This window comes from Impatiens glandulifera, chromosome 6 (genome assembly GCF_907164915.1).
Source record: "Impatiens glandulifera chromosome 6, dImpGla2.1, whole genome shotgun sequence".
NCBI classification, from domain to species: domain Eukaryota; kingdom Viridiplantae; phylum Streptophyta; class Magnoliopsida; order Ericales; family Balsaminaceae; genus Impatiens; species Impatiens glandulifera.
Window position 1 is genome coordinate 42513846 of NC_061867.1, and position 72089 is coordinate 42585934.

Sequence of the window (72089 nt, forward strand, 5' to 3'; positions counted from 1 at the left end):
GATGAAAGATCAAAGTTGGATATGAAGAGTCGAGAGTGTAACTTTTTCTATTAAGACCAAGATTAGTTTGGTTACTAATTGTATGATCCAGTTGCAAAGAAGCTTATCTGAAATCGCGATGTCATCTTCTATGAAGATGAGACTATTAAAAATATTGATAAAGCTAAAAATAGTGAATTGAAGGGAAAATGTGAGTGGATAGATTTAGATAGATGAGACTATTAAAAATATTGATAAAGCTAAAAATAGTGAATTGAAGGGAAAATGTGAGTGGATAGATTTAGATCTAGTTCAATTATCTCACTCACCTCTCATGATTAACATGATGTTCAAATAGAGAATATTATTAACGAGTAAAAGAATTATCTACAATACCAACTAAAAGATCAACAACCTTCTACAAAATATTCTATTAATGAATATGTGTTAGTAACTGATGGGGAGAGTTAGAGTCATATGAATAAGCTATGGATAACAAATCCAAGCATAAATGGGTTGATACCATGAAAGATGAGATATAATATTTACATGATAATCATACATTTGAGCTGGTAGAATTACCAAAATAAAAGAAATCTTTGAAGAATAGGTGGGTATATAGACTGAAACAAGATGATCATACTTCAGCTCCACGACACAAAGCTCGTTTGGTTGTCAAATGATTTAGTCAAAGAAAAAAATTGACTTTGATGAACTTTTCTCTCATTTTGTTAAGATGACTTCAATCAAAACTATATTGAGAGGAAGAAATTTATATGGATCAACCTGATGATTTTGAGGTCAAAGGTAAAAAGAATTGTGTTTGTAAGTTGAATAAGAGCTTATAGGGTTTGAAGCAGGCTCCACGACAATGGTATAAGAAGTTTGAGTTATTTATGAAACAACACGGTTATAAAAAGACTAATTTTGACCATTGTGTGTTTGTGAAAAAATTATCTCTTAATGATTTTGTTATTCTATTACTTTATGATGATGATATGCTTATTATTGGTCAAAGTGCTTTGATAATTTATAGGTTGAAACAAGACCTAGGAAAGTCTTTTATAATGAAGGAATTTGGACTAGCAAACTAGATTCTTGAATTTATAATAAATAGTGACAGAAAAATAAAAAAAGAAGTTATAATTATCTCTCAAAAGAGATATATTGAGAAACGGTTACAAAGATTTAATATAGAGAATGCTAAAGTCTTTTAAATGATGATGAAAAGAAATATATATGAAGAATGTCCATATAGTTCTGTTGTAGGTAGTTTTATGTATGATATGGTTAGCACTATGCCAAATATAGTTTATGTTGTTGGTATTGTAAGCAGGTTACTTTCAAATCTGGGAAAAGAACATTAGGAAGCGGTGAAGTGGATATTGAGGTATCTCCGAGGCACATTGAGTATGAGACTTTGCCTTGGAAATGCGAGTCTAAATTTAGTTGGTTATACCGACTCATATATGATAGATGATGTTGACTAAAAAATACACTTCAAACTACTTGATTACTTTTGGAGGCGGAGTTATTTCTTGCCAATCAAGACTACAAAAATGTGTTATGTTATCAACCGTGGAGACTGAACTTATTGCAGCAACGAAAGTTTGTAATTCGCTAATTTGGGTTAAAAAGTAATTATTTAAACTTGATATTATGTAAGAGGGGTACATATATGTGATAGTTCAAGTGTTATTTATATAGCGAAAACTCAATATTTCATTGTAGATCTAAAAACATTGATATAAGTTATCATTGGATACGAGATTTGTTAGATGAAAATTGTTAATTTTAGAGAATGTGCATACAAACGATAATGGTGTCAACATGATGACTAAGGTTTTGACACAAAGCAAGTTCAAGTTTTGTTGTACAACCAACGGGTTGACAACATCCTTCCCATAGTTGTGAGGGAGGAGTTTGTTGGATTTTTTGTTTGGGCCAACTATTAAAATACCCAACAGTGGTTAAGTTCACTTTAATTCATTAAGGTTTAATATAGTATTTTAAAGAGAGAAAATATAATAGATTTTTTCTTATAGTCTGACAGTGTTCATCAACTGACGGTCAGAAATATAAAATTGAGTCCGATTGAGCTGAAATTTTGTCGATAAGTTTGTAACTCACTCCTCTACATTTTCAACGGTTGGATCAATGTTTGGACGTCTCAAAGTTTAATTTTTTGTGGTTTAAAATTTGTGTCAATTTGATTTTATTTACTCATTTGGGAAAAAATAAATTGTATCTTTTTAGTTACGTCAATTTTAGTTCTTTTGTGCTATTTTATGTTGTTATACCTTGATTGTATCAACATCTAATTACAGTGAACTTCGATTTGGACATAAAGTCCCGTGGTTTTACTCCTTAATTTGAGAAAGTTTTTCACATTAAATATCTTGTGTTCATTGTGTTATTTACATCCGATTTTATTTGTATTTTATTTGATTCTAAGTGTTTCAATCATGTAAGGAATTGAATATACTTTCTCAACTTCTAATATTAGTGTAAACACTCTCATGAATAAATCCATTATCATGTTTGAACCTTTTAGCATTGATTCATACAATGAAACAATTACTCTGGTGAATTAGCTAATTATTGGGTTTTAAACTTGACACTGAAAAGTATTATGAATGAAATCCTTAATTATTATTTCTCATTCAGACTTATAATTTAACTTGTCACGATAAGAGGACAAACATTTTCTTAGAATTCACCCATCTGATCCTATGTGGGGTGATGTACTGAAATGAGAAAAGTATCATTTTAAATTAATTGGTATAAAAAAATTGTTAATAAATGTTAAAAAAAAAAAAATCTTAAAACAGTAATTTTTTTCATTAGTCTATATTTTGCAAAAAAAAGTCACAGTTATATATATGATTTTATTAAAACTCATATTTTTGTTAGTTTTCTTGATGTAAGAGATTTGTTTTGTACATAATTTATCCAAATGGTTGTTTGGGCCGATATTTTAACTTTACACCTATTGTTTTTGTTATGTCTTTGACAATTTTATAATAATAAATATTTAAAATTTTGAGTTCATTATTATAATTTCACTATTGTATTTAGATTTACGAGCCAAATTTAATTAAATTCTTAAAGTACCTAAGTTTTATATTCTAAATTTACAATTTATAATTTTTACAGTTTTACAATTTATTTTAAGATTGTATATATAGAAATAGTGATTTTAAATTTACATATTCACAAGAATTTATCACTTATTCAATAAAGAAATTAATATAATTTAATAACTAATATACTTTCAAATAAATTTATACACTATGATTTATACACATATTAATATTATGTTTTTGACTTAATAATAGATTATAACAAACTTGTTGAATAATATGATTAATTATTAATTTTTGAACAATAGTTTTTGTTCATTTTTCTATGAGTTGATATTATTTCATAAATAATTTCATTAGTAATTTATATATGTAGAGTTATTTTAAAATAAATTTATACTATTTTGTGTAAATTTTAATTTTATGAGTTTTAAGTAAAAAATGATAATACTTAATAAAGTTTTAGAAGATTAGTGAAATTAGATGTTATATTGACAATTGAAATTTTAATTCCAATAAATGTTTATGTTTATGTTTGAGAAACTTATAAAATTGTTCTAATTATGTGTGAAAAAAATAATATAATAAAAATATTTTTAATACACTATCTCTATTACTAAAATATTTGTTTAACAATTTTATGATGGTTAAAGTGTAAAAACTTTTTTAGTGTTCGATTCTCATTAAGAAAAATATATCGGTTCGACAGGTTAATATTCCTAAATTCAAAAACAAAATATTGGTTCGACATTTGTTCACTTTCTAAATTCAAAAAACAAAATATAGGATTAACCTGCTAACTTCTTAAATAAAAATATATATAGGTCAAATGTTAAATTACTAAATTAAAAAATATATATATCAGTTTGACTTTTAACATCCTAAATAAAAAAATATTAATCGAACACGTTAATTGTGTTGTAAATAATAAAATAATAAGATATATTTTGTTTAATAAAACATAGAAAAAAATATTTTAAAAGTAAATTTTAAACTAAAAATATTAAAATTGAGAATTATAAAATTATATTGATTTGAATTTCAATTTGAATACCTAAAAATTGGTATTAAACTCCAATTTCAATTACATAATTACCAAACACACCCTAAAGACATCTCTCAAGTTAAAAATTACATGGAAAATAGTTTGAATGGACTTTTTGCTTAAATAATCTTATGAGCTTGTTTGATATTAGTTATTTGAGGGTTTATGGTAGTTTTTTTTATTAAAAATATAAGATAAATATTTTAATTAATAAATTAAGTGATTTGATGATTAAAAAATATTTGATGCAATAATTAAGTTAGATAAAAATCCAAAAACACATCAAAACGAGACCTAAAAGAAATTTGTCATTTTTGTTTTTCATATTATGTGAATTAATTTTGTATCATTAAGTGATTAAGTGGTTCAAGTAGGAAGAGGGCTGGTCCTAAGGTAAGTCTGGAAAGCCCAAAAACTATGGCAGATAACCCTATGGTAGCCCATCCAAAATATGAGTAAACATGTTAAGCCCAAACCAACCCAAAAACAATATTTTCTAATTTATTATCTATAAGTATTCAATCATTTACAAACGAAAAAGTAATTTATATTTATTAAGTGAAAACAACTTATTTTTATGAGAGATTTGTTAAAATAGATTACAAAAATATGTCTAGAGCATCCTAATAGTTTGGGTCGCAACTATTGAGATGTAAAATGAGGATGCATGTTTAATGAAACTTGATTGGAGTGGTTATAAGGAGATGGTTTCTTCACCATCCAATTTATCATTTCGATTTGTGACTCATAGTCATAAACCTTGTGAAATAACGATTTCACTTGGGAGACTCCTAGGTTAGTCATGGCCGATTCCAAAGAAAGGAAAGACTTGTTTCCGAACAAGAATATGAGTAGAGATTCTTCTAAGACTTTGTCATATACTTTCTTAAAACATAGTTTATGTTTCCTGGTTCACTTATTTCAGATTTGAAGATACATTATTGAATTACAATGATTTAGTTTCTAAATTTTTAATTTTATACTTGATTGTATTTGATTTGTTGATTTTATCTCATTTTGGAACTATGAATAAGGGATCAACCATATATCTCATTTGTTTATTTTATTTCTATTCTAAGTAATCTAGTCCCTTCTTTTAATCAAAACAATAAAATAAATAATGAGATACCCTAAAACTTTTTAACTATCTAGTTACAAAACTTTATATTAAAGCATAAATTACAAATTAAGCTTTTTTCTCCAAAGCTTGCATGCACCTTTAATTTCAATAATGTAAATTCAAAGTTTGGATCTTTGGTTGTCTCTTATTTTGGGTGTATTTAACAAAATTTGAAATAATAAAAACAAATGTTCACGAGATCACTCCTTTTTTTGGTTTGTGGCTTCACTGTTCACAAAGAGAAAAGTGATAATGGTCAGACATATTGATGCAGATAACTTTCTCTGCAGTTTAGTGTATTATTATTGTCAGGTAAATATTAATTACTGAATGCTTTAGGTCAATACTTTTTTTTATCTTACTCTTTGTAATGGTGCATGTGAAGAGAGAGAGAGATAGGGGCTCTATAATTTGATGTATCCCCACTTTCACCTCAAACTTACACTTGGGCTTCATGGACTGAAAACTTCTCAGATTTCGATCAAAGATCATACACAGCAATTGAACACAGCAATTGTAAATCATCATGTATGGCCATCTTTATCTTATATGTTATCATTTTCTCATTAATGATTCTAAGTACTTATTTTTTTATTTTTTTAGTAAATTAACATGATATAAGAATCTTACTATTCAACTTTATTAAATAAAGTATTTACTTCTTAATTAGATAAATGTCAAAGCCTAAATGATTTTCAAAAGGTTTAGAGAAACCCTAGTTGGGTCTAGAAAACAAGAAAATAAATTGAAATAGCAATGATGTTTTTGAGTTGTGATGGGTTAGATATTTGATCATGTGTTGTGATTCGATATATTTAAGTTCTTTTGTCCATAATTTAGGATAAATATTGTCTAATCTTGATTTTTTATTATTTGGTTGTGACCTTATCAATTAAATAGAGGAATGAAATGTAGTTTATCCTTTATAAAATATATACTTGGATTATCTCTTGTACAAATGAAAGTTTCATACTTTTTAAAAACAATCAAGATTACTTTACAAGGATCTAAATCTATTTTGTCTTCTTCTATAAGGTTTAATCTTTGAGTTTATGGTAATGGAATTCCAATATGTTTTGGCTTTTTTAAATGTATTTTATATAAATATTGATTTAAATGAGATAATGTATTGAAACATAATTTAATTATATATATATTGACATTTTCTCCTATAATTTCAGACTTAGATCATGATTCAACTCCAATTTTTTTTTTAAATAGATTTAATCAAGTGACATGAATATACAACCCACCAAATTCCGATCACACTCACTTCTTCGAACATTGGTTCTTAGTGAACTCTTGATGTTCTTTAATATTCTCTCAAATAAATAATATAACACAAACCGCTTTGACATAATAGCGTCAAGCAAGGAAACTAAAATCCTTTATAAGAATGTTAATATTTCAAACTTCTTGCACTTATTCCCATAAGTAATTCTAGAACATCTTTGAGTTTTTCTTAGCAATTCTTGGAGCAATCTTATTAATTATAATAGAGAGGCATTAAAGAGTAAAATACCAAATACGAAATCATAAGTGAATATGTAAACTACATGATTTTATTTTGAAATGACTAACTTATATTAAAAATGATAAGATATCGTTTAACCACAACGACAAAATATTAACATGAAAAAATAAAAACGTCATAAAAATGAAAATAAAAAGGGATACAAACACATTACCTAACATTTTATCGAGCTCGTATAATTGATTAACTCTCCGAACAATTAATTCATATTTATGTAAAAAAAACATGAATTATTAGGGAAAAAGAAGGATGAGACGAAAAATGTATAATGGGAGAAATACTATGATTAATTTGGTTCTCAACATGGTTAACTATGACTATGAGAACCTTTGTTTGAATTTCTTTATTACTTCATGATGAAGTTTTTTTTTTAATTCATATATGGATCTTGACACTCATAAAAGCATAAGCATGATTGAGCGGAATAAAATAATCAATAATTGAGAAAATGTTTGGCATATCTTTTTGGGTTTGTTGACTATATTTATAGTGGTTTTCTTTTGATAAGGATCAGCAATAAGATCTTAATATTGACTTCGCTGAGTTGACTTTTTTTTCCCTAAGTTATTAGTAAGATGGCAGTTTTTTTTTTTTTTTTTAAGGTTTGGTCTTCATTTGGATAATTGTGTAATTGATGGGAATGATTTTCATATTTTATCATATTTTTTTCACTTTGTTTCTATGTCTTTAGTTTTCATCTAAGAGGCTACACTGTAGACAGTGAGGATTGCTTGAATTTGTTGGCTTGAGCCAATTTTCTTTTCATATAAAATATATTATTAAATAAATTCTCATAATATCAAGATTAATGAGATTCTAATTAAAAAATAAAAGAAAAAAAGCTAATAGGCCAAATTTAAAATAATAAAAAAATATTATATTGTTTGTTTTGGAGAATGATCGTTTGTGACGTGACTGGCCTTGGTGGTCTACACTAAGAGCGTATACGAGTCAAGTCGAGTATCATATTACTCGAACTTAGTTGAGTATCAAAATTTATACTCGAACTCGGTTCGTTAACCATTCGAACTACTCGAGTTTGAATTTAAAAAACTCAAAAATTAAATTTTATTAATTAAAATTACACATTTTACTCGAAATCGATTTGCAGGTTTAAAGTTTCTATTATATATTAATGTTTATAATATTTATAAAATAATTATTCGCGAGCTACTCGAACTCGGCTTTATCGGGATACTTACTAACAACTTGACATGTCTACCCCTTTATTGTACACATTAACCAGATTTTCAAATTTTAAAATATATTGTTCATTAAAACAGGTTTAATCCTTAAAAATATATAAAAATTAAATTTGCAAAGAGCAATAGTCAAAGTATGTGGAATGATAATATTAAATGTATACGTAATTATCAAGGATGGTCGTAGCATGTCGATCTATGCTTAGAATAATATATGCTATTTTCTTGATTTGATTAAATGATTATTAAAATTTAGTGTATAATATTATAAAATGTACAAAATTTAATATTTACATTTTTTATCAACTTATAATTCAATTCATTTATATTAAATTTTTTAGAACGCTTTGTTTCGCAACTATTTCGGAGTGCGACGACTAATTCTTACAGATTATTCCGTAAACACACTCAACCAATTTAACCATGTTATTTTGTTACTGTAAACTTAAATCACTTAAATCACAATTTATAATTATTTAAATATCTATATGGTGTTAATGGAATGAATAACAACCTTTCTAGTTAAAATACTAGTTAAAATACTAAAGATGTCTTACACGTTATGGTATACAGATTATTCAACTTAATTAGTGAGAAGTGTCTGAAATTTATTTACGATCACCTATAACAAAAAGAACATGTAGAACAACAATTATTGTAAAATTCCAATGTTATATGAATTTTTTTGAATTGTCACAAAGTTTTGCTAAAATAGATTTTTCACACTTCTCATGAGACAGCAAAAACATGTTTAACAGTTAATGGCGGTTGGAAGTAGTTACTCCTTTTGCAATATTTTAAAAAACAAAATAAAAGTGGACACTTTTTCATTAGTACATAAATATCAAAGACATCACTTAAACCTAATGAGAAAATCAAACTAAATCGTCACAAGTTTTGACAAAGCGACTCAAGTCCAGTTGGATGACCTGTCTTTTAATTTGCGAATTCACAAATTGTTGGGATTTTTTCTCATAATCAACGTTACTTAGAATTTTGAATATCTATCCCTTCTTTAAAGTTGTGACTTTTTATATTCTTTTATTTTAATTCGATATTTTTTAGTATATTTTCATGGTCTTCAACGTCCTCCAAGTCTTGAAATATCATCTTTCATCTCTATATCTTCTATCCAAATATGATGTTCCCAACCTTGATGTCAAATTTTTTTCAAAATTCATCGAATGAAAATTTTACATTTTCTTGGATTTTTGTAGAAACTTTCTTCTCCTAGGGTTGCCTTTTCATGCCTTCTGCGACAGTTAAAGCGTCGGAGAAAGTCTTTAGCGACACTTAAAACTTGTTTTGATGATTTAAACGGTGAATTCTATTATTTTCATTAGGTAAGAACTTGAAAATGATCTTAAAGGTCTTCTGTTTATATCTTATTGACAAATTTTCATAATGTACTAGAAATGAGAGAATTTAATTAATAAATCAGTACTAGTTCCCAGTACAAAATGAATTTATTTTCTAAAATAAAGTAAATTTGGATTCTTCTGATGCGGACCAATTATGGGGATAACTGTTAGAGATGTTTAAGAACTTTAATAAGCAGTGGGGATGACCATTGAAGAAGAAGAAGAAGAAGAAGAAGAAGACTGTAGTGTACGTAGTCTGTAAATGGAGGGACCATGATCTATGATTATTATTGCCTATTGATTGATTGTCCCCAAAAATTGAACAAAAAGCTGTCTTTATCATCATCACTTACCTCGTTGGTAATGCATGCCCTCTTCACCCATTTACTATTCCACTCTTACATCAAATTTACATTTCCACTCTTTGCTCCCTCATAACCTAGATTATTGGAATAATATTGAGTGGGATATTTTTAATAAATTGAGGATGTGATTGATGAGAGCGAAAATGAAATAATGTTTGATTAGGGTAATTTTTATAAAATTCAACTAAACAAACTCTTAGTCTCAAAATTTATCTCTTCATTGACTTTTTGTTGCAAGTTAATGTAATATGATATAAATGAGAGTCATTAAAACCTAACGAAATATATAAAATATGAGTCTTTACTAATTCCAGAGTTTTATTTTTATTTTTATGAAGATTGTGCTATTTTGATTACAGATCATGAATAAGAGAACAAAAAAATTGGAATAATATTTTTTATGATGGCAACACTCTCATACATATATGTATGAATGAGAATTTCATTTAATGAAAACAGTTGGAAGACTCAGTCAAATGTGACATATCCTCTATAACATTAATTATAAGGAAAAGAAAGTTCAAATAGTTTTGTTTGATGGTTTGTTTGTAATTCAATTATTTGTTGTTCTGGTTGTTCTATAATTTATTTGTTTAAAACTCAATTAGTGTTTTCAACAAAGTTAGAGTCTGTCTAACTTTATTTTTTGAGACTCATTTCCCTCTTTTGAGATTTTTTTAATGAAATGAGACTAAGATGTTTTCCAAAAAAAATATTCGTTCGGTTAAGAGTTATTTAAAAAAGCTTGGATTGATGTTAATTTTTTATAAAGTAGATTTTAGTTGTAAAATTACTTTAAAATGTATTAATAAAATGATAAAAATAATTTTTTAAAGAAAAATAAAATGTATTTTAATATTTTGATTAATGAGTGATATGATTGCTAATTTGCTATAGAGTAGATAAAATTATGTTTGATTTTGAAAGGATTTTAAAAAATAAATTACGGCTAAACTAACAGTACTTTAAATAATGTAAATGATTAAGTCAATCTAACCGATATGAACTATAATTGCAGCTATCCAATGCAGATGTAAGGATGTAATAAACTTTAGAACTCTTTTTTTTATTACCTCGAAAATAGGTTGAGATGAAAGACTTAAGAGCTATAAAGAAGAAACTAGGGAAAAAGATTGTGAGAGGAAAAACGACCATATACTTAAAACTTTTTATACATAATTTAATAAATATTGATAAAGTCCTTAGTTTATTCAATAGATACCACTTCTTATAAAACAATGTTAATTATTTTCTTTCTTGTTTTTTTTTTTTCAATTCTAACAGTTTATGGTCATAGAAATCTTATTGAAAAGATTTACTTACAAGAAAAAAATGATTCTTTGAGCTATAATACATATTTGAATAAGGTAACATCATTATTATTACATTATCTGAAATTCGTTATGAAAACTTTGTGGAGTCAATTGAGAGATCACCGCCCTTTTTAAAAACCTCCGTGCACGTTAATTATTCTGCTGTATGTGACATACTGTATTTGTTTTTTTATTTCTTCTTTTTTGTCTTTTTATTTTTTTAATTCTATGTCTTGTTTTGTTTTACTTAAACGAATCATATATTTATTTTTTTTATTATATACTTATAATTTTATTTTATGAGATGATGCTAATTTCTCACCTTCAAAACAAATTATACAAAATGAGACCTACAAATATTCAAATTAAGGAATTTTTTATTGCCCCTGAATTACTTCAACAACATTCTGAATACATTTACCTTTGTTTTCTAGAGCAGGTTTTTCAGTTTGTTATATATATATATATATCATTCATAAAATATGGAAATAGCATTCATGACTTATCAAGATTTCTGCGATATTTTTAGTACTACAATATTATTGTTCAAGAGTTCAATAGTGTAGTAATTGTTCTTACCCTCCATTGACAGTACAAGCATTTATATTCCACCAAGCAAATTAAACAAGTAATTTTACCCAAGAACCTGTATCATAATTTGAATATCAAATAACATTAGAAAAAATAAATTGTAAATAAACCATCTTTAAGAATCATGCTAGGCAGATTAGTCAATATTTGATGTAACAAGTAGTTTTGTAGTTTGTTTAGAACATGTAAAGTCACTTTTAGGATGCATCTTCATATATGAACCAGCTTGTTCATGAAGATGATTGCATATTTTGGGCAATATGAGATCACCAATATGCTTAATTGATCATATGATCATGTATATTTTGGTATATATAATTTCTTAAGAAGCAATACAATATTTTCTATTTTGTTATCAAGGTTTATTTCCTCGAATAGATTAGCACTATAAATGACATAAGCCTACTTAGATTTGAGCTATTTTCAATAAAAAATAGAACCTAAAATCACTACAAACAAGTTCTTGGATTGTTTCTAAAAGTGTAGTACTTGAATTGTGCAATATGTTTTATAAATTAAAGAAGAAATAACTTTATTCTCTATATAACTATAACCCCGGGAAAACCCGCAGCAGGTAGACGTGCATGTTAGGCACGTGCGCATGCGAGCCCATAGTGACTCGAAGTTCGATATTTCAATAATGGTTTGCGTGCTAATCATTGTTTTAAAATAAAACATTATTTTAAAAGATTTTGATAATAATTGACAGCTTTTAAAATCAATTATTATGTAAAAATAATTAATTTTGTTTTAATTTTAATAATATGGGGATTTGTTTATAATCAAATGAAAATTATGAAATTCAGTTTAAATTAATTAAACAAAATTAATTTAAGAAATATTATTTATTTGAAAAACAGAGTCGCTAATTGATTTTAACAAAAAACAATAAAAAGATGTGTACGTGTACAAATGTATTTTACACCATAGTTTTATTTAGTTCGAAGTTTGGTGATACTCAAGAAATGGATTTTGCGCTATGTCTTCCGTACCCGTTAAAGAACGGTCTCTACTTTATAAACATGGCTATTTGAAAATCGGTTGTATAATGTTTGAGTTTTTAACCGATTATTCTTTCGGTCCTAGGTGAAATATTGAAACAACAATATTAAAATGCTGGTACATGTTGTGAATGATCGCTATGATGGAAATACTAAAGAATTTTAGTCATTTTTAAAGGCATTAAGGTTTAGAAATAAACACCAAACAAGCTTTTATTGAAATATTTGTGAAAATATCCCAAAAATATTTAAAATTTCTTTTCTAATTTTCGGGATTTTTAGAAAATAATTTAGAGTCCCAAAATTATAAAAATAATTTTGGATTTTGAAAAGTGGAACCAAACAGGCTTTAGGATCGGAGTCCTAAGGCTGGGGTTCGTTTTTATCGGTCAACGTCAAAAGACTCACGGTCCGAGTCGAGGTTCAGGATCTTCGACCAGAGTGTCGAAGTCCCTCGATCGAGGTGCTAAGGACTCTTAGTCCTTGGCTGATCATACCGGTTTAGGTATAAAAACCTATCGACTATAGGTTAGCCTAGGGTTATGTTTCTCAGTCAAGGTGTATAAACCTCTCGGTTCGGGGCTGGCTCTAGGCTAAATCCCTCGGTCCTGGGCTCGGGAGCTCTCGATCCCAATGTTAGACCTCTCGGTCATGGGTCTCGATAGTCTCGGTCCCGGACTCATATCTCTTGGTCCTAGGTCCTAGGAGTCTCAGTCCCAGGTTTGAATTTCTCGGTCGTGAGTCTTGGGAGTCTCGGTCTCAGGTTAGACCACTCGGTCCTAGGTGAGAATCCTCGGTTAGGTCTCTCGGTCCTAGGTCTCGTTCATAGCTCAAGAACATCGGTTCTAGATCTCGGTCCTAGGTTTAGTTTTATCGATCCTTGGTCACGGTCCGAACCGAGGATCCTTGGTCGGATCTCTGGGTCCACAAGACCACAATGATCTGTTTTTAAAATTTATTTTTTATCTCTTATTCTTTGATCCAAGAGCTTGGGTAGCTTCACAAATCTCCAAGAACATGTTGATCGTCATCTCAAGGTATCAATCGATTTGGAAGATGATCAAGTTGTTCTAAACAGTTTGTGATCAAAATTTGATTTTTATTTAAAAGTTGTTTTGAAGTGAAAGGAGATATTCAATAGCTTCCATATATCACATATACTTGATTAGTACCAAAACAAAACATTGGTTATTCGTTTGGACCAATTCAAAATTTCAAAATTTTCATTTATTTTGAATTTTTTTTATTTTGAGCAAACATGATCCAAACAGTTTCTCAACATGTTTACAATCATGTTAGGAAGCTTTCTTGGCTGTGATTCAACAGAATTAACCCCAAAACAACAAACTCGTTTTTTGTTTAAATTCAAATTTGGGTGTTTGTTATTTAGATCGATTGATCGATTCTATCATATCCAGATAGTTCCTAAATGATCCTATGATTGATTTCCATCCATAAAACACCATGAACAACAATTATACAAGCTTTTGCAATTTGAAATATAAAAATTTCAAATTCAAACTGTAAATATGAATTAAATGGTGATTGGAATCATAACAATGATTGGAGAACACTCCTTAGACTCTAGGGAAGCTCTTTGGATGTCAGAATCCAAGATTTAAGGTCTCAAACGAATTTTTGAAAAATTGAACTTCAATGGCGGATTTCTGAAATCTTCCGATTTGAAGGTGGAAATTGGATTCTCTCTCTTCGGAATTACTTAGGGAAGCTATTTATTGCACTCCTAAGTCGGTTGGAGGCGTCTAGTGGCCTGTATCGGCCAAAAGCCATTAATGTCTTTTGGTTGTTCTTGGCTGAAGTTGCTGGAATAAGGATGGTTCATCCCTATTTTGATATGTAGAGATGATCACCATCGTAGGGTGATCATTTCAGGCTTTAAATGAGCCGAAATGGTGGACTAACGAAGGAATTCCAAAAAGAGAAGACCAACACAGATTTTCATCCTTATCTACGCGGCGTTGCGATGAAGAAGACGATCGAAGGCCAAAACGACGTTGTTTCATGTGCGTCTGACGTTCAGTCCTACTTCTGTTAGCGTCTGGGTGTTCCGTTAATGTTCTAGCTAATGGGGCTAACGTCCAGTTAGTTGTTCCACTACGACCTAGGCATGCACTGCTTCTGCTACAACGGGCTACGCGGAGCGCTCTGGTGCGTTGGATGAGATTCCAACGTCCATCCGATGGATGCAGTACTGCTGTAGCTAGCCGATTCTTATGATTTCGGCCATCTCGATTTTATTTTTATTTTTAAACCTTAAAGGTTTGTTTGAAATTAATTTTTCTTTCACCATTCTGATTTTAATTTTGATCTTTTTAAATATTTAAATATGGTAAATATTTTACCAATTTATTTTATTTATTTATTTTTTATATATTTTTAGGGTTAAATAAATAATTATTTTAAATAAAATGGATACAACAATTCATCCTAAATTATTTATATGTTCCTTATTTTTAATAAAATTATTTTTAGATAAATGAGTATAACATTTATCTTAAATAATTTTATTTTTATTATTTTGACTATTTTATTTAATTAATTAGGTTTTAATTCACAAAATAATTAGTCTATTTAATTGTTTTAGTTAGTTTTGGGCTCTAAAGTTAATCAGTTTTGATTTTATTTATTTGAAAACAATTCAAAATAATTATTCTATTATTACAAATTAAAGTGTTGATTTTTAGTACTTTTAATAACAAAAGATGACATGATGTCTTCCGAAAATGGTTGATAGCAAGAAGAGAGTGCACATAAGGACCATGGAGATGATAAATCCTTGCATTCTTTGGCACCAAAAAGAAATACTAAATTGTAAAAATGTTTGCAAATTTCTTTTTACAATACTGTGCATAAACATAACAAAATTGTTGCAAGTTTTATCAAAATACACTAAGAAAAAATGTAACGACGGTATTTAAAATGTAGTAAAAAATCGACGGTTTATTAAAACCGGAGTTAATACTTTCAATTTTACATTAAAAGTCTAGTTAAAATCGCAGTTCAAAGTCTTATTATTAATGACTGTTTTATAAACCACTAATAATACCTAAGACTTTTACCTGCGTTAATACTAAAAATTTGAACAATTGTTTTATATAACTGTAGTTAATGCTTAAAAATTTTAATTGATTTTTATAAACCTACGATTTTATATATCGCATTTAAAAAACCCTACTATTAACGACGGTGTATAAGAACCACAGTTAAAAGTAAGACTTTTAATATAAGTTAAAAGCAAGAGCGGAGCTAAAATTTAAAATATATCCAGCCTAAAATTTTTTCACAAAATTCACCCGGACTATAATGATAATAATATCAAACAAACAAAAAAAACATAATTTACTGTCGCTATTTCATTTTAGCAACGGAAAAACTATCAATAACAATGATATTTTCTTGTTGTTATTTCCCCCTATATACAAAATATTTTGAGCCATCTAGATTACAATCCGGGTAGCCTTGTACACAAATCCTCCTTTGGTTAAAAGCTCTATTTTATTATATAAAAAACATATATTTATATTTGTCTAATAAGATAAAAAACGTTTCCTAATAGAATTGAACCCGTGATATTTTGGTCTATTAAGCCGATCTCTTACTACTAAACTACATTTGTGGAGTGTCATACTAGTTCTCCTTTAATTCAAAAAAAAAGTAACTATTAATATTAAATTAATATTAATAATAAATTAAGTTAGATAAAAAATTTGATATAAAATATGATTTTAAGAATGTAAATAAAATATAAATCATGACTTTTTAATTTACATTATTTTAAAATTTTAATTGTGATTTAATAGTAAATATTATTATTTTTATTATTATTATTATTATATATATATATATATATATATTATATTAATATAATTTTGAAGAGTTATTAGAAATATATTAATGAGATTATTTGATAAATGTGTTATATTATTATGAAATGTGAGTAAATTATTTATAAATATGGTAAAATTATTTAAATAATTATATAAATGTAAAATTAATATAATCAAGTTTAATAATTAATAATATAAATTAATTGAAAATAATTTACTTGAATTAAATAATATTTATGCATAATCTAGGTATATGCATAAATTTTTACAAATAAGTATTTGAGATCATTCTCTTAAAAATATATAATTAATTTTGTCAATAAAATATATTTATATATAAATGTGTATATTATATATATATTTTGTACTTAAATTTAAATAACATGTTGGAGGTTAGAAAAAATAATGTGTATATATAAATAGATTACATTAGTTCATGAATTACCTTATTTAATATTATTTTATTTGTATTGGTATAAAGTTATATTAAAATTAGAAATAAATATTATATTTAAAAATATATAATTATTTTGTAAGTATAAAGAATAATAAAAATTTAATTTAATTATTTTAAATAATAAACAAATTAATTTAAAATGATTAACTTGTAATGTTCACTATTATAAATTTGATATTATTTAGGTGTGAACTTACTTAGTTAGAGATTGATTGTGTTTATTAAATTATTATAATTGTTAAAAAAAATATGTTTATTTTATAAGTTTTGAAGAAGGGAGAAGTTCTTTTAAATATTGAGAATGAGATTTATTTTTATTAAATGTTTACTTTATATAATTTTTTAATATTTAAATATAATCATAATGATATTTTGATGAAATTATATTTTTATATAATATAGTAAAAAAACTTGAATATAAAATATTTTGTGTTATTTATATAGTATAAATATTATTTTAAATATTTGATAAAAATATAAGTTACAATGGTCATTTAACAACATTTCTTTAAAACTATTAACTACGGTAATTTTACCGTAGTTAAAAGTTTTATCGTCAATTTGTGTTAAAAATACTCACAAATTCTTCTTATACATGATATATATTTATTTTATTTAAGTCCTACTACATGCAAAGTTTTTAACTTCGTTTTGAGATGACTTATTCAACTCCATTATCAAACGACGACGCATATATTATGTTCTATTTCTAGACAATGATGTTATAGGATAAGGTGGAAACGAGGTTACTCAATCATCTTCTTCATATTTAGATATTGTGTGTTTGTGTTTTGTCTTCAAAATCATCTCTAAAAGATAAATAATATTGATTTTGAAGGAGAGAAATATGTCTTATAGTCGTATAATTAAAATGTAAATAATATGATAAGATTATGAATATGGAATCGTAATACAAATCCACAATAAATTTGAATCGGTCAGTTATCCCTGTAGTGAGAATGAATGTAATTTGATTTGAATACGAAATAAATTTATTAGTCAAAATCTAAGAAACACAACATAGTTGGAATCTAAGACGATCAATAATTTTATATTAATTATCAAGAGGGTTCAAATTTCAATCATAATATAAGAAATTCATATCAATAAGAACTACAACTTGTTACATGGACACCAAGTACCTCGTACTTCTTTCACCTTAAACTTGATAGCCATTCATACCAATAAGAACTACAACTCGGTAACTTTTGGAAATCTCCCTAGAATTTGTCAAGAACCCTCAAAGGATCCTCTAAGCTTTTAAGTATCATATTCTCTCGAACAGACCTCCCTCTAATACCACTTGTTGGGATATTAGGAGATGAAGTATCCCTTAATGCAAGAACAATAACACAAAAATAATTACAAAAATGAAAAAATTAACTAAAGAACATAAATACAAGATCTATAGTTGTAAACATGAAAATTTGACTTACCCTATTTTCAAATAATTTTAAAATAATATTTTGAATTTTTATTATTCAAAATAATTTAAAGAATGAATTAAAACCTAATTAAGGGTTAATTATTATGATAATTTAACCCTAATTAAGGAAAATTTCCAAAAATTTAAAAATAATTTGAGGATAAAATATTGTATTTATTTTATCCAAATTAGACCAAAGATGTGATTTAACCATGAATTATGTTTAATTTACGACTTAAATCAATTAAATAAAATACCCAAAAATACCAAAAAATAAAAATAAATTATGATCATAATTGTTATTAAAATTCCAGAAATATTTTTGGTGAAATTTTTGGTGAAGAAATGGATTTAAAAGGGATTAAAAATCGATTTTTAATAACCTTTTAAATAAAAGTAAAATTGGATAATCATGTGTAGCAGAAATTTTGTTAAATCATTGTAACAGGACTCTAGACCATCAGATGAGCGCCCAGATCTCATCCAACAACCCAAAACCCGCCAGACCCTCACTACAACAGATCAAGCGCGCGAGCGTCTACATCTGTTCAACTATGAGACAGACTAACCCCGTTAGTCAACCAAGCTGTCGTGGATGGAACCAAACGGAACTCGGCATCCGTCACTAGAAATAGCGTCGTTTCCTTCATCGGAGGTCAAATTCGTCTTGAATTATCCCTCTCCGACCGACCTTAAGGTACTATAAATAGCCCCTTACCCAGGCAAGGGGACCCCCTCTCTTCTTATCTTTTCGTAGCTATCATGGAGATCTTTGAGAGCATCTTCGCGATGTTCCGAAAGAATCGTCCATACGTCTTTCACTCATTCTATGAGGTAGAGGTGGTAACCCATTTATGCTTTGCTGACGATTTGTTCATTCTAGCGCATGCAGACATTGATTCCATTAAAACTATTAGGGCTGCACTAATGTTCATTTCTGAGGTTACAAGTTTAACTATTAATGAAAGCAAAAATGTGGCATTTTATGGAGGCATGAATGATGAAACAAAGCAAGACATCTTCAACATCATAGGCATCAAGGAAGGCAGTTTTCCCGTAAAGTACTTAGGAATTCCGTTAACCGCGAAGCAGATCGAGATCTCACACTACAAGTCGCTGATTGAAAAGGTAAAAAACACGATATCTGGCTGGACAGCGAAAAAAATTTCTTATGTAGGGAGGATCGAACTTATCAAAACCGTGGTCATGGGCATAGTTGGATACTGGGCCCAGTAAATGGTCATTCCGAAGAAGGTAATGAAGGAGCTCGATACGCTGATGAGGAACTTTATCTAGGGCAGTAGCGAAAGAGGAGGAAAAAAATTCAAATGGACTGCTCTCTGCAAACCGAAGGACAAGGGAGGCATCGGCTTGAAGAACTGTATCGAGTGGAATAAGGCTCTCACCTTCAAGCATCTGTGGGCTTTGGAGTGCAATCAGGAGTCACTATGGATCAAATGGGTGCATACGAGGTTTATGAAATACGAAACCAGCATCTGAACCTGCAAAATTCATGAAGCTATGAGCTGGTCTCTAAAAAAGATTCTTAAACTAAGAAGTGATATTGCAGATCTTTAAGACATCCGGGTAGGGGACGAGAAATGCACTCTATTATAGCATGATCTCTGGTTCGAAAACTAGCCTATCATCCACAAGGAGGAGTTTCAAAATACCCACTTCAGAAGGAATGCACATAAGCGAAAATCAGAGATATTAAAGACGGGAATTGGGACTCACTCCTAAGAAGAAATCCAGAAGGACAAATGATACTGGATCATATAAGTAACATACAACTACACAACAGACCGGATATTCATGAATGGAAATCTGAGGACAATAGAAATCTGGTATCGAAGAAAATATGGGATGTAACCCGGATAAAAGCGTAGAAAGTGGAATGTGCTCCTCCTGTATGGTCAACGAAGATTATCCCTAGACACCAATTCATCATATGGCTCGCCTTCTGGGAAAGACTCAGCACTCGTGATCGTATGAGCAAGTATATGAGCATCCCGACATGAGTTGTCTTCTATGTAGAGGAAATGAAGAAACTATAGATCACCTATTCGGGAGCTGCTGTATTGATTCAGAGCTTTGAGACACATTCTATAAAAGTCTAGAGCTAATCAGTTTTCCGAGCGAATGGAATGAAATCAAAGATGTAGTACTACTCAAAGCCAAGAGAAATAGATTTGCAATAAGTGTGCTCAAGTGCGGCTTTGGAGCAGTGGTGTATAACATTTGGCAAGAATGAAATGCAAGGGTATATAGCAGAACCCGTAGGAGCGTTGAAGAGTTATGGAAAGATATTGTATCAGATTGCAGCGCCCTCGCAGGAACGTGGACAAGAATTCCAAGCACGGAGCAGAACTGGAATATCTATAGAAACTGGAATTTACCATTTTTTAAACTCACTAGAATTGAAAGCATTGTAATTAGATAATTCATTTACGTTTTTAGCTTTTTAGCTTTTATTCAGAATGTTACGACTTCAAAATCATTCTAGGCCTGTCTAGAATGATCTCTTAAACTCGTGGTTTTTTCATTTTTGGGAATTTTTAATGAAATGATGCTAAATCGTTTTTCCAAAAAAAAATAGCCCCTTACCCTTCCACTACCAAACCATCAAACAATCACCCACCAATCACCGAATTTCATCACCTATATCCAAGCTTTGAAGATTCCAGCGAACTGGTTTTTGTCAAAACCTGTTCCGACGATCCAAGCCTCAATTCAGGTCCTTGAATAGATGACAACACACCCCAGGTGTGTTCTCCCACTATTGGTATGCATCATATCGTTTGTATTATTATTTGTGATTGTAAAATTTGAATTTTTTCAAATTTTCTTGTTTGATCAGTTTGATCATGTTATTAAGCTTGATTATTTGATTTCATTGTTAAGAATAATTATATATATCATTTATGAACTTTCTATTGAAAGAGAATCGATCAAATCAACCTGAATAAAAAATTTTGAAAATCAAAGTTTGATACTGATTTTTTGTTTTAAAATTTGAATAATTATCTAGATAGTTTCTACACATGTTTGAATAATTTCCAAGCAACTGTAATCATGTTTGATCAAACTGAAGTTTAAAAAAACAAATCTTGAAAATTGGATTTTTGAAATTATGTGTTCTTGCTTTTAATCCGGATTTTTCTATCCAATTAGTTGTTATACATGTTTGTTAACATGTTAGGATGAATTTCAAGTACTTGTTTCATCACTTTGAACATGTTTGATCAAATCTTGTTTTTTAAATTTTTGGTTTTTATTCATTCTTCAAAATATGTTTTAATGATGTTATGAAGTTCTTATTTAGTTTAGATCAAATATATTCATCATTTCAAACCTAATGGAATAAAAATCAAACATTGAAATGGTCTAATTTGAAAATTCCCAAAATTTAATCTAGAAATGGTGTTTTAAAATTGATCCTTGTAAATGCTTCAAAATCGTGATTTATGTTAGGGATTTTATTCTTCATGGTCATATGAAGTTACTGTAGCTTACGGATCATGATTTCATGATCCCAATCGAAAGTTATAGACTTCTGAAAATTTGGACCAAAATAAGAACACTCGGTCCTAAAGTTTTAGCCTATGACCGCTGATTCTCGGTCCTGTTCATCAGCCAGGACCGAGAAAACGCACCCAAGTCCGAGAATCCCAGGATCGAATTTTCTAACCCAGGACGGGTGTTCTTCAACTAATACCGAAGACTAGGACCGGTGTTCTTGAGGAAGGACCAAGCCCTACGACTGATGGTTTTAGCCTAGGACCATGGAGCTCAACATATAGTGTTATCTTAGGACCTTGGAGCCCGACCGAGTTTTTTACTTAGGACCGAGTCATCCCCTTAGCCTAGAACCGATATTTTTAACCTAGAACCGAGCCTTACCTTGACCTAGGACCGAGAGTCTTTAGCCTAGGATTAATGATTAGGACCGAGCCTCACATAGCATAGGACTAACAAACCTAACCCTAACCTTAGACCTAGGACCGATGATTAGGACCGAGCCTCACTTAGCCTAGGACCGGAAAACCTAACCCTAACCCTAGACCTATGACCAATAATTACATAACCCTAAGACCGAACACCTAGACCGATAGACTTGACCCGGGACTAAGTCTCCCCCGGTCTTCGACCGAGCCACACGAGTTTGGGATCGAGCCTCCCAAGCCCAGGACCGAGCTCTTTGGTCCCTTGACCCATTCGACCGAGCCATGGTCCGCACCACCCCAGTCTTGACCGAACCTGACCGAGCCTAGATAGGCCAAACTGAACCTAGACCCTAGGGTTCCGGTCTTTAGGCCTGTTTGGTTCCCCTTTTTAAAATCTTAAATTATTTTCAAAATATTTTAAAAACTAAATGTTTCATTTTAAAAGATGTTTTTACGCAAATCACGGTTGAAACGCATCGAACCTCGAGTTTCCTCGCGGTAGTCCCTCCATATTGCCATGTGTCTCTTGACATGTGTTAAGCTATGGAATAGGACATAAACTCGTGGGGGTTGCATACAATAGTGATTTGGCCAAAACATGACAACATCCAATTTCAAAGCACAAGAGACTTTTAACTATTATTATTAATAATGTTACAAGAGTATTACAATGATTCTCTCACAATTAAAGCTCAAACACAACTCACAAGAAAATGATGTTCTCAAGACACATATTTGGCTTTCTAAAGTGTCTAGTTGTACTTTTAAATAGATATAACTAAGTCAACACTAAAATTTTGTCCAAATCTCTCCCAGAGCCTCCAAATTATTGTTACCATATTTTTCTAGTTGTATTATTATAAAAAAATGTTTAATTTTCTTTTGTGTAATCTTATTTTCTTTTATAAAGATTATACAAAAAAAAAAAAAAAAAAAAAATATATAGTTTCCTTTTTTTTAATATACTTTATCATTGTACCGAGATGTCTACCATAATAATAATATTATAAATCCATTATTAAAAATATCTTTATATATACACACAATCATTGTCCTATACTGTGGCATGAACTCAAAGTGTTTGACTCATTTTAAAAGATATGTTAAGCACATGAAGTATGAATATACAATTATGTAAATGGATAAGACGACATTCATCACTCGAAAGTAGACTATGTTAGATGTTTCAATTCCGACACTATACATGCTACCAATGGTATTCAAAATTATTTGTTTAATCCAATTAAGAAACATAACACCCCCTTTCTCCATAATTCAAAGGGTCTTATCTTGATCGCTTTATGGTGATGCTTATTAGTTAACTCTTTTGCATAAAAGTCAGACTCAATCTTTTGATTGAGAATTTACAAGTTGTTAGGTAATCTTAATTTCTAAGATAATAATGTAATTGTACCGCTAAAAATGTCGTCGGGGTCTTAAAATATTTAAATGTAAAATCGAATCAACATTTAAAAAGAGTTTCGGCTAATGAAGAGTCGACACCTAATTTTCCTCATAAAATTAGGAAAGAAAAATGTTTTTGAGCATTTAAAACGCTATTTGAAAAGAGAAATTTTCAAAAAATATTCATTGTTTGGTTACATGTGAGAAAGGGCATTGCATTGTGTCTTACATGCCCATCCCAAAATATACTTTTTTATGAGAAATTTGAGGAGATGACCCCACTAAAAGGCCTAATAGCGGAAAGTGCAGAGCTTAAAAAAAAGCGTTGGTGACCCCTTTTACTGTTTTTGGACGAAAATTCCCCAGTTGCGTCACGCAACCTGAGGTTGAGTGACGCAATTTTTTTATTATTTTATTTTTTTTTAAAAAATAATTATGAAAATGCCCTAGTTGCGTCACGCAATCGCGAGACGAAAAAAATTGAAAATAAAATTCCGGTTGCGTTACGCAAGGGTATAATTATCATTAAAAAAAGAAGGTCACCAACGCTATTTAAATTATGCGCTCACACTATCCTCATTTAGGCCTATCAGTAGGGTCATTTCCTCAAATTTCCCCTTTTTTACTTCAACTATCTTGTCCATTGTTAGCATGTCACGTTTCTTTTATTTTAAAATTAGATTATGGCCTTTTTAATACAAAGTGAATGTAACGAATTCATATGAGTCAGACAATAAAAAAATTATAAGTTAAGTTATAGGGAAAATAGGGAGACATGGACCTTAGAGAATAAGATGACTTATTTGTCACATTGGTGATTTGCGTTGTTGGCCCACTATACTGATTCGTGTTCCTTTGCCTCATTGGAGATTTGCATCTACTTTGGATTTGGCGATCCGCGTCCTGCCTAGGTTGAGCCTGGGCTTTGCGCATGGGATCGGTTCTTGCTTTGGCTGATTGAGCCTAGTGCGGACTGGTCATGCCGCTTGGCCATTTACGGCGCAAGAGATGGTCTGCGGTGATCTAGCAGCCGTGTACGGTAGTTTCATCTCACTTTCGGACAACAACTTTGTTTTTCTTTAAATCTTCAATCCCTATAAAATAAACACAATAATATTAATAGCGGGTCGGTACGGTATATCTTATTGTTTTATCCATACCTTATACCTTACCTAAAATTTCGGTATGCAAAAAATGCATACATTACCTTACCTTGATTTTGGTATACCTTGATTTCGATATACCTTAATTTTGGTATGCAAAAAATCCATACATTTACCTTACCTTGATTTTGATATACCTTTAATTATTTTCTTATAAGAATTATATATATATATATATATTTTAACTTATAAAACTATTTCGGTATTTTGGTATATCTCGATATACCAAAATTTTAAAAATCTCATACATTTACCGAACCAATAATTTCGGTATGGTATCATACCTTACATTTTTTTCGGTATACCTTAAAAATCGACATTTTCGATATATTGCGGTACGATATTTTCGATATATCTTTAATATTGGTAATTTTTCTCACCCTAGATATATTTGTTTCATCTTATCAAATCATTAATTTATTTATTTGTGCATTTTGGATTTTACTTGAAAAAAATGGAATTTAAGCATTTTGGAATCCGATCGTTATGACACCATATCTAAAATTATTATTTATTTTAAATCATGTGCAATGAGCCCGTATAAGAAGTTTTAGAAAATAAATTTATTGTCTCGAAATTATTTAAAATTTATAAGTTGGAGAGTGAAAAATGAGTCACTAATGGAAAAAATGGTCAATAGACGTAACGACGTCATTGATAATTATCAGCGACGATAAATAAAGTCGTCGCCCATCGTCGTTGAAAATGTCGTCCCTAAAAGTTTATGAGTATCGGCGACGACACTACGTCGTCGATGATATTGTTAATATCAATGACGATAGTCTCCATTCACCGTCGCTGATAGTTCACAATATCAGTGACGACATATCCCCATTAACTGTCAATGATAGTTAACAATATCATCGAGGGTTGATCCCCATTCTCTTTCGCTGATAATTCTTGCTCTCTCGAGTTTTTGGCACATTTTTGGCCAAGAGAAACCTGTTTTAACCTATTTTATATCATGTTCAACTACAATTAACAAAAAGATCATTCGAAATTAAAAAAAAATTGTATTAATACCAATATCTCAAATCGTATTAATACAAAATGTGAATCAGTTATAAACTATTGTTGATCTGGAGGGGGCATCCTAGACATAATCATAGCGATCTGCGCACGTTGAGCATCTTGTTCTACGCGCATCTCTATGCACATATCTTCCATTGCACATTCAGATGCGCGAGCTCCACCTCATCCCGCAACATCATGTTCTCCTCGCGCAGCGCTTACGTCTCTTGAAGGTGTGATACCCGTGGATAGCTACTGACGCGCAAGGAAGAACTTCCCCGTTGATTCGCTTAGAATGACGTTGGACGTACTCCAGATCCCATTTCGATCACCCTCCCGTGTACATGTGCTCCATAAGCATTCTTAAACACTTTCAAGGGTTTCATCTTAGGATTTTTTAGAAGCCACTTGCGCATCAAAGCCTACAATCATTTATAACACTATTAGTAATTTTATACTTAGGCATGCAAAATAAAACTATAAAAAGAATTAGAACTTACCACATTCTCTTGAACTTCTGGAGACACTACGGGAGTCAAATCCTCGACGATTCTTCTCCTACTATGAGTCTTTAGGAAGAGATTTGAATAACTAGGGGGTGTTTAGTAGCCCACTCCTGTACAAATAACATAGATAGTTAGATATTATAAAAATTTAATACTCTTAATTAAAGTGTTAAAACATATACATCTCCACCTATCACATATTTGTTTCACATGTGACATTGCTCAAGCTCGGTAGATGTCAATGGGATGAGGCACGACCTCAAATGGATCCTAAAAATAAAAAAAACAGATTTAGGATTATGAAATATTCAAATTATAAGATTACACATTAAAAATTATCAAACTCACGATGATGAACTGTCATATATGGTCTAACTAGGCATATGAAAAATCAAACCATTGTACTAGACGATGTGGCACCACCATGGGATCTCGGATAATGGTGCCAATATGTCTAGACCAATAGGTGACGTTATCACAATTTGGTTTCCCATTCACTTTTCTAAACTCACTCGTCCTTTCCTCCTCGATGAAGATCCTACAAAATAATAGTGAAACAACATTTGTTAAAACTTATATAATTATTTAAATATCACGTATAAGTTGTAATTAACTACCTGTCTCAGTCTCCTCCGTGGTGGCTGTTACGTACTCCTCGACAATGGTGGAATTCGGATCCTCCAGTCCCTCAATGTACTGAAGTGATCCCATAAAGGCTAGAGGATCATCGGATAATACATCAACATCGTTACGAGATTGGAGCTCGTCTATCTATCTCAATAGGTCTCGTCATGTATCCCGTCCCTTAAGTGCCATGATATCTATTAGAAAAATTAAAATTCAAATTTTATAAAGGTGATCCTATTATATTTGACCCAAATTAACCTTAGATCTTCGAATAACAGGGATTTATTTTTGTGACAATTTTCCATCCAGGTCTAGATGCCATATTCGTAGTGTAAAAAACTTGTTGTGCTTGACTTGTCATTATAAACGGATCATGAATTTGAGTTCTCAATGTCCTGTTCACATTAACACATATAAACTCATACTTTTATACTTTTATACCATGGTCCTTAGAATGTACATCAAACCATCTATACTTGAAAAAAATTACCCGGTTACCACTAAAATACTAAACTTCTATGATATATGTGAGTACTCTGTAGTAATTTATCGTCTCGGCCCCATTATTGTAAATTACTAAGACACCACTATTTTACATGGTTAACCCTTCGTCATGCTTATCAGTGTTGAACTTGTATCCGTTTAATTTACAAGTATACTTCTTAGCATTAATTGTCGGGCCACTCCCAAGAATCTTTAGACTTAAAGTTTGATCCGATTCATTTGTCAATTGCCCCACTTTCGTCTTGAAAAAACTTATGTAATGTTTATCGCGTTCAAGATTAGAAATATTGAGTCCCCCTATATAGGTCAACTCTTGCATAAATTCGCTGCATATATTGAAATTTAATTGTAATTAGTTAGTTACAAATTTAACACTTAGTAACTAATAAGATTTTGAACTCTTACTTGTAATATTTTTTGGCTCCGAGACAATTTTTCAAAATAAATACTTGAGCACGCTCCCGATCACCCAGTTCGTATGTGTAAAGTGTTCCAATCGATAAATCTTCCATTGCCAAGAATATAGTTAAAGTTGGTTGTATCGATGTCTCTATTGAATCATAATCTTCTAAATATTAAGCACATAAACTCATACTCTCGTGCAAAAGGTAACTTGAATTGACTCTTTTGAAGGTAGTTTTCAAGGAACCCATGTATTGTTCAATTGGATACATCTATCGATACTGGACAGACAACCCTAGCGAAGCCTCAAAGACCAAGTGCATGCAAATGTGCCAATATATCAATGAATGAAGTTGGGATATATTTTCCAATTTACAAAGGGTCAAAACAATGTCATCCTGCAACTCTTTCAATTCATATCGATTTAAGGATTTTGGGCATGGCAATAGAAAGAACCTAGAAAAGTGCATTGGAGTATCGTACACATCATTCGGAAGTATAACACGTGTGGCAAGTGGAATCAAATATTGTAAGTGGATGTGACAATCGTAGCTCTTTAATCTACAAATTTTCTTATCATTTACGTTTACACACCCTCCAATATTGGAGCAGGATCCTTCAAGCATTTTTACATCTTTAAGAAACAGACATAATTGTTTCTTTTTATCCAAGAAAAGTGCGTAGATGACTGTCGCACATTGAAGAAAACCATCGACCTCAACTGGATGCAATGAATGTTTTATGTTCAATAATTCCAAATCTTTACGAGCTGAGTCCATCCTTCATTTTTATTTAAAATTCATTATAGCGCCCAACATGCTATCACAAATGCTTTTCTTAATAACAGCATTTTTCAGTATGGTAGTTCAACAAATATGCTGAGTTTATTCCAATTATCACCTCGAGATCGATGGAAAATCTTATAATTTTTGGGATGGTATTTAGTCAAACAGATGCCTTTTAAATCTCTTGCATGCATTAATATTTCAGTTCTAGACAAAAGATCATGTGTCAGTCTTAACTCGGTATTACCATAAAAAGAATCTATTTCACTGCGCCAACGATGATTAGTTGGAAGAAACCACTGATGACTCATGTAACACTCTTTCCAGGAGTATATCAATCTAAGCGAAGCTGTATTTTATTACAATATGAACATGCAAGTTTTCCCTTCGTACTTCGTCCAAATAAATTTGCATATGCCAGAAAATCATTTATTGTCCATAACATAGTTGTCCGCATATTAAAATATATTTACGGCTCGTATCGTAAGTCATCACACCGGTATGCCACAACTCCTTTAACTCGTCAAGCAATGGATGGAGAAACACATCAATCGAATCCCGATACTTTTTGGCCCGTGGATTAACATTGAAAGAATGAAGTTACTTTTATACATATAAATTGTAAGAGGGACGTTGTAAGGGATAATAATAACGGGCCAAATGATATAAGATATCTTTCTATTTGTAAAGGACTGAGCTTGTCACTTGCGAGAGAAAGTCTTATATTTTGAGGTTCGAAGGAGAAGTCTTTATACTTTTCATCGAAGGATCTCCATGTCATCACACGGTATACCACAACTCTTTTAACTCGTCAATCAATGGCTGAAGAAACACGTCAATCAAATTCCCAAGACTTTTTGGCCCGGGGATTAACATTGAAAGAATGAAGTTACTTTTATCCATACAAATTGTAGGAGGGACGTTGTAAAAGATAATAATAACGGGTTAAATGATATAAGATGTCTTTCTATTTGCAAAGGGTTGGAGCCTGTCACTTGCGAGAGAAAGTCCTATATTACGAGGTTCAAAGGAGAAGTCTTTATACTTTTTCATCGAAGGATCTCCATGTCACTAAATGAGCTAGATGCCTTAAGACTTTATCATCAACATTAATACTATCTTTATACCAAGTCATTTGAGGAGCGGTTATCGAGAACATGTACAATATTTACAACCTCGGTGCAAGTGGGAAATATCGTAACACCTTAGTTGGAATTAACTTCCCATTCACCTTATTCTGAAGCGTTCCACTTGATATGTTGATCTTCCATCTAGACTCACCACAAACTTTACACTCTTTCAAATCTGTATCTTCTTTATGGAAGAGCATACAATAATTTTTACAAGCATCAATTTTATCATAAGTTAAATCAATGTCTGTAATAAATCTTTTACACTCATAGTATGAAACTTGGCAACTTAGAATTAGCTGGTAAAATTTATTCTTTGAGAAACTTTAACAACAAGTCAAATGATGGGTTGGTTCATTGACCAACATTTTTTATGTGAAGTAATTGAAGTAAGGTTGAGACTTTTAAAATTCGGGATCCTTGTTTCGAATCATCCAACAACCGGTTGAATGCCTTAGAATCATCAATAGGGCATTCATTATTTGAGGCTTTAGCGGTTGGATACAAATCGTTGAAAATATCTTTTATAAACTGATCATCTTGATCAATTTCTTCGTTCATTTCATTATTAACGTCATTCTCTCATACACCTTTATTATCATTTATAAGGTCTTCTAATTTATCATCCTCATCATCAGTACCTACATTAATGTTGTCTCTTTCATTCGAATATCTTGTTTCCCCATGAAAGTATCAAAAATATAATTTTGACGGATCTGAAATACAATTAGATGATCTCTGAACACTATTCTATTCTCATAAGTTCGGTTTGCACACTTCACACACGGATAAGCAATCAAATCTATGTTAGTAGACCTAATCCCGAAGTTTATGAAAATTTCAACCCCTTGAATATAATTTGGATCATTTCAGCGTAGAGTCATCCAACTTTTATCGGGGATTTCTATTTTAACTAGGAATTAACAACAAATAATGAAATTAACATTTACTTATTTAATTATTATCATCATATAATCAATTAATCAACATACAAACCAATTAATGAAAGCAATACCTATGAAACATATCAACTAACACCAAAACACGATGAAAAAACGTAACATATTAATTCAAGTAATTTATTTCTCTAAACATGCAACCCTAATAATTCAAGTAAGTCATTTCTCTAAACATGCAACCTTAATAATCAAAAACATAGGCAAATTTTAGAACTTACAAAAATGGAGAACGGCAACAAAGAGTAAATCTCGAATACTTAATTCCGACTGGTAAAACTGAAAATAAATAACAACGGATTAAAGTAAACAGCAAAACAGGAAAAATAATCGGAACATAATTCGATTTTATTACTAGAGGATGGAGTGTTCGGCGGAGAGGAGATCGGTAGAGCAGAGGGGAAAAAAGGAAAAGAGAGAAGGAAAAGAAAGAAGAAAGTGATCGGGTTAATTAAATGGCTATCAACGACGGTATTGGCGTGTGTCGTCGCTGATATTCATGCAACGGCACACAACAATGTCGTCGTTGATATTTTTTCTTACCAGTGACGGTGGTAGCTTAATTTTGTCGCTGATAATCGATCCAAAAACTCGGTGGGAAAACCAGAATATCAGCGATGGCAAACGAGAATGACGTTGCTGATATTATAGCTTACCAGCGACGGTGATAACATAATGTCGTCACTGATATATATTTTTTTAGCGACGGTGTTTGTAAATAAAACCGTCGCTAATAAAAGATATTACTTATTGTTGCTAATAAAAAAATATCAGCGACGGTTTTTTGGTCGTTGGCGCTGATATTGGTCGCTAATGACCCTTTTTCCACTAACAAGTGTTTACAATAATGTATTCTTATATGGTTACTTTCATATTTCATGTATATGAACACACGATTAGGAGCGCGCTTGATTTAACTTATACTCTTAGATTTTTCATTGCTATAGTGATTTTAACTAATAAGTTAATATAAAAAATTTATTATCAAACACAGTTTACGTTTAAACACAATTTTTTTTTCTACCTTATTTTCTAACGTTGAATCTTATAATATCTAACGTTGAATCTTATAATATGTAAGCTTATAATTTCAACATTGCTTTTTCTCTCATCACCTTTTTAATTATTTTTTATTCATTCATTCTCATCTTTTTTAATCATGAAATAATTTTATATATTTATTAAACTAAATATTTATATAAAATTATTATAATAATAAAACATAAATTTAAATATATATATTTGGTTCTTCCTCTCTTACACACAAAAATACAATCTGATATGCGAAAATGTCAAGCCTGGGATGGTTAGGTTTGAATATGGTCTTTTCTGTTTGTAATCTTTATTATTTTTAGAAAGTATAAATGATAATAATTAATTTTTTTAAGTCTTTTAATTGTTATCCTTAATCATAACTAAATTTTGTCTAGGTTTGATTTTTAACCTTCGTACTTTTGAGATTTTAATAAAATGGTTCTAACTGTTTTCCAAAAAAAAATACAATTACATGATAAATTTGAATTTTTATATTTTCACCTTATTTTTATTTTTTATTTAAATAATATAATATTATTTTTATAAATGATTAACTATAACACATACTACACAAAATATTACGAAAAAAAATGTATGCATTAGATATTTTATAACTTTAATTATTACTCAAAATAAAGAGATTAACAATATAATATATTAATAGATTAAATTTTATAATAAATAAACTAAATAATAGATAAAAAAAAATAATAGACAATAAGAGTATAAAAACATAATTCTACTCTTTTAGATGTACAAATTTAATTATTGGTTTTTAAACTTACAAGGATTTTTTTATTTACTTATTTTAATTAAATTTTATATTAATAAAACTTATGAAAAATAATATATTCATATAATTTATTTTAAAATAGTTTATTTTTTAATTTTAATAATTTATTAATATTTTGAATTAAACTAATAAAAAAATTATATTTAAATATATATATATATATATTATTACAAATATAAAAATAAATAAACTGAGCATATAAATTTTATTAACATACCAACGTTATATCAAAATAAGCAAATCAAACACGAAAAAGCTAAATAAACTTGAGTGGATATATAAATGTAAACCCTAAATGTATAAGATTACTCAGACGATGATATAAAAGTTTGACTGAAGATGATATGGAATTGACTTGATGATGTGGCAAAGCTTCATTAACAACTATAAGCTCCAATTTATTTTTTGTGAATCCATCTCAATATTAATATAAGCTTTATTTTGTGTGATCTTGACCTCTCTAGCTAATCATCTCCACCAGATTGGAACAATATAGCACACATATGATTGTTTGGACATCCTATCTGGTAGTCTACAACTTTTTACCCATTTACTGCAACTTCATACAAAGCAAGCAAATCTTGATCTTCATGAATAAGACCAATTGGTACATTTACCTATCCAACCATATCCATGTCATCGCCTCATCAGCATGACATGTAATCACAACTAAATTCATCATCTCTGCCCTGAATTTATTGAGAAAAAAAATACAAGAACATAATTGTGCACAAATGATGTCTTCTCCTCTTCATCTCCATGTCGAATCTTGGAATTCCCCATCGATCATATTATGATTACATTTGTTTTAACATTTACATACATATAAAATAATTAAAATTAAGATTAGTAAACTCATTTGAAATCTAATGTAGTGTTATTACAGCTTGTGGTCCTAAGAGAACCAAGTACATAGTGGATGCTTTAAAGAAGCTATATTTATCTTTGGTCCCTCCTCTATGAAGTAGCTGCCCCTATTGTCTCTTCATCCAGTTGATGATGCAGGTCTGATACTTATAGCAATGTCCACAACTCTAGAAATCATATATATAAAATATACATTTTTTTTCCTACTATAACTTATTTGCTAGCTCAATTACTAAAAGTGAACTTCATTAATTAATTTCCTTAATTAAAAGTATATATTCCTTACTTTTTTGGCTTTGAATCCATTATATTCGGATTTGTATATATAGAATTTGGAAATAAAAATAAAGATATCATTTAGGTTGACCAAATTAAAAAGAAGATTCAACTGTAGCGTTTATTAGTGAAAAAAGAAGGAGACATGAAGAGATAAGGTCACCACTTTTGAGGGAGGCTGTTTCACTCATGTTGATATGAGCTATTTCAAGAATCATATATGGTAATAGAGAAGTGAACAATCATATTTTACCACTCCCCCAAGGATTATTCGTTATTTTATGTTTGTTTCTTTTTCATCTGGGGTAAGTAAGTCTTGTTTTTATTAATTAATGTCAATTACGTCATCATTTGCGATAAATTTGTTTGATTTTTTCTTATAATCGATGCTACTATCAGATCCGTACATGAGGGTTGAATATCGTTGGTTCTATACAACTTTTTTTTATCTAATACGTTTTAAAAATAATATAGAGATATATAATGTTTTAAGGTTAAAATGAAAAAAAATAATGATAATTCATAAATAAATAAATAAAAATTGGAAATCTTCTCATTCTTTGGGGAATACATTCTTCACAAATAACAATACCAAATATGGAAATCTTCTTACATTTAGCTAGTATTCACTTACAAAAATTAAAACTGACATCTTTCATAACTATGAATAAAAAATGATAAATGTTCATATGTTTAACATCAAACATTAGTGTAATTGTGTATGAACTAGTATCACATTTGTATTAATTAATGTAACCAATTATTTTTCTTTTACAATAAAGACATAAAAAAAGGTTGTTATCCAAGAAAGTCTTCACCATCATATGCTTTCTTTTTCATAAGCTAGGACGCATGCATTCTTTCAGTCCATGCCAAGGGGAGAAAAAGCATTAACCTTCTTTGTTCTTATTGATGGATGGTCCCCAATCCACAGTAAAAAATTTGTATGTTTCTCTTGCCCTTAGCTATTGGGAAATTTCGATCACATGATAAATTCAGCTTGCATATATAATATATCTTGAATAAATTTTTTATTGTTCTTTTCGAGAGCGATTACGATACGCATATAAACTAGGTCTCCATGTCGGTGTAAGCGCTATATATCCTATATATAAAGTCATCACATAGCCACAAGTATGTGCCTTATCTTTTCTCTTTCCCTTTCCCATCTCAACATGGTGTAGAAAAATTCTTGTTTGCATCTCTATGCTTGAGACCTAGTTTTTATATTTCATGTGTGCTTAGAATTTAGAGTCTTAATCGTTTTCAGAAATTGTTCGATTCTATAATTAGGTTGGAAGATCTTATTTTCCGTTTCTATTTACACATTCAAGCCCGCTTCTTCTTCTTCTCATCGTTCTTGGTGCAGCTTCAATCAAGACTAGATCGAAGAACTGCACACTCAGCACATGAAATTACACTTGATGATCAGTAAGTCCATACTTACTATAATCTTCATAAACTTCTATTGCATGTTTGATTTTGCTTTATAATTACAATCATGAAGATTATAACTAAAGTAAAGCCTTATCTTGTAGCTAGTAAATTTGGGGCAAATGATATTAGTTCAGTATGAAGGAAATAAACTTCATATTTCACTTGGTATAATTAATATGTCTATTTAAGTATCACTTCTGCCTAATTGTGAAGGTCAAGGAAATTAGTGATTCTTCCACCTTCACTTTCTTTGTCATGTTTTCCTTATTGTTTTTATTATATGGTTCTCTATTTCAATTTATACTACAAAGAAGAAGTTTGAACAAAACATATGCCTTAAAACTTTAGATTTAGTCTTGTATGGTTTTATATCATGTAAATTGTTACACGCCAAATGGTCATGCACATTATGCTTAAGAGAATTGAGCTCAGAGTTAATCTTAAAACCTTCGGTTTGGAGCTTTGAGGTTTTTCATTTTATTTACGAATATTTATTGATTAATTAATGACAAGTTATGTAATCACTTAATGTAATAATATGATTTTTTTCACAATAAGTGTGATATTCGCATTTAACATGAGTCTAGAAATGCATAAAGTTCTTTAAGATTTATCAATCATGTTCATATTAATTGGAAAGTTGGAAAGATTTTCAAATCTATTTCACCCTATAGTTTATTTCTTATAGATAATCAATGATGAGAGAAGATGATTGGAAACTCAAGCGAAAGAGAGTTTGAAGGAAAACAAACTAATCAAACCGTGGCTAATATAGATAGTAGGCTGTCAAAGGGAGCATCAACTTCAAGACAATTATCCGCTTTCAAGAATCCAAGAATAGTACGAGTGTCGCGTGCATTCGGAGGAAAAGATAGACATAGCAAAGTATACACGGTAAGAGGGTTAAGAGATAGACGAATTAGACTTTCAGTGCCCACAGCTATTCAACTATATGATCTACAAGATAGACTTGGCCTTAACCAACCAAGCAAAGTTGTCGATTGGTTGTTAGAAGTCACCAAGGATGATATCGACAAGCTTCCCCCACTCCAAATTCCCATTGCAAATTTCAACAATTTGCATCACCCACAAACCCTAGATTCTCATGAGCCAAAAGTTCATCAATCTTTAATCTCCCACTTACAAGATCAACACCACGAAAATGAAAGTGATCAAGGGAACTATAGAAATGCCCAAAACTTCTTTCCAGTGTCAAACAATTTCCCATTCCCAACAATACTAAACAATGCCATTCCATACAACCCTAACTCTTATATTTGGGACCCAACTTCTTTGTCACAATATGGAGGCCATGGAGCCTTGCCACAACAAGAAAACCCCAACCCTACTTCGGCTTCTCAATTATATCTTTATCATTCATCAGCTGGGCCATCGGTTTTACCTTCTTTTCAACCTTCAATTGCAATTCCTACCATAGAGAATATCGATGCTAGTAATAGGCAAATCAACCACTTCCAATTCATGAACCCCACAAACCCTCTTACTTCCTCGATGTTTCATCGCCTTCATCCACAACACAAGAAAGGAGGAACCACAAACAACAGTCCTTGAAATTATGAAGCATGTGTACTAAAAAAAACTGCATGCCTATATCTATCTTATACATGATTACTCAAAGGGATACCAATATATATATAGATAGAATGATAGTTTGCTTTTATGGTTAATTAATTATGACCATTAATAATATATAAAGACAATGTCATTTGAATTTATATGTAATTTTGTGTGATGCCTGAGAGGCATATATATGTCTTCTTATGCATGGATAAATTAAAGGAGTGAAGTTAAGATAATTATATATATTTAGTTGTTTGTTTATGGAAGCTTAATAGTTTAAATACAAATGAATTAAGCATGCATTATTATTATTATTATTATATATTATATGTATTTAGATGTTATATCCGTTTTGTTTCCTTGTCAATTTATTAGCTAACTTGTTGATCCAATTCCCCTTGATTTTTTCTCATGATAAAATGAATTTGTTAATATTTTATTTGTGTAAAGGTCAATATTGAAATAAATTCTTTTTTCATGTTGTTATGGTATGGTGTACTTAGAAAAACAGCCTCCTTTTAGAGGGTTCTATATATTACTTTTTTCTGTTTTTGGTGTTGTTAATTGGTTAACATAATAGGAACATACATGCAATTTACAAGTTTTGTTTGTGCATGCAGGATCACTCCTTTTTTAGTGTTTTAACAAGAAGATTGAAGTTATCAAGAACAAGAAATTGATATGTGAAATATTGATCTTTATAATATGTATTGATTTCTCGAAACATTCGGATTGAAAGGAGGCTTCTTAACTTTTTTTTAAGAAGTTGTTTCATTAAATTATATATGGTGAGACAGTACTCCATTAATTGATTAGGTGGCTCCTTAACTTTAAATGTACACACAATTATATATGTACACATTTACATTGACAATTTATAATCAATGAAATCATATATAGTTACAATCAATGAAATAAAATCACATGATTTTCATACTTATGAGATTACCACATATATATATATATATATATGATTGTTTTTCATATTTTGATTGCTTTTCTATACTCAATATAGCTAGGTTGTGCATGCCCAAGGCACATAGCTAGTCGAAGTCCATCTTGGGAATGTTTTAGTGAATATGTATGTGCGATGTGTTTGTAAGATGAAACATACAATAGTTCTATAAAATCTGTCAAATTTTTAGTGTTTCAAATTCTAAAGAACTTGTTTTTTTTTTCAATATGGATACTTGCTTAGTTGCTTAATTGTCACATATTAGCTTAATATGTCTTTAAGCAGTTGTTTACAATGTCTTCAGTACTGTTGTATTCATATTCTTTGCATACTCTCATTGCAAGTGTAGTGAATTATGGGTAATGCAAGGATAGGCTTCCGTGGAAAGATAGCGACAAGTATTGTTATTCGATTTTGATTGAGAAGAAAAAATTTGAGTTGCAATGGGATAAAGTGTGGGTTAACAAGGTATCAACTAAGATAACGTTTTTTGAATGGTGCACAATTTAGGGAGGAATATTAATTGTTGATAAGTATAAGAGAAAATGAATATATATCACAAGCGAAGTCTATTAAGTTATAAAGAGGAGGAATCATCGGCTCAATATAAGGGGTTGGTGTATGTTACATTGGGGATATAATTAGGGTCGACCCTAGGGTAATGGATTCATATAGGGTCACCCCACTTAGAGGACCACATAAAAAAAATCCTCTCAAGGTTCTAATCATTCATTTATATTACTAAGTTTATAAAGAAAATAACTAACCAACTAAGCTAAATTATTATTTATTTTTTGTTAATTTTAACGTTAAAATATTATATATATATATATATATATATATATATATATATATATATATATATTATTTTTAAGTATTCAATCAAAATTAAAAACAAATTTGACCCCAAACGATATTCAATCTTTATGACCGGACCTCATAGAATGGATTATGCCAAAATTCGTGAAAATGATATATGAATGTAGGCATGTAAGGAGTTGAAACAAAAGAAAAAATTTGTTCTCTAGTTTGATTATTATTTGGTAGAGTATTTGGTTAGAAAGGAATTTTAAGAATAAGACAGATCAAATGCAAATCTGAAATATCTAAAAAAAACAGATTCATTAATGTTCTCCTAATTTTGCAAACAACTTAGAGGTTCAAAATCACCAATAATTGATAATTGAAACTTCTTCCGGTTTTTATAGATATACAATTGAAGGAGATCATAAGTCATTGTTCATGAAGAGTGACATTTTAGCCATCAAAGTTCACAATTCTGAAATTTCAGATTTTCATCATTTTAAAGATGACTAGATTTAAACTTCAACTTAAGGAATGAAAGTTATTCCCAAGAGTTTTGACTACATTTCATATTTCAAACCGGTAGATAAACCTCAGTTCTTAATCTGGATAGAATCTGAAATTTTCAGATTTCAGAAATGATATGATATGAGAGGTTTAATGAAAGTTGTTACCAATTTTGAATATACATTTCATATTTCAATCCTATATTCAACTTTTCAGCTCAAATAGATATAAACATAAAAATTCCCAATCAGGATATAGAATCTGGAATTTGATCATATTCCATCTTCTTGAGACAATCAACAGTGAATAATTCAAATCTTAAGCCATTTATTCAAATGAATTTCAAGATCAAGATCAAACTCATAATCACAATTGCACACCTGTTTTGCCTTAATCAATCATAATTTAGTTAAATTCATTCTCTAATTCATCAAACTCCTGCAATCAATCAATTTAACAGACATAGGCAGTTAGTTCATGATTCCCATGCACACAAAATCAAATCATCCAATCAAATCATTAATATCAAACACAATGAATACAAAAACATTCATTTCATTATTATACCTCATGATCAGACATTTATTGAGGAACTAAAATTTGACATGGAGCCGGAAACTGAATTGTGAAAGGTGTGTGTTTATTGAAACACCCTTTCTAACTTTAATTTGTGATTTAGTGGTATAATATAATAGATCTATGACATTGGAAAATAGGGTAGTTTTAAAATAATTTTTTTATTTCCATAACAAACCATCCTGCTTCTCATTCTATTTTCCTACTTTAAATGTTCCTCAATATTATTAGTATTATTAGTAGCAATAACAATTTAAAACACGCCTCTAATATATATCCAAACATAGGGGTGAGCAAACGGGTAAACTCAACACGTATTACCCAACCCGTATTCAACCCAAATTAAATTTACCCAACCCATAACTCAACCCATATTATTTACTAATATGGGTTGGGTTGGGTTGGGTTGGGTTGGCTAACCCAAATTAATTTTTTATTTTTTCATTTAATATGTATTTGACTCATTTAACACATTTTTATCAGTTTAATACATTTTTCACGTTTTTGACACGTTTAGTACGTTTAACAAATTTTTCACGTTTTTGACACGGTTAACACGTTTTTAACATTTTTAACCCATTTTTTACGTTTTTAGCACGATTAACACGTTTTGACAAATTAACACGTTATTCACGTTTTTGACACATTTAATATATTTTTGACACGTTTAACACGTTTTCACGTTTTTGACATATCTTCACGTTTTTGACACATTTAATACGATTTTCACACGTTTAACACGTTTTTGACACGTTTAACACATTTTCACATGTTTTTCACGTTTTTGACATGTTTAACACGTTTTTAATACGTTTAACACGTTCTCACGTTTTTTACACATTTAACACGTTTTGACGTGTTTTTCACGTTTTTGACACGTTTAACACATTATTGATACGTTTAACATATTTTTCACGTTTTTGGCATGTTTAACACATTTTTGACATGTTTAATACGTTTTAACACATTTTGATGCATTTTGTTGGGCCTTTGGGTTAGTCCAATCAGGCATTTAATTAAACAGGCAAACCCTAAGAATGTTTCTCATTCTATCACTACTAGAGAAAGAACATTCTGCTAAGAAGAAAAGAAATATAGAAGAAGAAACAAAGAAAGAAGAAGAGAAGGAGGCAGTATAGATCTCCTTATATTTATCACCTTCATGTTCAATTTCTTGTTTTATATATATAGACTAGCTTGAGTCTAAATGAAATTGATTTTCTCTATTTATATACCTCAACTTTGGGTTTAAAGTTGAGAAGAATATTTGTATTTGTTTCTTGTTTATATTGAAATTTGTCGGTTGACCCCGTGGTTTTTTACCCTTCAGGTTGATAGAGTTTTCCACATAAATCTGGTTTTGTTTTTGTTGTGTGTTTGATCTCCTATTTTAGATTTGGATAACATGTGCATTTACTCATTTCACATCGATTGATTACAGTATAAAATTATTATTCGTTTCAAATTCCCAACAAGTGGTATCAGAGTGGTTAGGTTTATTTTTGAAGAGTGCTATTGTAGGTTGAGATGGAAGACAATAGCACAATGATCAAGTTGACAAATAATAACTGGCAGATTTGGAAATCCAAAATGAAGGATATTCTTTACTATAAATACTTGTATGAGCCGATTGAAGAAGATAGTGCGAAGCCAAAAGATTTGTCTGACAGAGATTGGACAAAATTGAACTGAAAAGCAGTCGGCACAATTAGACATTGGCTTGATGATAGCATGTATCACCATGTAGAAAGTGAGAAGAGTGCACATGAGTTGTCGAAGAAGCTGGAGTCATTGTATGAGCAGAAAACAGTAGATAACAAAGTGTTTCTGATTCAAAATATAGTAAATCTAAAATTCAAAGAAGGTGCATGTGTTGCTGAGCATTTAAATGAGTTCCAGAGCTTGATTAATCAATTATCGGCGATGGAGATGACCTTAGAAGATGAGTTGCAAGCCTTATTGCTCTTGGGATCATTTCTCGATAGTTTGGAGACATTGGTTGTGATAGTCAGTAATGCAACTCCGAATGGTGTGTGTTTATTGAAACACCCTTTCTAACTTTAATTTGTGATTTAGTGGTATAATATAATAGATCTATGGCATTGAAAAATAGGGTAGTTTTAAAATAATTTTTTATTATTTCCATAACAAACCATCATGCTTCTCATTCTATTTTCCAACTTTAAATGTTCCTCAATATTATTAGTAGCAATAACACATTTAAAACATGCCTCTAATATATATTCAAACATAGGGGTGAGCAAACGGGTAAACCCAACACGTATTATCCAACCCGTATTCAATCCAAATTAAATTTACTCAATCCATAATTCAACCCATATTATTTACTAATATGGGTTGGGTTGGCTAACCCAAATTAATTTTTTATTTTTTCATTTAATATGTATTTGACTCATTTAACACATTTTTCACGTTTTTGGCACATTTAGTACGTTTAACACATTTTTCACGTTTTTGACACGATTAACACGTTTTTAACATTTTTAACATTTTTAACACATTTTTCACGTTTTTAACATGATTAACACGTTTTGACAAATTAACACGTTATTCACGTTTTTGACACATTTAATATATTTTTGACACGTTTAACACGTTTTCACGTTTTTGACACGTTTTCACGTTTTTTACATATTTAATACGATTTTCACACATTTAATACGATTTTCACATGTTTAACACGTTTTTGACACGTTTAACACATTTTCACATGTTTTTCACGTTTTTGACATGTTTAACACGTTTTTAATATGTTTAATACGTTCTCACGTTTTTGCCACATTTAACACGTTTAACACATTATTGATGCGTTTAACATATTTTCACGTTTTTGGCATGTTTAACACATTTTTGACATGTTTAGCACGTTTAACACATTTTGTTGGGCATTTGGGTCAGCCCAATCAGACATTTAATTAAACAGGAAAACCCTTAGAATGCTTCTCATTCTATCACTACTAGAGAGAGAGAACATTCTGCTAAGAAGAGAAGAAATAGAGAAGAAGAAACAGAGGAAGAAGAAGAGAAAGAGGCAATAGAGATCTCCTTACAATTATCACTTTCATGTTCAATTTCTTGTTTTATATATATAGACTAGCTTATTCTAAATGAAATTGGTTTTCTATGTTTATATACCTCAACTTTGGGTTTAAAGTCGAGAAGAACATTTGTATCTGTTTCTTGTTTATAGTGAAATTTGTCGGTTGGTCCCGTGGTTTTTTATCCTTCAGGTTGATAGGGTTTTCCACGTAAATGTGGTGTTATTTTTGTTATGTGTTTGATCTCCTATTTTAGATTTGGATAACATGTGCGTTTACCCATCTCACATTGATTGATTACAGTATAAAAGTATTATTCGTTTCAAATTTCCAACAAGTGGTATCAGAGCGGTTAGGTTTATTTTTAAAGAGTGCTTTTGTAGGTTGAGATGGAAGGCAATAGCACAATGATCAGGTTGACAAATAATAACTGGCAGATTTGGAAATCCAAAATGAAGGATATTATTTACTATAAATACTTGTATGAGCCAGTTGAAGGAGATAGTGCGAAGCCAAAAGATTTGTCTGACAGAGATTGGACAAAATTGAACCGAAAAGCAGTCGGCACAATTAGACAGTGGCTTGATGATAGCGTGTATCACCATGTAGCAAGTGAGAAGACTGCACATGAGTTGTCGAAGAAGCTGGAGTCATTGTATGAGTAGAAAATAGTAGATAACAAAGTGTTTCTGATTCGAAAGTTAGTAAATCTAAAATTTAGAGAAGGTGCAGGTGTTGCTGAGCATTTAAATGAGTTTCATAGCTTGATTAATCAATTATCAACGATGGAGATGACCTTAGAAGATGAGTTGAAAGCCTTATTGCTCTTGGGATCATTTCCCGATAGTTTGGAGACATTGGTTGTGATAGTCAATAATGTAGCTCCGAATGGTGTTCTTACTATGAGTATAGTTACTAATAGCTTGTTCAATGAGGAGACAAGAAGGAAGTCAACTAATACAAATAGTGCACAGGCCCTAGTCACATAGAACAGGGGAAGAGCTTAATACCGACAACAATCAAGAGGTCATAGCAAGTCTAGAGGCAGATCAAAATCTAAGGGAAGACAGTGTTATCATTGTGGTAAAGAAGGTCACGTGAAGAAAAATTGTAGAGTCTGGAAAAGACTACAGAATGAAGACCGAATTCAAAATAAAGATGATGAGATCAGAAATACCACAGCCATGGTAACTACAGATGATGTAGTAATTCTTTTTTGTGAAAAATAACAATATCTACATGTAGAAATTCATCAAGTAATTGAGTGGATAGTTGATACAGGTGCTTGTTATCATGCTACACCAAATAGAGAGTTCTTCATGACTTACAAGGCTAGAGATCTTGGTATAGTGAAGATGGGTCATACTAGTCACTCTAGCATTGTGGGTATTGGTGATATTTGTTTGCAGACAGAGCTGAGACATCAGTTAACACTAAAAGATGTGCGACATATTCCTGATTTGCGTCTAAACTTGATATCAAGTGATGCATTGGACAAAGATGGATTCAAGCATTACCTTGGTAGTGGAGAATGGAAGCTCAGCAAGGGATCAATGATTGTAGCAAAAGGGAAGTCGTGAAACACCTTATACCGAACTCATGTGAAGATACTCAAGAATGGGTTGAATGCAGTACAAGATGAAAACTCTCTAAATCTGTGGCATCAACGTCTCGGCCACATGAGTGAGAAAGGGTTGCGAATTCTAGTAAGGAAACTTCACATCCCCTCAACCAAAGGCGAGGTTCTGGATCTATGCGACTACTGCCTATTTGGTAAGCAACACGGAGTCTTTTTTAGTCAAACATCGGAAAGGAAACATAATGTGCTTGACTTGGTTTATTGTGATGTGTGTGGTCCTTTTGAGGAGGAGTCATTGGGTGACAATCGATACTTTCTAACATTTATTGATGATACATCTAGAAAGGTGTGGGTTTATTTAATGAGAACAAAAGACCGGATATTTAATTACTTTCAAGGGTTACATCTCATGGTAGAAAGAGAGACAGACAATAAGCTGAAATGTCTTTGCTCTGATAACGGGGGAGAGTATACCTCCAAGGAGTTTAAATCATATTGTATAAAATATGGAATTTGACATGAGAAAACAGTGCATGGAATTCCACAACACAATGGTGTGGCTGAGAGAATGAATCACACCATTATAGAAAAGATGAGATGCATGTTGAAGATGACAAAGTTGTCAAAACAGTTTTGGGCAGAAGTAGTTCGCACAGCTTGTTATCTCATAAACAGGTCACCCTCTGTTCCTTTGAAGTTTGAAATACCAGAAAGAGTATGGTCTAAGAAGAATATTGCATATTCGCATCTAAGAGTGTTTGGATACAAAGCATATGTGCATATTTCAAAGGAGTAAAGATCAAAGTTGGATGATAAAGAAATTCCACGTATTTTCCTTGGATATGGAAATGAGAATTTGGGTACAGATTATGGGACCTAGAAAAGAAAAGAATTGTTAGATGTAGAGATGTTGTGTTCTTTGAGGGTCAGAATGGGATAAATCTAGAAATCAACGAGAAGTTAGAGAGAGTTGATGAGTCCATATAACTCATATCAATTCCTTCACATGTATAGTCAACGGTAACAGATGAAGATGAACATAATGAAGAAGCCACTAAGGAAACCTCTAAAATGAATAGTAGTAATGATGATGAGATTGTTTATGATGTTCCTGAACAGGGGGAGAAACATCATCAAGAGGAGCCAAAAGAGCCCCCATTAAGAAGATCTGAAAGAGAGCACCAACCTTCTAAAAGGTACCCTTCTTTAGAGTATATTCTATTGACAGAAGAAGGAGAGCCAAAATATTTTCAGGAGGCACAAGTTCATAAAGACAAAACTAAGTGGCAAAATGCAATGAAAGATGAGATGAAGTCATTGCAAGAAATGGGCACATATGAGCTTGTGGAACTTCTTAAGGGCCGAAAGGCATTGAAAAATAAATGGGTTTTCAAGCTAAAAGGATATGAAAATGGAGAAATTATGAAGTACAGAGCTCGACTTGTTGTAAAGGATTTTGGAAATAAACAGGGCATCGACTTTGAGGAGATTTTCTCACCAGTGGTAAAGATGACTTCCATTCGTACAGTGTTAGGTCTAGTAGTTAACTTAGACCTTGAGCATGAGCAACTTGATGTAAAAACTGCATTTCTTCATAGTAACTTGGAAAAAGAGATCTACATGGTACAACTAGAGGGATTTGAAGTGAAAGAGAAGGAGAACATGGTTTGCAAATTGAAGAAGAGTCTATACGGTTTGAAATAAGCTCTAAGACAGTGGTACAAGAAATTTGACTCTTTTATGATGAGTCATGGGTACCAGAGAACCAAGACAAATCTGTGTGTTTACTTTAAAAGATTTTCTAATGGAAAGTTTCTAATCTTTTTACTTTATGTTGATGATATGTTGATTGTAGGACATGATGCTCAGATAATAGTCATGTTGAAGAAGGAGATGTCCAAGACATTTGACATGAATGACATGGACCAAGCACGTCAGATATTGGGAATGCAGATTACTCTTGACAGAAAGGCTAAGAAACTTTGGTTGTCACAAGAAGTAAATTGAAAGGGTGCTTGAAAGATTTAACATGCAAGGAGAAAAGGAAGTAAGTTGTCCACTTACTAGCCATTTTAAATTGAGCAAGAAGATGTGTCCATCAATAGAGAAATAAAATGATGAAATGTCAAGTGTTTCATACTCCTCAGTTGTATGGAGTTTGATGTATGCAATGGTTTGTACTATGTCAAATATAGCGCATGCATTCGGTGTGGTAAGTAGGTTCCTCTCTAATCTAGGGAAACAATATTGGGAAGTAGTGAAGTGGATTCTTAGATATCTAAGAGGCACTTCCAATTTGTGTTTGAGTTTTGGAAATAGTGAAATTGTGTTAGAAGTTTACACAGATGCTGATATGGCTGGAGATCTAGATCACAGAAAATTCACTTCGGGTTATGTATATACTTTTGTAGGGGGAGTCGTGTCATGGTAATCCAAGTTGCAGAAATGTGTGGCTTTGTCAACAATAGAAGCATAATACATTGCAACAACTGAAGCTGGCAAGGAGTTATTGTGGATGATTAAATTTCAACTCGAGCTTAGTATGCAATAAGAAGATGCAATTGTTTTCTGTCATAGCCAAAGTACCATAGATTTGAGCAAGCATGCTACATATCATTTCAGAACTAAACATATTGATGTGAGGTTTCATTGGTTAAGAGATGTAATAGAAAACTAACAGATGAAGCTAAAGAAAATCCATACGGATAAGAACCCATCAGACATGTTTATGAAGATTGTTCCAAAAGACGAGCTCGAGCTTTGTTGTCAACTTATCGGCATAAATACCAAGTGATGACTTGAAGATCGGTGTGCCTCTCTCTATGGGCTGGAGGGGGAGATTGTTGGGCCTTTGGGTCCATCACAATCAGTCATTTAATTAAACAAGCAAACCCTAAGAATGGTGTTCATTTTATCACTGCTAGAGAGAGAACATTCTGCTAAGAAGAGAAGAAATAGAGAAGAAGAAACAGAGGAAGAAGAAGAGAAGGAGGCAGTAGAGATCTCCTTACATTTATCACCTTCAAGTTCCAATTTTTTTTGTATATCTAGACTAACTTGAGTCTAAATGAAATTGGTTTTCGCTGTTTATATACCTCAATTTTGGGTTTAAAGTTGAGAAGAACATTTGTATCCGTTTCTTGTTTATAGTGAAATTTGTCGGTTGGCCCCGTGATTTTTTACCCTTCAGGTTGAGAGGGTTTTCCACATAAATCTAGTATTGTTTTTGTTGTGTGCTTGATCTCCTATTTTAGATTTGGATAACATGTGCATTTACCCATCTCACATCGATTGATTACAATATAAAAGTATTCTTCGTTTCAAAATTACCAACACATTTAACATGTTTTTCACGTTTTTGGCACGTTTAACACATTTTGGCATGTTTAACACATTTTTGGTAGGTTAAACAAATTTTTAACACGTGTAACATGTTTTGGCATGTTTAACACGTTTTGACACGTTTAAACATGCCAAAAACGTTTTAAACATGCCAAAACGTTTTAAACGTGCCAAAAACATAAAAAATGTTAAATGTGTCAAAACATGTTAAACATGTTAAAAACGTGTTAAACGTGCCAAAATGTAAAAAAAATATGTTAAATGTGTCAAAACGTGTTGAGCGTATCAATAATGTGTTAAACGTGTCAAAAACGTGAAAAACGTGTTAAACTTGTTAAAACGTAGAAAAAACTTGTTAAACATGTCAAAAAAGTGTTAAACATGCAAAAAAAACGTGAAAATATGTTAAACATGCCAAAATGTGTCAAAGGTGCCAAAACGTGTTAATTTTACAAAATATTTGTTAAACGTGCCAAAAATTTGTCAAAACGTGTTAAACGTACCAAAAACGTGTTAAACATGTCAAAAATATGTTAAATGTGCAAAGACATGTTAAAATGTCAAAATGTGTTAAACGTGACAAAAACGTGAAAATGTGAAAAACGTGTTAAACGTAACAAAACGTGTTAAATGTGCTAAAAATGTGTTAAATATGCCAGTGTTAAACTTGTCAAAACGTGTTAAACGTGTCAAAATGTGTTAAACGTGTTAAACATGTCAAAAACGTGTTAACCTTGTGAAAAACGTGTAAAACATGTCAAAAATGTGTTAAAATGCCAAAAACGTGTTTTATGTGTGAAAATGTGTTAAACATGTCAAAAACTTGTTAAACGTGTGAAAAATATGTTGAACATGTTCAACTGTAATGGAGATCAACGTAATAAAAATCAAGAGAATATATTGAAGTTGAAAGATGGTTAGTTTATATTTGATTAATAAGATAAAATTAAATTACATTAAAATAATTTGGATAATTTGGGTAACCCTAATCCAACCCAAATGAAATTCAACCCATACTCAACCCAACCCAAATTAATTTACCCAAATTAATATTTTTGGTTTGGGTTAGGGATTGAGTTAACCCATAATATGCTCACCCCTATCCATACATCATATGTATATAGGTGCAGAAATTTTGACTTTATTTTAAAAAAAAAAAATTGATGATCATATTGCCATGATTATTTAAATAATAGAGCATAGAAATTAATAAGAGGTTTTAACAAATAATTCAGAATGTAAAGAACATTTATAAAGAAGTTTGAGAGTTTGGTAGAGAAATATATAAAGGGTCAAAAACAGCCAAACAGTCCCTAAGAGGCTGTTTTGTACTTTTTTTTTTTAGGTCAAGAAAGAGCTTCTTGCTTATAGTTCATTACAGTTTACATCAACATAGCAAGTAGAAATCTCATAACAAAAGAGAAGCATACCAAGAGAAAAAAATGGTATCAGCATGTTTATCCCATAAAAGAAAAAATAGATTTAATAAAAGATGACATTTCTTCAGAGTATATGTTTCTTAAGGAAGTTCTTTTACTGTATATAAATAGAAACTTGTGATTCTTTTTCCATGTCATTGAAGGATTAAGTCAAAAGCTAAAAGAATGTATTCAACCTGCCCCAAAAGCACATAAAACACATAATAGATTGAAGAACAAGAAAGACAATATTATTAATTGTGAAGAAACAAAGTCTGAAAACATGCAGATTAAGTATTACTGGCTTTGGCTCGCGAAACAAGTCGCGTCACCAAAAACAATCTCCTCAATCAAGTCTTTGAAAATCATTCTCTCAACATTCAAAACCACATCATACACATCAACAGCCATGTCATTCGAATTTTCCAATTTAGAGATGAGATCTTCAAAGATTATGGATTGCAACACCTCATTTTCCTTCCCAGGAGAAGAGTCAAACTTGTCCTGATTCTGTAGGAGCTTGTCTACTTCCAAACATAAGTCTCTCAATAGCATCTGCCCATTCATGGGTTTCTCAGTCAGCCTACCAGACATTGGCTTTGGCCTTGGCTGTGGTGGAAGACTGAGCAATGTAAACTTCTCCACGAGAATCTCATTTATCGCATCGAAGATAAGCTTCCTGTGAAGCATTTGATCTTCGTCGAAAGTCGCTGCCTTAGTCTGTTCCAAAACCATAAATAATTCTGGATTGATTGGGTAATTTGACGGATGTAACTGAAAATTCACAAGGCTAGAATCGAGATCCCTTAGAATGAGTCCAGAAGCCAATAGTATTTCGCAGATGTATCTGTGATCGGGATTCAAGTCTTCGCATAGAGATGCAATGTAATCATTTTCTGACTCGTCGTGTGCTGAGTTTACACGCTTTAGTTTCTGGACTAAGGTCTCTATGTTCTCTAACTTCTCGCGGTTGATTTCTGATTTAAGAAGAATTTTGTCTGTAGAATCTGGTGAGATGTTTTCATTGGAAGAGTCACCACAAACAATAAGGCTTCCATCTGTAAAAAGACTCGAGTAATTAGATATGGTGAATGAAGATAAAGCTTGTGCAATGTGAAAATGAGAAACATGGAGAATAGATCTTATTAATGTTTATTAACTTGATAACATGATCACCAAGACATACATAGTTTGATCGTCTTAGGGTGAGAACCTATCTGTTCAGCCATGTATGTAATACAAGGCCTTGTTTGATCTTGGGTTATTTGGAAAAATCTTGTTTAAAATATCCTAAAAGGTAATTTTGTTATTTTAGTTTAATGATTTGAATGAAAAAGTGAACTATTTGGAATAATCCCAACTAACCCAAGTCAAACAAGCTGTGAGAATTTATTCTTAAACGAGTTCTATCTAATTATGATAAGAACAATAAGTTAGCAACAATCCTAACAAAGACTCTCACTTGTGCAAAGGATAAATGAGGTGACAGCTAAATAATAAAGATCTTCATGTTTATGCTATTAATAAGCCTATCAATATTATCATGCTAACAATAACCTCTTAGTGTAAGGACAAAAAGATGAATAGATTGGCTAAAGGAATCAATAACTTAGTTAAATTACCGAAACATGTACCTTTAATCACGGGAGATAATTGTTTCTCATTGGTATTATTGACACCTTTTTGAATTGAGTAATCAAGAACAGATATAGGACTTGGTTGTGCGGGTGTAACTCGAGCAAGTTCATCAGCTGCCACATTTTCACTCAATTGAACACTCAGCTTCTGTAAACCAAATTACCAAGGATGTGATCTTAGGTTAAAATCTTAAGTTTAATGAAAAACCATAGAAGAAAGCATGTACCTTTTCAGGTTCAGATAGTAACAGATTTGCAATCTTCAATTTTGAACTCGGGCTTTCATTGGTGCCAGTGTGTTTATCGGGAAATGAGAATTCTGTTTCATTTCCAGAATCTGAGAAAACATGTCCTTCTGATTGAGTGGACAAGTTATCACTATCAATAGATTGCTCTTTTTTTATTTTTGCTTTGGCAAGCTTAGTTCTACGTTTCCCACCTGGGGAGCTCAATTCAGGTTGCTCCTTGTTCTGTTTCCACTTTTTCTTTGGCTCAGGAGGAGTGGGTGGTCGAGATCGCCTCTCCAATTCATGTTTCTTCTGTTGCAATCTCGGGCTTACTGATTCCGAGTTCTTAACCAAGCTTGTTGTCTGTTTGGGCAACTGATGATTCATTGATGAAGTTTGTGGTGATCTAGCGGTTTTGATACTCTTTTTCCTATCATCAGGTAAAGCAGAATTACTGCTGGTGGCAGTAGTTTTCTGAATCCGATTTCTGCTCGATTGGCTACTCAACTTTCTTCTTCCAGTCAAGGAGTATTCACCATCCTTACGTTCTGGAACCCGTGAAAGGATATCCATCGGAATAAATTTAGAAGCAAGGATGCATGATTCGTCAATAAGCTTTGCAGGTTTCATTATAATAATGGGGGACTCAAATTTTGTGGAATTATCATCTGTAGAACATGATGGCCTTTGTTGGTTAACCAGTTGGGAATTATTCTGATCCTCTTTATACTTCTGCTCATAGTCTCCTCCATCCTCTTCCTTCTTCATCTCCAACAGTCCTTTGGCCTGCATTGCCTCCAGAATCTGTTTGAGGGCCCTGAGATCTTTACTGGATTGTGTGAATTCAAGATCCTTCAAACGTTTCTCTATTTCACCATAAACAGAAGGGAAGGAATTACTACTACTCTTCCAAGGAGCGTTTTCACTTGGTAACCGTGAATTTGGAATGGGTTTCATGACAATATCGGGATTTTTCCTCCGTGGTGAAGATGGTTCCCTCCAATTGCTCCTCGGAGAATTTTGTATCTGGTTGGAATCCGCCAATGTAGAAGATCTTGAGAAAGAATTAGACTCTTCTACTGGAAAGTTCATTATCGATTCCACTTTTCCATCAATGTCCAATCTAAACCTCTGGGAATTCCCCAAACCCATTAGCTGTCCCACGACACTTGGACATTGAGGAGTGCCAGAGTTGCTGCTAGAACCGACCTCCCTTTGAGACTTCGAATGTCTCAAAGGGAAATGTGTTTTCAAATCAGAGTTTAAACTTCCAATTGATCTTTCTCTGCTATCAAGAGAAAGTCTGGGCAGTTCTTTAAGATCCTTTCCATCACAAGAAAGACGAGAAACATTATTATTGAGTGGATGTTTTGAAACGTCTCCATTGAGATTCTGTGGGGTTCCTTTAAGCTTTGCAAGAACATCTATTGACTCCCTTAGATCAGAAGATGATCTTTGCTTTGGTACTTCTTCTTCAATGGTTGTCTTCAGAGATAGTGTTCGAGCTTCTCGATACATGGAGTCTTTGACCACATCTCTCAGATCGAGTGTTGGGCGTGGTAAATGTGAAGATGAGCTGGTTCTGCTCATTATTGATTCCCTATTATTTCTTTCCAATGAAAGAGCCTGGTCAAAAGACAAAAGTTCAGGTTGAGCTTTTCTCTTATAGTCAGCAGATGAGAATGAAGATGAAGATCCCCGTGATAGTTCATGTTTATCCTTCCCATTCCTGATCATGTTCTTTTCCTGCAAATTACAAAGAAATATGATGTTATTGTAAATGTAGACGTAATTGAAAACTCAAAAAGAACTCATGATTTCATAAATAGATAACTTCAATGTATTTTATTCTTTCATGAAATACACGATTGGATAACAATATGATTCAATACGTAGTGATTAAGATCGATGCCAACTAATGTTGAGTTAGATGAAGACATTTTTGCAGATATAGACCAACTTTAAGCTATTGAAGTAGGTAATATATGTTTCATTATGTTTTTCACTTATTTAGGCTTATTATACTGAAGATTTCTCATGTCAATGTATGTTGTTAAACTTTACTTTTGGAGCTTTGAATGATGCTTCTGTTGGGCCCTTATTAACATTTGTTAATTTACTTTTTGATATTTTGATATGCATGTGTGTTTTTTAAGGTTGGTGGTTCAAGTATGTCACTACCCTCTAACTTTCTTTTGATAGGTGATCAAAATGAATTACTTCTAATAATTTTGTAAGAAAAATTATACAAATATCCGATTAAACCAACTAACCGAACCTATATCCATATCATCCATACGGATATATGGTGGATATGGATATGATCAACATTTAATAAACGATTTATTTTTTCTAACAGAAATTTTGTTTAAAAACTAATCTAATCCAAAATGTAAGCTTACACATCAGTTGTGGAATAGATCAATATTGTTCTCCAGCACTTGATTGTGAGACTACAATATATTTCTTACTTTTTCAAAAAAAGAGTCAAAATAGATTGCATCTTACAAACACTAAATAAACTGTAAATTGGTAAACTAGCCCAATCAGCTCACGAAAACCATGTAGATGGGATCAAAAGAGTATAAATCTGAAAGAGGCTTATATTGTATATCCATGCATGTTATTTAAAATGCTAATAGAATATGAATCTGGTTAGTTTAGAATATAAATGGGTAAACTAGCTCATTCAGCTCATGAAAACCATGTAGATAGGATCAAAAGAGTATAAATCTGAAAGAGGCTTATATTGTATATCAATGCATGTTATTTAAATGCTAATAGAATATGAATCTGGTTAGTTTAGAATATAAATGGGTAAACTAGCCTAATCAGCTCACGAAAACCATGTAGATGGGATCAGAGTATAAATCTGAAAGAGGCTTAAATTGTATATCCATGCATGCTATTTAAAATGCAAATAGAATAAGAATCTGGTTAGTTTAGAATATAAATGGGTAAACTAGCTCATTCAGCTCACAAAAACCATGTAGATGGGATCAAAAGAGTATAAATCTGAAAGAGGCTTATATTGTATATCAATGCATGTTATTTAAATGCTAATAGAATATGAATCTGGTTAGTTTAGAACCTTCCATTTTTTCAGTTAACCCAAAAGGAATGAGAGTTTGCAGCAAGTTCGCTTACCTTGGTCTTGGTTTGAGGGAACAGATCCTCTGTTTCTTCTTCATCTACTTGCCCACTACCATTGGAGTGATGGTTATCTATAGACAAGAAGAACAAATACATGAGATTGAAAACTAACCAAACTCTTCATCCAACATTAATGAACAGAAAATAAACAAAATCATATCAAAACAGTTACCTTTATTTAAGAAGGGTAAATTTATCTCATCAAAAATCAAATCGGTTTAAATTTTCAAATCATTAAGTCTTCTCTATTGAAGAATACAAAAAGAAAACTGATTATCTCATATCTTTTATCAAAAAGTTTTTTTTCAAAAAAACAAGATCCAAAACAAGCTCTACAAGTAGGATCTTTGTTATCTGATCAAAGAACAAAACAAATGCTTTAACAGAAAGAACATGCATTAATCATCTATGTATCTATATGTAAAACAACAATAACCACATTTGATAATAACAAGAAAACTAGTTTAAAATGGTTTTAAAACTGAAAAAAAGGAGATATACCATATTCTAGTTTCTTGTGGTTACGACCACTTATACGCCGATTGTTGAGCATGTAGGGACGATCAAACATATGAAATACTCCCTTCATACATCCAACTTGATGTCGAATAAGATTTGGGTTGTCTTCCTTCCATGAGTTTAAAAGTTTTGCAGCCATTGCAATACCCGATTTCCTAAAATAACCCAAATTCAGTATCTAATTTGTAAGTTTAACACTAATCCAAACCAATTTCTCAAACTCAATCTTCAATTAAAGAAAGACAGAAACTAAAGAAAGTGAAAACCCAACAATGGTAGAAACTTAAAAGATTTAGAGATCTCGAAGAATTCTCATAAAATAGCAGAAGAAAAACAATGAATCAGATCATTTGGATGAACAGAGGCACAGAACTAACAATTTCCTTCACGGAATCAATTAACAAAGTTCAGCCTGCTGCTATAACAACCAAAACCAGCCAGAGAACACAACAAAGTGTGGAGACTGACAGGAAAGATCAGGAAATTGTCTAATCTGATATGAAAAAAAACCAAGAATCAACCCAGAAAGTAAAAACAGAAAATGCAGGTACCAAAAGTGGATTCAAAATAAGGGGTGAAACATGATCAAAATGAAAAACAATTGAATGAATGATGGAAGGTCGGCAGAAGATTACTAGAGAGCAAATTGCAATAGTAAACTCGTCAACGAAGAGAGAGAAAGAAAGGGTCTAATGTTTACAGGCTCATATCGATTTCCATGTGAGGGTTATTATATAGGCGCCCTTTGCATGGACATGTGATTTGTCAGCTAAGAAGTAATGAATTGAAGGAGAAGGAAACCAAAAGCAAAGAGATCCAAGGTTGCATTTTTGAAATGAACAAAGGAAGTTAAGACTAAAGACAGAGCATTTTTTTGATTTAGGTTAAGATTAATTTTGATTACATAACTAAATGTTATTAAAAAATTGATGTTAACCATTAAACCACTTATCAAATTATTGTAAAATGTGATTTTAGTTTATTCAAATTAATTGACTAAGGTTTTTTTTCACAATGATTTCAATGTAAGTCGTTTTGATTAGGAATTAATCTGTATTATTATCTTTTTAATAATAATTTTAAAAAACAAAATCAAACTTGGGCCTTGTTTAATGATGAGGGTATCTAGTTAGAACTTAGTTTGGGTAACTAGTATGTTCAGAAATTGAAGTTCTTACAAGAATATAAAACAAGGGCTTGAAGTATTTCAAAAAATGAAATATTACCTTCATATTAAAATAAATTATTTAATATTTTAAAATATTTTAAAATATTTTAAAATATTATAAAATAAGTAATTATATTCTAATATTTTGATTAAAATATTAAATAATATTATTTAAAAATAATAATTGATTATATAATGCTCTGTTTTTAAATAAGAACTATCATTCTGTAAAGTTAGTCTTCAAATTAATTCAATTATAAGTCCAATGGTCTATTTGAAATATTTATATAAGTTAAGTTGCTTATTTGAATTTAGTTTTGTATATTAAATGCAAATTAATCTCAAGCCATGCATTATATAGTAAATGTTAATTTTAATAGATATCATTATATATCTGATTAGGACATCTCACATTTATATTTCATTTTCAAGTTTTTATTTATCATTATAAATTAAATCTAAATATTTACTCATCTTCCTCAATCTCTCTGGAATTACCTACCCTTTTATTCTAGTTACCTACCTTTTTTTTCTCAAAAGTTACTCACTTTTGTTTCACAGAAACTACCCCACCTTCCCCACCTTTTTTATCTGGTTATCAACCTTTTTATTCTCATTTTCAAATTGCCCACTCATCTTTTCTCCTATGAAATACATTACAAACCAACATGAATAATATGTGTAACATAAGCATAACCTTAATTATCTATGTTGTGATGTGTCTAGACACAAGTTTTCGACTTTTGGCACGAAAGTTCTTGGAAAAAAGATTTTGTTAGTAACGTTTTAAATTGTAATAAAGTGAGGCATATATTTTTCAAACCTCTTAAATTGAATCAGATTAATATATTAGATTTGTGTTACTACATTTTTTCAAATAATAGAATCAAATATATTATATTAAAATATGAGTTCTGACACTACTTTTATTATAGATCAGTGTTAAGTAACTTTCGTACTTTATTTCTAAAATTTTTAACATTTGTTTGTATCTGCAATCGATGACCAACATTGTATGCATGGATACCACGTTGTAATACATTGTTTGTTTTTGTCACAGGCTTAATAACTCCCGTGTGTAAGAGGAAAGAGAGTACCGTTCATCATACTGCAAGAACTTGTTTGATTTTAGTTTTTGGAATTTGTTTTACTTTAATTTTATCTGGGTGGAAATAATTTTTTATTTTTACATTAAGATTCTTTTACTGAACCACTTTGTTGAATCATTTGTCAATTCTCTCTACCAAACCACTTTGTTAAATATTTTCATGTTTTTTTATTAGTAACTTGTGATAATTTGATTTTGGCTTAGTGTAGGCATTTGACTTAGTGGATTTCAAATCTTTTATGAAAAACATTCATTTGATTATTTACTTTCTAGAAATCACCATTTACAAAATTTGAGATACCCTTTAATAATTGTATCTTTGACCAATTGATATTGCATTTGAAATCATCTAAGAACAAGGAAACAAGAATCATTAATTTCAAAGCCACAACACCAATTTATAATTGTTTGTAACTTATCATGCTCTAATCCTGACTAACTTTGATCATGTTCTCAATATCTTTGAATCTCTTTCATATATTGAATTCATCAATTACTTAGAGTAGTAAAAAACTTGTCCAACTTGAGAGGTAAATGTCATATTCAAACTATAAAATTTCATCATTTGTACCAAGGGCTATATACTATTCATCATAGTTTACTATATTGAACTGATTTTAATGACATTATCTCATTTTCAATTAGTCACAAATCATGTCATCAACTTTTTGAGATTATCTATTTTGAAAATCACAAATTTTGTTGTGCTTGCAACATTTTTTTTTTTGGTTAGTTTATTATATTGCACTGATTTTAATGACATCATCTCATTTTTAATTAGTCACGAATCATGGTTATCAACTTTTCAAGATTATCTATTTTGAAAATCACAAATTTTGTTGTGCTTGCAACATTTTTTTGTTAGTTTCATTTTTCTCTACTTACTACAAAAAATGAAATGAATTTATGAAGGAAATAAAATGTTTAAAATAATAAATAAAATAGGCAAGGTTAAATGTGTAATTCATTTGAAGGTAACTCATGAATCTCATTCCTTTTACACATTAAATAGAAGAATTCAAATTTGTGCCCCCCCCCCCCCCCCCCCCCCCCTATTTACAAATGAAATGCCTTAAAAACAACTATAGGTAGATTGAGGTTGCCTTATATAATACAACATATGTACTCTCATATAGACATTTTACTCAATGTGATTATATATATATTCCTTTCAAGATTTGAATTATTATCCTTCTAAACTATAAGCTTATTAAAAAACTAACTAAATTAATTTTTGTTAATTTTAACGTTAAATATAATATATTTCTATATTATTTTAAAAAATTATTTAAAATAATAATAATAAGAGTTGCATATCACAATCAAGATAATCAAAATCAAAAGATACTTATTACATAAAATCTCAAAATTTATTTAAATGAAAACACTTTATTTATAAAAGAATATTAATTATATATTATTATTTATATATAATTAAGGTACATTGTCAAAATTGAGCTCCTTATTTGGGATAGGAATGTTAGTGTGGCCCGACGAGTTGGGTACTGATGGAATCGAAACGAACCATTTGGATAATTAGTTTAATTTTTGGTTTGGTTTAATTTCAGGCCAGCATCAATCAGTTTCATATCGATTCCGGTACCAAAAAAAAACTCCAATAATCAAAAAAAGAAAATATTTTGGTTCCGGTTCGGTTTCTACTGTTCAAACGATTATGTTTCCATTCTACAGGCCGGCCTTGTTCGGTTTTAAGTTATTTAAATAACTAAAAAAAATCAAACATCATTTCACTTCTCTTTTTATCTATCAAATCACTAAATTCATTAACCAAAATATTAAAATACTCTTTATTTAAAATTATTTTATTTTATTTATATATATCAATACCTATGGATGTAAACGAGTCGAGCCGAACCGAATAGTACTAAGCTCAGACTCGGCTCGGCTCGTTTAATATTATGCGAGCACGAGCCGAGCTCGATCTCATTTTTGTCGGGCTCACGAGTCGTTCGTGAACAAAGCTTTTGAGGCTGGTTTAGCATATATTTAAGCTCGAACTGAGCTTTTGAGGCTCGTTTAACAAATATTATTTATAGTCGAGCTCACGAACTTTTCGTACTCAACTCATTTAATATTATCTAATGTAGACAGTTATTCAAGTTTAAATTAAAAAAAATAATATTATACATTTTTTTTCCATTTTCAATATAAATTATTTAATTATTAACACTATATAATTAAATACATACTTCATTTTAAATAATTTTAATCTGAATCTCATTAAAAAAATATATATAATTTAATACCATGTTTTACAAGTTACATTAAAGCGAGCTTTTAAACGAACTTATAACGAACATGAAAGCGAACTCATAAACGAGTCTTTAAACAAACATATTTGTGAGATAACAAACCGAATGTCTAAAAGCTCAAGTTTGACTCGTTTAAATTTTTGAGCTCTTTAAACAAGTTTGAACGAGCTTTTTATTGAGCCGAATTCAAATAGCTCATGAGTAGCTATGTTCATTTACAAAACTATCAATATCTTTTAAGTTTTTTTTTTATCAAATTAAATTTACCTTCTCAAAATCATCTCAACTCATTTTTCTTATTTTTAAATAATTCAAATAGTCCATACTGATAAAGCCCAAATACGAGATACCCATCAATAAAAAAAAAGTTTAAGCCTAATGATAGAGATGTTGTTAATGATGATTTTCGAAACTTGTGTGAGAATGATTTTTTTTTTCTATTTTAAGAAATAAAATTAAACTGATAGTTAAGATTATAGTCTAAACGAGTTAAGCTGTGTACCAAACTATTCGAACTCGATCAAGTATCAAAATTTATACTCGAGCTTACCTCGTTAACAATTGAACTCAAAACATAAATATAAAACTTAAACTCGAGCTCGATTATAAAATGAATCTACTTAACTCAACTTGAACTCGGTCACAATTTTAATCAAGTTACTTACAGACTATTCACACTACGAGTTTGACTCGTTAAATAGTAAATTCTTTAATTTCAAATAAGTATGTGTTTGATTTAATTTTATTACATTTATTTTTTTGCATTCTTCAAATATAATAATTGAGATGTACTCAAAGTTTTAACTTTTATAATTGAGTGAAATATATTTAATTTTTATTATTTTTTATAATAAGTAAAAAATTATAAACTATCTATACATAAAAACTTTATAAAACAAACGAGTCCTTGTATATATTTGATTAAAATTGATAAAATATTATTTTTAAACAAACAGATCCTTATAAAATGGTTGGGTCAGGGTGTTTCGGGTCACATAAGTACCGTTTTTTAGGTGAGCTGGTCTGTTTTTGGATACCCGTACAATTATCATGCCTATTTGAGGGTAACTTAAATTTCATACATTTATTTTTTCAAACCTGGCCATTTGAAGTTATTTATTGATAAAGTTATATCATAATAACATTTTTTCTTTAACGGTTTCAAACGCGATTAATTTATTATTTACGTGACATCTATAAATAAATATATAAAAAATCCATTCTACTAATTTAAATATCAAATTAAGAATTTTGACTAAAATTCTCTAAAATTCGATAGTGAAAAATTTTCGATCACTAAAATTCAGTTAAATTAGTGAATGCGTATCTTATTTATTTATAAATATCATGTAGATAATAAGTTAACGAATTTTGAAATCGTTTTGACAAAACCTCATTTTGTATATTTTAACAATAAAGATTTTCAAATTATGAGGTTTAAAAGAAAATTCAAAATTTAAATTGATCTCTAATGAGGAGTCTCATTTTGATTATTTAACTATATAGTTAATATAAAATTGATTAAAATAATAATAATAAATAAATGACATTAAAAATGTTATAATTATAAATTCAATTAAATGAGTTTATTTATTTAAATTAGTAATAATTATAAATGTATTTGAACAAGTAATAATTTTGTTTGAATATATAATTATAAATCTATTTACAACTTTATTTTCATAGTCACGTTATTTCAAACTTTTGTTTTTATTTTCATAGTCACGTTATTTCAAAATTTTGTTTTTATTTTCATTGTCACGTTACTTCAAAGTTTGTTTTTTAATATTTTGTATGTATCTATACAACAACATATTGTATGCATGGATACCACGTGTAATATATATTTTACTTTTCTGAGTCATACCTCATGTGTAAGAAAGTACCGTTCATAATACTGCAAGAACTTGTTTGATCTTAGTTTTTTTAATTTTAATTTTAAATTCTATCCCAAAAAAAATTTTTATTAGACAAAAAGTAGGTTATTTAGGTAATTATTAAAATATTTTTGTATTTAAAATTAAAAAAATAATAAGAATGTGATGAGTAATTTAATAATTAGAATGTTAATGATGTAATAGAGGAAAAAAATTAAAAAAAATTATATAAAATCCTAAACAAATCCTAAAAACCCAAATCAAACAAGCTTCAAGAGAACTGCTTTGAAAAAAATAAAATAATCACAATATTTATTATCAATCCAAATCATCAATACTCAATAAACATGAAGTACAGAATAACTAACAAAAATGTTGTGACAAAAGTTGTATTTAATTTTGTGGATGGGGGTTGAGGTAAACTTAAAAAAACAAAAGAAGATGTTGAAGATAGTGGGTCATATGAGTTTCACTTTAATTTTATGTTGTTGGAAACAAATACTCTTACACTTCAATGCTCCCTACCCTACAACTTTGTATAATCTTTTCTCACATGTTTATTTATTGTCCATTTTTTTTTCCATATTCTTCAACTTTAGAAAATTGTTTCTCACATGTTTATTCATTGTCCATTATTTGTTAGTGTTTTTTAATTTGATTTTGACTTTCTGTGTGTTAAATGAATTTCAATTTTTTATGCAAATCATTCATTAACTTCAAGCTCAGATACTTTCTGGAAATCACCATTTACAAAATTTGTGATACCCATCAATAATTTTCTCTCTAACAAATTAGATATTGAACTTGAAATCTTCTAAGAAAAGACAAAATTCATTAATTTCAAAGCTACTAAACCAATTGTTTATTGTTTGTAACTAATCATGATCTATCATTCATTGGGAGGTGACTTCATGTAATGAATACATCATACCAGAATGATATGAATTCATTTTTTTATACCTTATCGTGTTCTCAATATCTTTGAATCACTTTCATATATTGAATCTATCAATGACTATGAATTGTAATGGAGAGGTAAATGTCATTTTCAAACTATAAAGATTTCATAATTTGTATTAAGGTCTCTACACTATTCATCATAGTTTATTATCATGTTGTTATTGCAACAATTTTTTGTTGTTAATTTCAGGTTTCTCTATTTACCACATAAAAATGAAATGAATTTTATGATGAAGATGAAATGAATTTCAGGTTAAATGTGTAATTCATTTGAATCTAATTTTTTTTCACTCATTAAAAACTAAGTATAAATATTTGTCCATTTACAAGTGGAATGCATTAAAAAAAACATATATTTCTTTCAAGATTTGATTATCTTGCCAACTAAATTTATAAATAAGATAACTAAGCAACTAAGTTAAATTAATTTTGATAATTTTAACATTAATATATTATTTTAAAAAAATGTTAAAAAAATAATATTAAGAGTTGGTTCCAAACAATATAGTCAAAATCGAGAGTTTATTTAAAATCGTTAAGCATTTGTAAATTTGTAAAATAAAGACTTTATTTCAATTGAAACAATTTATATATAAAATAATATTAGTTATATATTATTATTATTTATATATAATTAAATTTAAAATTAATTAAAATAATAATAGTAAATAAATGACACTAATAAAAAATTTAATTATAAAATTATTTACATGAGTTTATTTTTTTGAATAAATGATAAGTGTTTCTTAATATATAAATATAATTCACTTTATTTTTATAAAATTATATTAAATTGTAAAACTAAAATAATTTATAAAATCATAAAATTTTAAATGAATTTAAATATATCGATAATCGTTAAACCTCGTTAGAATCGTTTTAAGAGATTTTAACTGTTTACCTCAATAATATTCAACCGTCGAGTTCGGGCTTGTATGCCTAACAAGTTCCTCAATTACTAAAACAAAAGAAATGATATAACTAATTTTATAAAGGAAGCTTCCATTTGTAATTATCAAACAAAACTTAGGGGTTAAAGAGTCTTAATTATGCATGTATGATTGCTTTATAATATATATAATCAGATGAAACTGGAATGTTTTGTCCCGATTCCTTTAAGCACATGCTTCTCTCGTTTAAAAAACATGCACACACTGACACGTTCTAATGTGGATTATTACATTCAAAGTTTTCCTAATATGAAACAAAATTAAAATTAACAAGTCTTTAATATTTTTAGTATTTGCTTTGCCAATTAGTTGGGTAGCTAACAACTCAACCCTCTGGGAAATAAGTTAACTAACTAAATTATACTACTTATTTTATAATTTGTACCATTATAATATTATATATTTCCAATTTTTCTTTAAAATATATTAAAAGTTATTTAAATAATTCATTGATTTATTCTTGGGAGGAGCTCATCAAATTATTATTTGGTTTGAGATTATGAAATAATTAATTATTTGATAAAAAAAATATATATAATGGAAAAATACAATTTTTTAAGCTAAATAAAATATTTTTTTAATATTTTAGTTATTTTAAGGGATATATTAGAGGTTAAAAAGATATTAATAACCTTTATATCCATCCTTCAAGAGGTGAGCAAGTAAAAAAAAATTGCATAACTATTTAAATTATAGGAAAAGACCTATAATTATTTTATTTGTAAAAATGCATTATCTTATTATTTATGTTATGGTCAAATAATATAACTATTGTTCATAATAAATTTGTTTACTACACCATCTAATAAATAAATTTTGTTATACATTGAATAATTCAACTATTTAAGTTGCATTAAAGTAATTTGATTTCAAATAATTTTATCACATTTTTTTACATCTTCAATCATAATATAACATAGTAGAAAAAGTATTTTTAAAAGTGTCGGCCATGTAACGCCGACACTAATAAATATTATTAACCACGACTTTCGTTGTATTCGTCGTGACTAATATTTTGGCTTTTCTGCCACACTCCCGCTGTTATTATTAACCACGGTTTTGTGATGAACATCGTGGCTAAAAGTCATGTTTCCCCACCTTTTTAGAGAATATTAATATCCACAACGATAGTATAATGTCATGGCTAATAATCGATAATATTAGCCACGGCAATATCATAACGTCGTGGCTGATATTTCAAAACTATTATAGACGACGTTATCATAAAGCCGTGATTAATAAACTTTTTATTAACCACTACTTTATGATAACGCTATCCCTAATAATCGTCCACCGACAAATTCCTTAATATTGATTATTAAGGATGGTGATATCATAAAGCCGTGGTTAATAAAAAGAATATTAACCACGACTTTATGATAATGCCGTCCTTAATATAATCATCCACTAACAAATTCTAGATTATTGATTATTAAGGACGACGTTATCATAAAGTCGTGGTTAATATTCTTTTTATTAACCATGACTTTTTGATAACGTCATCCTTAATAATCAATATTCAGACTATTAATGACCCACCGAAAAATATCGTCACTAATAATCTTTGCCAAATCATTTTTGAGGCCTATAAATAAAATGCTTTTGTTTATCTTCATAAATAATTTCAGATATATTCTCCTAAACTACCGATTTCTTTCAAACCAATATGCAATTCGTGTTCATTTGAGATATTCTTCAATTTGTTAATATTGATTAAAAGGTCATTGGTTGAAGATCACAAGAAGAAACCAATTTCTGTAGTCACTTAGCCCATTCCATACAGAATTTTCTCAATTATCATTAATCTCTTATTTAAAGTTAGAATGATTAATTAAAGATGAAGATTTCCAAGAAGAGTTTGATTGTCTATTGATGAAGTCACTTCTCCTAAACTACTGATTTTCTTCAAACCAACATGTTATTTAGGTTCATTTGAAATATTCTTCAATTTGTTAAAAGAAATTGAATATATTTAAAAAGAACCTGATAACATGTTGGTTAAAAGCTCATTGATTGAAGATCACAAGGAGAAATCAATTCATGTAGTCACTAAGCACGTTCCTTACAGATTTTTCTCAATGATCATCAATATCTTCTTCAAAATTTCAATCATCTTTAATTAGTTAGAATGGTTAATTAAAGATGGAGATTTCCATGAAGAGTCTGATTGTTTATTGATGAAACCACTTCTCCTAAACTATTGAATTTCTTCAAACCAATTTACAATCCGAGTTCATTTGAGATATTCTTCAATTTTTTTTAAGGAAATTGAAGATATCTAAGAAGAACCCGATTGCATATTGGTTAGAAGTTAATTGGTTGAAGATCACAAGGAGAAACCAGTTCCTGTAGTCACTTAGCACGTTCTTTATAGATTTTTCTCAATAATCATCAATCTCTTCTTCAAAATTGATTGTCTATTGATGCAACCACTTCTCCTTAAGGAATTTTCTCAATGATCATCAATCTTATCTGAGATATCTCCATCTCTAGTTCTTTAAAAAAAATTAAAGATTAAGATATCTTAGATAAGTCTGATTGTCTATTCAAGATGTTCAATCAATATATATATATATATATATATATATATATATATATATATATATATATATATATATATATATATATAAGGTTTAATTATTAATGTGGTTTAATTAGTTTATATATTTGATTTTGAGGAATGCTTTTGAAGAATGTGGTGTTACACATTTGGAATTTTTTTTTTTAAAACACATAATTAAAAAGATAATATAAAAATGATATGAATGGTGTATGATTTAATGATTCTTTCGTTGATTTATAAGATGTAACCATTTACAAGTAATAAAAATTATATGATGTCACAATTTTTTCAATATTTATCAAATTTCTATAATTATAATGAATTGAATTTTTATTAAATTCTTATTAGACATTGTATGATAAGAATATTTCCTTAATCAAACATTAATAACCACGTCATTAGATAATGTCGTGGTTAATATGTATTCACTAAAACACATTAACCACGACGTTAGGTAAAGTCGTGTTTAATGTGTTTATTTATCAATCACAGTTTTACCCTAATGTCGTGGTTAATAATGTGAAACAAAACGTTTTCTTAGTTAATACATATTAACCATGACGTTAGGTAAAGCCGTGGTTAATGTGTTTATTTATTAACCACGATTTTTCCCTAACGTTGTGATTAATAATGTGAACATACTGGAAAATGAAATAATTTCTTGCTTTCTTAGTTAATACACATTAATGCCGACGTTAAGTAAAGCCGTGGTTAATGTGATTATTTATTCACCACAGTTTAACCCTAACGTCGTGATTAATAATGTGAACCTACTAGAAAATGAACCGTTTTACACATTAATGTCGACGTTAGGTAAAGTCGTGGTTAATGTGTTTATTTATTAACCACGGTTTTCCTCCTAAAGCCGACGTTAATAATCATTAAATTGATAATACCGATAACGTCGGCACACGATAACACTGACGTTAATACCTTTTTAATATAAAACTGAAACTTCTTCTTTTTCCCTTCTTCTTTCCCTCTTTTCCGATTGTGCCATTCTCCTTGATCTCTTTAGCTCACCGATCGTACTATTCTCTTTGCCGAAAGTTGTTGTTGTCGATAGCTAGATTCCAACGCTACCACTCTCTATTGTTTGCATACATAACACAAGGTATGTACGTTTTTCTCTAAATTCTAGTAAATTTAGCAAATGTGTACGAACATCTTGTAGTTTTTTGTGAATCACTTCATTTCTCAATTGGAGAAGTTACTAATCTAAAAATGTATGCATATTTACTTTTAACATTTGACCTCTCTGTGCTTTTGGATCAATTTAGTGTCAGATGCTATTGTTAAGGTACAAAGAAAGTAGATTTCGACTAGAATTTGAAGCATATTTAAAGAAATGATTGAATTAAACCATGTTTCAATGCAAGATTTTGCTTTTTTATATAACTATTATCTTGTTGCAGCTGAATAATTTTGGAAGAGTGTCTTTATGATCATTTTGGATGAGTATTTGTGTTCTGTAGGTAAACAACAACAATTAGAGGATAGATTTTGATTTTAGTCAATCAAATGAACAAAATCTACACTCAAGGAGCATATGAATTTCACTTATATTTTTTTACTTGGCTTAATGTTGATTTTGGAGTGGATTTGCTTATATCTTAAGCTCAAACATAGAAAGATAGACTGGTCTATAGATTTATAGTTCACTTTGCTTAACTTGGCATGGTTCACTTTTAACTTTGTTCATTTCCACTTCAGAAACATAAATTGTATATTGATTGTTTATTTAGATTGTTTTGATATATGTTTGCTGATTGATTGTCATTGTTTTTTATTTTTCAGTTTTATCGGTCGAAATCAACTAAGTATTCGACATTTACTCTTCGTCGGCATTCTCCATTTAGTAAGTTCTAAAAATTTGGCTATGATTAAGGTGGCATGTTTAGAGAAATAACTTACTTGGATTGTTAGGGTTGCATATTTAGAGAAATGAATTAATTGAATTGGTAGGGTTGCATGTTTAGAGAAATTACTTACTTGGATTGTTAGAGTTGAATGTTTAAAGATATGACTTAAGTAGATGTTAATTTCGTTATAATTGGTTGTTCATTTCCTAGTTAAAATATAAGTCCCTGATAAACATTGGATGACTTTATACCAATATGATCCAAAATATATCGAAGGGGTTGAAATATTCATAGACTTCGCGATTAGGTCTACTAACAGAACTTCAATTGCTTGTTCGTGTATAAAATGTGCAAATTGAACCTACGAGAATAGAACAGTGGTGAGAGATCATCTAATTGTATTTGGAATCTCTCAAAATTACAATTTTTGGTACTGTCATAGAGAAAAAATATCTTCGAATGTAAGGGTCGACGGTGATGATGAGGATAACGAGGATGATGAAGATAATGAATTAGATGAACTTGGAGATGAAAATTAGGGTCGTGTATGCGATAATGTCGTTAATGATTAAATGAACGAAGAAATTGATCAAGATAATGATCAATTTATGGAAGACATCATAAATGATTTGTATCTACTCGCTGAAACCTAAATAATGAATGCCATGTTGATGATGCTAAGGCGTTCTACAGACTGTTGGATATTTCAAAACTTCAATTATACGAAGAATTCCAAATTTCAAAAGCCTCCACCATACTGAAATTACTCCACATAAAAAATGTTGGTCAATGGACCAACATGTCATTCGATTTTTTATTAAAATTTCTCAAAGAAAAAATATTACCAGCTAATTCTGAGTTGCCCAGTTCAACTATGAGTGCACAAAATTTATTACAAACATCGGTTTAACGTATGACAAAATTGATGCTAGTAAGAATAATTGTATATTATTCCGTAAAGTAGATAAAGATTTGGAAGTTCATTCCAAATGATTTTTTTACTATATTTCCCACTTGCACCGAGATTGCAAAGGTTGTACATGTGCTCCAAAACCGTTCCTTTAGATGACTTGGCATAAATACAATATTAATGTTGAAGATGAAGCCTTAAGGCATCCAACTAATTCAATGACATGGATGTCCTTAGATGAAAAGTTCAAAGATTTCTCCTCTGAGCTTCGGATTGTAAGACTTTCTCTCGTAAGTGACGGGTTCCAACCTTTTGGAAATGAAAAGACTTCTTATAGCATTTGTCCTGTTGTTATTATCCCTTACAATGTCTCTCCTACAATTTGTATGGATATAAATAACTTCCTTTTTTCCATATTAATCCCTGACCAAAAAGTCTCGGGATTTGATTGACGTGTTTCTTCAGCCATTGATTGACGAGTTAAAAGAGTTGTGGCATACCGGTGTTAAGACCTTACGACGTGAGCCGTAAAAAATATTTCAATATGTGGGCAACTATGTTGTGGACTATTAATGATTTTCCGGCATATGCAAATTTATCCGAATGGAGTACGAAGGAAAAACTTGCATGTCCGCGTTGTAATAAGGATACATCTTCAATGAGATTGGTACACTACAAGAAAGAGTGTTACATGAGTCATCGAAGGTTTCTTCCACCTACTTATCATTGGCGTAGGGAAAAAGATTATTTTGTCAATAATACAACATTAAGATCGACACCTAATCTTTTGTCTAGACCTAATTATTAATAGAGGCAAGATTTGAAAGGCATGTGTTTGACTAAATACATTCCCAAGAAGATAAAAGTTAATCATGAATCTCGGGGTGATAATTGGAATAAACTCAATATATTTTTTGAACTACCATATTGGAAAATGTCGTTATTGAGGCATAATTTGGATGTGATGCATATTGAGAAAAATATTTGTGATAGCGTGTTGGGCACTATAATGGATTTCAAAGAAAAAAATGAAGGATAGACTCAAAACTCATAAAGATTTGGAATTATTGAACATAAAGCATTCACTACATCCCGTTGAGGTCAATGGCGTTATTCAATGTCCGACAACCACATACACACTTTCCTTAGATTAGAATAAACAATTATGTATGTTTATTAAAGATGTAAAAATTCTAGAAGGGTTTTGTTATAATATTGGAGGGAGTGTAAGCGTAATTGATAAGAAAATTTCCATATTTAAGAGTCATGATTGTCACATCCTATTACAGTATGTGATTCCACTTTCCACATGTGTATTACTTCCGAATGATGTGTACGATGCTCTAGTGCACTTGTTTAGGTTGTTTCGATTGTTATGTCAAAAATCCTTAAATCAAGGTGAATTTGAAGAGTTACATTATGACATTGTTTTGACTCTTTATAAATTGGAATAAATATTTCCACCTTCTATAATGGTACATTTTCCTATACATTTGGCCTTTGAGGCTTTGTTAGGGGGGGTTTGTACAATATCGATTGATGTATCCAATTGAACAATATATGGCCACCTTGAAAAAGTACCTTCAGAACAAAAACTTTCCTGAAGGGTCAATCAATGAGAGTTACCTTTTGCACGAGAGTATGAGTTTATGTGCTCGATATTTAGAAGATCAAGAGTCAATAGAGACATCGATATAACCAACTTCAACACTTTATCTTGGCAATGGAAGATATATCGATTGCAACACTTTACACATACGAACTGAGTGATCGAGAGCATGCTCACATATACATTTTGAGAAATTGTATCGAAATCAAACAATATTATAAGTAAGAGTTCATAAGTTGATTAATGACTAAGTGTGAATTTTGTAATTAACTAAGTACAATTAAATTTCATTATATGCAGCGAATTCACGCAAGAGTTGACCGATATAGGGCGACTCAATAATTCTAGTCTTGAACGCGATAAACTTTACATAAGTTTTTTCAAGATGAAAGTGGTGCAATTGAATGATGAATCCGATCGAGTCTCAAGATTCTTGGGAGTGACCCGACAATTTATTTTAAAAAGTATAAATCCTGTAAAATAAACGGGTATAAGTTCAACACCGAGATGCATGACGAAGGGTTAATCACGCAAAATAGTGGTGTTTGTGTAGTTCGCAACAATGGGGCTGAAACGATAAACTACTATGTAATACTCACAGATATCATGAAAGTTTAGTATTTTGGTGGTAACCGAGTAATTCTTTTCAAGTGTAGATGGTTTGATGTACAATCCAAAACTGTGGTATAAAAGTAGATAAATATGGGTTCGTAAGTGTTAATGTGAATAGGACATTGAGAACTCAAAGTCATGATCCGTTTGTAATGGAAAATCAAGCACACAAGGTTTTTTATGCTACAGATATGGTATCCAGACATGGATGTAAAATTGTCACAAAGATAAATCTTCGTTATTCGAACATCTAGACATGTTATTTGTGTTTGTCAAATATGATTACTTATTTAAAATTTTAACTTTATTTTTTTTGCAAATATCATGGCACCTAAACGGGATACTAGACGAGCACTATCGAGAGAGTTGGACGCGCTCCGAGAGTGAATACTATCGAGACATTTTGACGACCTCTGAGCTCGTACTTTTGATGGAGCTCGTATAGATGATGTAGAGTCCGATGATCTTATGTAGTTTATGGGATTAGAGCTTCAAGATATTGAGATACTAGATGATCTATATTCCACCATTCCCCGAGGTAGGATTATCCCGTTTCCAAGACTACAGGTAGTTAATAATAACTTATACATGATATTTAAATCATTATATAAATTTTAACAAATGTCGTTTTAATGTTATTTTACAGTAGCGTCTTCATCGAGGAGGGGACGGGGAAAGAACAAAAACATGGTTCTTGCTTGAATGGGAACTGGAGAGAAGATGATGTTGGAGTTTAGGGACTTGGATGAAAGGCCTATATGCGATAACACCCGCTATTGGTCTCGCCATATTGGTAGTGTTTTCCGGAAAGGTGAGTTGGTACCACATCGTCTCAAAAACTAGTCTAATTTGTCCCAATCCCAATTGAACCATATATGAAAGTCTATCTCCGTGAGTTTTATATTTTTTAACGTGTTATCTTAAAATTTGAAACTTTCACAACCCTAAAATATGCTGTTATTTTCCATAATCCTTTTGAGAGTTCAACAGACATTCACATTGAAGCCTATGGAGATAAGACAATGCCACAAGCAAAGAAGGCATGTGATAGGTGGAGATATACGAACAAGAGGACTTACATCGACCCATATATTGATGACGATGACAAAATCAGACTAAACCATTCTCGGGAATTTTATTACGAAGATTGGAATTATTTGCTTGAAAATCACTACTTCACGCCCAAATTTAAGGTATAGTACATAGTCATTTATATTTATTATATGTGTTTTTCTACTATTAACTAACAACTACTATCTTATAATTGTAGAAAAAAAAGTAAGATCAACGCTGACAACACAGCAAAATTGATGTACCCCACCACACCGACAACAAACTATTTTCGTAGAAGGAGCGAGATATGGTAATTTTTAGTAAGAGTATTCAATTTACATAATATCTAACATATGATATATGTATGTTATTTATATAGGAGAGGGAGATGAAACACCCTTTAGTCAAACAAAGTTCTTCCTACAAACACACACTAGGACAACCACTACCAATAATCCGACTCCCGCTCCTTCTCCGCTAGTTCAGCAAGCCGTCGTAAGTGGTTATCTTTCATATCATTTTAGTTTGCATGTCTAAGTTTAAAATTACTAACATTAATTTTGTAAATGATTGTAGACTGTGATGCGCGAGCGACTCGAAACAAACTCGAATTTGTCGC

At 30.4% G+C, this 72089-nt stretch overlaps 2 protein-coding genes across 2 annotated transcripts; one reads left to right on the top strand and one right to left on the bottom strand.

The window, feature by feature from the left end:
- The first annotated feature begins 34846 nt into the window (after positions 1 to 34846).
- LOC124941861 (transcription factor TCP17) lies at positions 34847 to 37064 on the top strand. Its single transcript, XM_047482222.1, has 3 exons — positions 34847 to 34865; positions 35101 to 35162; positions 35857 to 37064. The coding sequence occupies exon 3, from the start codon at positions 35877 to 35879 to the stop codon at positions 36738 to 36740; it is 864 nt and encodes a 287-aa protein (XP_047338178.1). The 5' UTR covers positions 34847 to 34865; positions 35101 to 35162; positions 35857 to 35876; the 3' UTR covers positions 36741 to 37064.
- Positions 37065 to 49218: 12154 nt separating this feature from the next.
- LOC124941698 (protein LONGIFOLIA 2-like) lies at positions 49219 to 54762 on the bottom strand. Its single transcript, XM_047482045.1, has 5 exons — positions 54508 to 54762; positions 54001 to 54077; positions 50854 to 52599; positions 50624 to 50774; positions 49219 to 50047 (listed from the first exon to the last, which is right to left on the bottom strand). Exons 1-5 carry the CDS (start codon positions 54662 to 54664, stop codon positions 49287 to 49289), a joined length of 2892 nt encoding a protein of 963 aa, XP_047338001.1. The 5' UTR covers positions 54665 to 54762; the 3' UTR covers positions 49219 to 49286.
- Positions 54763 to 72089: the final 17327 nt, after the last annotated feature.

Coding starts and splice junctions, on each gene's coding strand:
- LOC124941861 (XM_047482222.1), top strand. CDS start 35,877: ATGATTGGAAACTCAAGCGAAAGAGAGTTTGAAGGAAAACAAACTAAT.
- LOC124941698 (XM_047482045.1), bottom strand. CDS start 54,664: ATGGCTGCAAAACTTTTAAACTCATGGAAGGAAGACAACCCAAATCTT. Junction 54,078..54,507: donor CCACAAGAAACTAGAATATG/GTATATCTCCTT, acceptor TCTTGTCTATAG/ATAACCATCACTCCAATGGT. Junction 50,048..50,623: donor ATTATCTCCCGTGATTAAAG/GTACATGTTTCG, acceptor GTCTTTTTACAG/ATGGAAGCCTTATTGTTTGT.